Here is a 68,384-nt window from a genome sequence, read left to right on the forward strand (position 1 = left end):
GGAGTCCATCCACATCTGGTCGATAGCACCAATCAACAATATCGTCCTACTGCCGCTGTCGGAAATAGTTACGCTACAGTTGTTTCACCCAAGGCAAGATCGGTTGCGACGAGTGGCGGTAGGCGTAGAGGAGCAGGAGGTGCTTTAGCAACTCCATCACCACGATTACGACCATTCACTAGTACAAATCGAGTCTCCGTTCCACAACAACAACAACAACAACATCGACAGCATCATCATTATCAATGATTATGAATTGTGATCAACTCTAGTATATACCGTTTGTATATCCCTCCCACCCCTTCTAAGGACAAGAATCATCAAAGTTATAAACAATTTCCATCATCATCACATATGTAAATAACATTGTATTAATATACAAATTGAGGTTTCCGTTGAATCTATGTATGTACTGTATTGGGCTTATATTATGTTTGCCATGCAACAGCGAACCTTTGTGTATTTGTATTTGCAGTTATATAGTTTTCCTTTATCCGCACAAAAGAGCCTAGTTCAATCTGCGAGAGCTTGATCTGTAACAGGGCATCATGATTGTTGTTTTGGTAAAGTGGGGGATGGTGAAAGAATGAAGCCCGTGATCCGTCTTTCCCACCCGTAGTTAATATTACCTTTTAGTAACATTCGGCGCCGTTTTAAAGGTCTATCGTCATTTTCAAGATTCCAACTCTCGATTTCCTCCTCATCCCGGTATTGTTGTTTAGATGTCAGATAAAATCCAACTTCAGCATCTTCATGTAACGGTGCATACCGTTACGACGATATCCAACCTGCATGGTTGACGATCGACGGTCGTTTCGGCCGCCTGGAGGAGGCCGCCACCCACACAACCGTGGCCGTCGACGATCTGACGACGCGGTTGGGCACCCTCCTTTCTGCTGGCGACGCCAACTTTGCCAGCACCATGGACGAACTGCGTGTCAGTATTACGGCACTGCAGCAGACGGTTGCCGATCAGCACCGTCTGATCACCGTACTGCACGAGCGACATGCGACGCAGGCGGAAAACTTTGCCGGCATGTTTGAGCGCATGTCTTCCCGCCTCGACGACATGCAGGCCCCACCGGTGCAGCCACAGGTTTCAACCGCCACGCCCGGCCATGCGACGTCCAGCAACGTGCCACCTGCAGCACAGCCTGCGACGACAACTGCAGCACCAGCCACCACGAAGGACAAGTTGCCCCAGGCCGGCAAACCACCGGTGGTTAACGACATCACCGGCACTTGGGCCTCGATCTATGCGGAGGCTCCGCGACGACATGGCGGCAGTAGCGGCAGCGGCAGCAGCAACGGCTCTGACTCCAGCGACGACGATCGCCACCCGCGACGACGCGGCAGTCACCGCTGCAACGAGCGACGGGAGCACGCGAGCGTCAAGATCCCCACGCCAACAACGCCCTTCAATGGCAAGGGGAAACCAGAGGACGTCGAGGCCTGGCTTTTTGGTTTCGACCACTACTTCGCGTTGGCAGGTGTACCAGCAAGCAAGCAAGTTCCCTACGCTGCCTTGCTGCTGCGCGACTCGGCCCTGCTCTGGTTCCGGACGGAAACGACGAGGGGCAAAATGCCTTCGGGTTGGCAGTCCTTCTGCGACGTGTTCCGAGCACGGTGGCTTCCAACAAACAGCCAGCTGTTGCGACGTCAAGCCTGGGCCAAGTGCCGTCAACACGGTACTGTGGCGCAGTACACCCAGGCTTTCCTCGGTCTCCGAGACGGTGCGGGGTACATCCATGACACAGAGGCCTTGCACCGCTACATTGAAGGCCTGAAGCCAGCCGTGGCCGCCCATCTCACACATGGAAACCCGGCGACGCTCGACGAGGCCATCTCTTTGGCGGAGCACTTCGACGGCTCCTATGGTGAAGCAAGCCCGTTTCGCGGTCGCGGCCAAGTCCTCTCCGGCCCGCACTCTTTGGCGACGTCGTCAGCCAGCAATTTACGAGCTGCTGACAGCCCAAGCTTGTCCCCCTCCGGCCCGACCCCTATAGAGGTCGAAGCAGCTGAGCAGCAACGGCACCCGCAGCAACAGTTTCGGCAGAAACGCAACGGCCAAGCAAGCGGCCTTTCTGCCAAGCAGTGCATCGCCGAAGGTCGCTGTTTCCGCTGCTATGGGTTCGACCACATGGGCAAGGACTGCCCTAAGTTCCCGGATCCGCCCTCAAGAGGCAACGGCGGCAACGGCAAGGGCAGCGGCGGCAACGGCGGCGGCTCCTTCTTTTCGAAGAACAAAGGCCGTGGAAAAAACTAGTTCGACCAGCAGACGCGCCCACTCCTACTGGTGGCCTAGTTGGCGACGATTCTTTGCCATTATCTTCTTTAGTTAATCCCGCGGACGACCATTGCGACGAGGGTTCCTCTTTGGCTCCCGACCCCCCTCCATCATCATATACTAGTGTAGACGTTCTCTCCTCCTTACCTAGTAGCATTTTTGCAAATAAAGACGATCCTTTTATTTGTAATATTGCACCTTCCCATGCTTTCTTTTTAAAAGACGCTACTGTTCATATGGGAGAATTGGAGTTTGCTAGACATATCTTGATCCAACGAAATGGCTTTATTAGTGGGCACAAAGCAAGGGTTTTGATTGATAGCGGGGCACCACATGATTTTGTGACGGCTGAGTTCCTGAAACAAACAGGACTCATCTCCGTAACTCAATCAACACCTGGCTCTTTTGTAAAAGTTGCCGATGCACGAACAACCGATTCAACATGCTACTTGGACGCAAAAGTAGTAATGGACGACTTTTCAACACCTATTCGCCTTTTTTTGGGAATACGCAGCGACGACCATGACGTTATTTTGGGAAAAAGCTGGCTGTATGACGAAAACCCAGAAATTGACTGGCGTACGAATGACGTTCACCCACGACCACCACCTACACCAAAGGAGATACAGTACGTTTCTCATTGTACTGGCAACAAACTCGTTAATGACGTTACTGATGACGGTTTTGTTGTATTATGTGCAGAGAAAATAATCGTGGACGGCGATCGTGTTTTTGTTCCTAGACTTGACGACGTATTGGAAAAATACGAAGATGTTTTCCCAGACGACGTTCCCAACGGTCTACCACCTAAGCGCAGTGTCGAACACGCCATACCTTTACTGCCAGACGCCAAAGTACCAGCTCATCGTATGTATCGCCTTTCTACGCATGAGTTGGCTGAGCTCAAGAAAACGCTCGACGACTTGCTGGCTAAGGGTTGGATTCGACCATCGACGTCACCTTACGGTGCTCCTGTCCTGTTCGTCGCAAAAAAGGACAAGACTCTCTGCATGGTGATCGATTATTGGTCCTTGAACAAGACGAGTGTACTATCCAAATGCGCTCTACCGGCGTGCGAAGATCTCATGAACCAGCTTCTTGGGGCGCGCTATTTGAGCAAGCTTGACCTCCGCTCCGGCTATATGCAACTCCGGGTCAAGGACGAGAGGATACACACAAGACGGCCTTCTTGACGAGATATGGGCTTTACGAGTACTTAGTAATGCCCTTCGGCCTATCATCGGCGCCCGCTACCTTTATGCGTTCAATGTCGGACGTGTTTAGGCCATATCTCGACGTATTCGTGATTCTCTACTTGGACGATGTCTTGATTTACTCCAAGACGGCCGAGGATCACGTTAAGCACTTGAAGTTGGTGTTGGAAAAGTTGCGACATCACAAACTGTACGCGAAGCGGTCGAAATGCCAGTTTGGGATGCGCTCAGTCGAATTTCTTGGCCACATTGTTTCAGGCGACGGCATCAAATGCGACCCACATAAGCTCGACGCAATTTCCACCTGGCCACGACCAACGAAAATTGCTCATATCCAGAGCTTTTTAGGCCTGTGTAATTTCTATCGACGCTTTTGTGATGGATATGCTGGCCTCACTGCCCCTCTCAATCGCTTACTGCGTAAGGACGTTCCTTGGGAGTGGGATGATGCTTGTGAAAGATCCTTTCAGGAACTCAAGCGACGTTTATGTTCCGCGCCGGTGCTTGCAATCCCGGATCCCGACCGCCATTTTACGTACACACGGACGCTTCATCAACGGTGTCAATTGGTGGTATCCTCTCACAGGAGCAGGACGACGGTTTATTGCATCCGGTTGCTTATGCTTCGAGGACGTTGAAGGGCGCAGAGATGAATTACCCGGTACACGAACAAGAACTTTTGTCAGTGTCGTACTGTTTAGAACAATGGCGACATCATCTGGACGGTCAAAAGTTCACAGTGTTCACGGACAGCCGCGCCATCTCGACGTTACACGCCAACAACAAGAACCTCTCCAAGCGTCAGATCCGCTTGTTGGAAAAGCTGATGGCCTATCAGTTTAACGTGCATCATATTCCTCGAGAACAGAATACTGGTGCAGACGCTCTATCAAAACGACCGCCCAACGCTCCTTCTCACCCCGACGTCTCAATGGAACTTTGTGCTGTGGTCCTCACAGTGAGGGGGGAGACGCTTGGCAAGGAATGCACTCAGCACTACAAGGACGATTCTTTTTGGGCAGACGTTTTGACTCGGCTTCGGACGAACGACGACGACGAAGAGTTCGAACTAGCCGACGGCATCATCTATCGCAAAGAAAATGGACGACGCCAAATCTGCGTGCCGCGCATGCCAACGCTTCTCAACACCCTCTTGCATGACGCACACGACGCACCAATCGCCGGTCATCGCGGCATCGATGCAACGGTCGAACGACTTGGACGAACTTACTACTGGCCACATATGAACAAAACAGTGCGACGTTATATTGCGACGTGTGACATGTGCCAGCGTACCAAGTTGCCAAATGCCAAAAAAGCAGGCTTGTTGCAGCCATTGCAACTGGCTTCTGGACGATGGACCTCGATTTCGGTTGATTTTATCACACACTTGCCGAAGACGTTACATAAGTTCGATGCAATTGCCGTTTTTGTGGATCGGTTTTCAAAGCGCGCACATTTTGCTCCATGCAAGACGACTGATACAGCAGAGGATTTTGCTCATCTGTTTTTGCGTGAGATATACCGACAGCACGGCTTACCATCAGACGTAGTCTCGGATCGAGATGTCCGCTTTACTTCTAGATTCTGGAAGGCCTTGACGACGATGCTTGGGGTACAAAGAAATTTGTCCAGCAGTCTACACCCAGAATCAGACGGACAGACGGAACGCACGAATCGAACGCTTGAAGATATGCTTCGTCATTACGTTGCATATAATCAATCGGATTGGGACGAATGGCTGCCGGTCCTCGAGCACACCTACAACGACGCCAAGCACGCTTCTACAGGGGTAACACCCTTTCACGCTGACTTGGGACGACAGGTGTCACTCGCTTTGACCACGGGATCTGCCTCCTCCGATGTTGATTCAGCAGACGTTCTCGCTACACGTTTGGAGTCTATCCGTCTTCAAGTCACTGAGGCAATCAAGGAAGCAACGGATCACCAAGCCAAGTATACCAATATGAAGCGACGTAATCTAGAATTCGATGTGGATGACGACGTATTAGTCAAGACGACCTACTTGAATCCTGATGTTTATTCCAACGCTCCCACCAGAAAGTTACTTCCACGGTGGGCGGGTCCTTACAAAATCCTTGAATGTATTGGATCCGTGGCATACAAGCTTGATTTGCTGGCTTCGATCAGGGCTCACAACGTTTTCCATGTGAGCGCCCTCAAAAAATATTTGGAACCTGACGATGTGGGACGCAAGCTAGAACGGCCACCACCAGTGATCACCAATGTTTCTGACGACGAAGACGAATGGGAAGTTGAAGCCATTCTCGACGAGCGCAAGCGACGAAACAAGCTACAATATTTGGTTAAGTGGAAAGGTTATCCCTTACACGAGGCGACGTGGGAACCCGCCGAACACCTTTCCAATGCGCCCGAGGCTTTTCAAGACTTCAAACAATCCAAGGAAGCGACGCCATCAAAAGCTTCGGATACGAATTTACTTCCTCGACGCCGTAGTCGTCCACCCAAACACAGACGAAACAGGTAACTGTATGTGCAATGGGTTGTGGTATAATTTTTTTTATAGTTCCTCTGGGTCTATTTCACCACGACGACCACCTTTTGAGATCTCTCGCGACGTTTTAATTTGCGGGGGGAGAACCCTAGACCGGGACGATTTCTATCCAGTCTACGCACAAAACGATCCGTCACTGCTGTAGAAGAGTTCCAGCATACGAACCCACTTGGACGCGCATAAGGACGGTGCATACTACTCGCAGATCGACGCACAGACATTAACGAGCTACAAAGGACGGCGATTGAAACGACGCAAATCAAGAATTACTTTGGACGAGTCGACGGATCGACGGCGAGCACCTGACGTTTTACTTCGAGTTGACCTCTTGAAGTAGACGGGGGAGGATGTAACGGTGCATACCGTTACGACGATATCCAACCTGCATGGTTGACGATCGACAACGCATGGTTCAGACGATGGGATGACTTACGGTCAACCGCATGGTTGAATATAGAGTAATAGGCGTGGATATTCTAGATAGAAGTTATGATATAGATCAATACTTAGATGATAGCTAGCCCCCTATTACTCGACGTATATATAAAGATGGGATCCTGAGTTATATGAATCCCCATCGTTTTATCCTTTAATATATCTGAGTCTTGGAGACTGGATTACATATTGTTAATTTGGTTTATTATATGAACTTGAAATAAATTTATGGTCCAGATTCCTAAAGAAATAAATAAAATGAAAAATGAAAAAGAACTATATTAATAAAAATAATGAAAAATTTAATAAATTTAGAACTTTATTATTTCTTTTAAAATAAATATGTATCAATTATTTTAATACAGAATTTCAATTTTATCTAACTAAACATAAAAATAAAAAAAAATTGAATTTTATATTTAAAAATAAATAAGTAGCCTTTCAGATTTTAAAATCATCTATTTTTTTAGAAATAAAAAGAATATAAATCATTACCATAGTTGCACTCAATGATTTCCTTCCTATTAACCATATTAATCTAAAAAAAACTTTTGCTATGAATTAAATATGTTCATTCAATCAGAATTTGATCATTTTATAAAAAAAAATGTTATTGAAAAAATTAGAGAAAAAATTAATAAAAAAATAAAAGAATTATTTGAATTTGATCATTTTTTATATTTAAATATTAATAGTAGTTTTTGTGTTCATAAATTCCAAAAAGGAAAACGGGCTGGACATTTCTATGCTAGAAAAATAAGAGCAAATATTTCTGAAGGTACTAAAAAAGATTATTTATGTACTAAACGTTCTAAAAATCAATTACTAAAAACAAGTAAACAAAAAATAAAGAAAAATAATATAAAAGGTTCATTTGAACTTCAAGAGGTTCAATAAAATATTAATATTTTGCAAGATGAACCTTTAAATAGAAATAATAATATAAAAAAAACAAAAACTAAAAAGAAAAAAATAGGTTTAAAGATTGTTTTAGGAAATCCTTCTTTACTTTCATTTTCCAACATCCTACCATAAATATAATTTATTATTATTAATCTTTTTTATTAGGTACTCTATCTTATTTTTATTTTAATATTAATTATAAATATAAAATAATACAATTATTTATTTCTTTAAAAAAATAGGATTTGGGCAAGTTAATATGGTTTTATTATGATTAGAAGAATACGAAACTTCATAAACTTGCTCGGGATCTATATTTATGATCTAGCCCGCCTCACCTTATTCATTGATCCATACTATCTACCTATTCATGTTCCCGATTGTAAGTATCTAGGCTGACACTGTTACACCTTCATCTTCATCGTCTACAGAGCTGTCGTCTTCGGTGTCACCGCGAAAATATTCTTGAATTGATGTTGCTCCAAAGCTCCATGATGAGTAATTAATAACAATGAAATAAATACTATATTAAGGAAAGTGGTTGTTGTTGTTATTATGAACACGTAATGACCTTAGACACCCCCACCAAGTCATTACCTCTAAATATCATTGACAAGTTAGTTATCGTCCGTTGTCCTCAACTAAAGGAGGGATATGCTCATTACCATTCCACCTGGTTCAATTAATAAATAAATTATGTTTTTGTTTTATATTTTTTTATTCATTATAAATAACAATTAAATGGAATTATTTTTTTTAAATGGTAAAAAATAAAATTAAAATTAAAAATATAAACTAAAATAATATATAAATTGAATTTCATTTTATATAAAAAACTTTTATTAATCCTATTTATACAGTATATATCTATAAATAAATAATATATTTATTTAAAATATTAAATTATATACTTTCTATTAAATATAAAATAATCCTATATTTCAATATTCTTGATTATTCATCTATATACCAGATTGATTTTCTCCATTAATCATGTTGCTTTCAAACGAATAATAAAAGGGCGGCAGTAATGGTTGTGGTATCGAAAATATTGATGGATTACCTAATGATGATGATGATGGTAAAATAGTGGTAAGCGGTATTGTACCGTTAGATAGCAGCAACAGTTCTCATAGTATTTGTGCGCCATTGACTTCGGTGAGTCTGTCATAGTTGCTGAAGCGACGGGCTCTAACCTGCATTTGCATCAAAATGAACTTTAATTAACCGTTCAACCACCGAGGAGAATTTATAAAAAGGATCAAATAATTACCGGCATTTCCTTGCTTTTAAGTTGTGCACTTAGTGTATCAACGTAAGGCTTCAATAACTTTTTGCACTTTACAAATATGCCTTTCAGGTATTTATGCCCATTGATAACTACAAAATAATGCGGTTTAGTTAGGGAAAATCTCATATGGTCCCTTTTTTAGAAAAAAAACAGTGAAGCCTCCACCTCCTCCTTCTTTTTTGCGTACATCTAATGAGTGCTTTGTTCTCGATATCAAGCACAAGAGCCTTATCCTCAGGGCACACTCTGAGAGCATCGATGACGGCCTATACAAGGTAGGAAAAAACCATGCTTCAAAATGAGTGACACGCATACACACACACACACACACACATACACGAAATGCAACATAGTGGGGTTTACCCCTTAGTTGTATGTTTTTAGTAAAATTATAAATATGTAAAAAATTATAAGTAATATAATTTTTAAATGTTTATAATAAGTGATGAAATTAATTTTTTTAAAAAAAAAAAAATTTCTCAAATCCTATAATATTCTCAACCCTTAGGGTTGAACTTAACTATTATGTTTAAAACACTCTAAGTGGCGCAACGGTAGTGAGCAAACCCTTCCTTCTAGGCTAGAACTTTAGTTCGACGCCCGGAGTGAATGAAATGAACGGAGCTTGACTAGAATAAAGAAATATCATAAATTTGTTATTTATAACAAGATTTATAGATATTAATTATTCTTCTAGTGTAGCTTTGCCAAAAAAAAAATCCACACATACTAATAGATGGAAGATGGTACCGTGCGTGTTTGTGCAACTATAGTGCCTGGAGTAATTCGGAAGCGCACCAGTCTTCCAATGTACTAAGTACAAGCCTCATTGAAAGCTTTTGCTCGGCGTGTCAGCCCAGATCTCCAGGGCCACCTCATTAATGTACTGCTCACACTACAAAACTTTTCCAGTTAATTTCACTACTGAATAGTATTCAACAAAGGAGAAAAAAAACACAAACCTCGGAATTTGTCTTCAATTTCATTCTTAATTCTTTTCTTATTTCAGACATGACTCGCAGTCTTTGAGCTTTCAGCTTTAGCTCCATTCTTTTCACTTGCTTCTTTGTGGTTTTTTTTTCGGTCCGTTATCTTTTTTATCTGTTGCAATTTTACTTTTTCCCTTTGTTGTTGGCTTTGTTTCTTTTCTTGCAGAATGGCCATTGCTAATTGTTCTATTGACAACGTGTTGTCGAATTGCATACACACACAGTGCGACGTTAAATCGAGTGCCAGATAAGTGCATGTTGCTCAAGATTATCTTTGTTTTATCTTAAGAGAAATGGACGAGTACATACCTGAATTCATTTTTTGGATTTGACAAAGTTGTTGTGCGAGGAGCCAGTTTGCATCAATAATGCGGGATTTCAATGTCGATGTAACATCCATACCTTGGTTGATATGATAGCTTTAATGCGCTAGTTTGGAATATTGTATGCGCATCATGCACAAAAGTGATGATTGCTAAAGTGAAGATAAACAAAGTTAGACGAAACAGCAACCGAAAAGCATTGAATCCTGGCATGCACTATGGCGGTTGAAGCTCCAGTTGAGATGTGTATATATCATGCCAATACACTGTGTCAATAGCACATATGAAATGCAGCTATCAAATATATACTTCTCTGTTCTGATTGCTTTTGCACAAAGAACGAACAGAACGCTTGAAATGCGGATACGCCGTTAAATTACTATAGGTGCATGGAAGTATAGATGAAGAACTTGCTATTGATAGTGACAAAAATAGTATATCGAGCACCGTCGCCTCCTCATCAGCGATGACGCAAGATATCAGAAAAGGTACAATATCACCAGTGTGGTTTCTAAGGATCTGTAGTATCAAAACCTGTCATGATGACTGCTTACTGATGAGTGTCGAACTTATATATGATGATATTTTATATTTTAGATGGTAGTGGTGGCGATACCATCGAGAAGCGAATTGACGAGAGTCATTGCAGACAGCGATGTTAGCACCAATGTAGTAGTGATATCAGAGGTTCCTCAAGTGCGAAATCGTTTGGAAGAAAAAGAAATATGATGGGAGAAGGCGAGCAAGACGGCTCCTATAGTGGCTGGCTTGTAGTCTTGGGGACGCTCTTTTGCGTTCTTCAAAAATCAGTAGTTCTCTTAAGTAGGTACTATGCAATAAAGTATGCAAGCTAGATCTATAAATTATGTTTCAATATTATTATCCCTACTGATTCATCCTTTCCTTTCTGTTATTTTGCACCGTTGAAAAATTGTAGTGTAGTGGAAAGTACTGGGTGTGCATTATTGTTGCATTTGTGAACATCAAATGTCTTCATACCACGTTAGATAAGAACTGATTTATGAATTGTATAGGCGTCATCATCGATGTACTCGAAAAGACGCAAACTCGATCAGACCAAATGTTTCTTACTCACGCTTCATCGCCAATCTGTCGTTCTGGAAGTAACGTTTGGCTTAAGAATCATGCTTTTGATAGCAGGCGCAACTTTCTGCGTTGGAATGGTCAGTGTAAGTCTTTTGGATGAGGTAAAAGTTAAAGTGACAAGAAAAACTTGGTTTCTTAAGCTACGAGCGAGAAGAGAGAGAGAGAGAGAAGCAGACTTTACAATTCCACAGATCTGGCAATTATATATGTCTGTTGGCTTATGCTCTGGTGTTACCTCTTTTGTTACTGGTTGAAGTAAGAAGTCTTGTATCAGCTATCCTTATCTTCAAATGATATATCCACAATGCATTGTAAAAGATCTTATCGAGTTGCATTGCAGTGGTTCAAATAAAGCGGGAAGGGCTTCCTGTGGGATTTATCTTTACAGATACGTGGTGCGTTCCTGCATGCTGGGTAGGTTGGCGATACGTCGCATCACTTTAGTTTCGGAGTAAGGGTGGGCACCTTGTGATATACAGAGGCATTGGTTTTGGGCTGTGTCGAGTGCTTTTAATTGCGTCTCAGTTTACGAGGTTATCGCGAGACCATATTCGAAGTTAGTTCGTTAAAATTTGAGCGTATTACAGGCAGGCTTGATAAAGGTGTAATAAATCTGAGGGTTTAAATACCATGAAATGCTATGTATAAAGAGATGCTATATTCTAACGAATACTTACTTATTACGACTACAGCAACAAAAAGCAACAATATCGGTTACTTATCAAATTGCCACACCTGCCAAGCCCCAGATTTCAACAAAAACCACGCTATCCGCTGGCTTCGCATGCACCGCCGTTTATATATCACAGAGTCCCAAAGCCCGGACCCACTGTCGTTTGTCTTGAATCAGTTACCCCACTCCCCGCCAAAGTCACTACACCGCATTAACCTACTTCGTTCACAATGGCTAGTTGTATGCAAAATCCTAGCCGAACTTGACGCTCACCAACACCCCGACTCCAAACTACACCAGTACTACGACGAGCAGCCTGGCAGCACACTACTGAAATGGATTGCTCCTCCCTTGCCGCAGGAATCTGGCTAAGTGCCACTAACACCGTTCTCTTTTCTTACTCTCCTTCTGCTTATTCTTCCACTCTATCTTCAGCAATCCATAGCATCATCTACCATCCCCACAACCTTTTTCCCTGTTTACGCACACAGGGTTTTTCATCATCCCCTTTCTCCCCTGATCTGACTCGAGCGAAATTGCCACACAAAGCACAGCGTTCAAAGAGTCGTTAAATAAAACAATCAAATTTTAAACGTTACTTATCAAACACCGCTATTGGTACATACCGCTTCTACTGTTCAGAAAAAGAATTAGTCAACGATACCTAAAAGCGTCCGCGCTATCCTAGATAAACTCGTACTCATTACAGTGCCCGCTCGATAATTCGATCACTTTGGTCACAGCCATAAGTGATCGAATTATCGAAATATCGAGTTATGAAATTGGGACTCCGTTAAGAAAAGGAATATTCATTGGGAATACATGTTAACTCTGGACTCTGATGTATGATCCGACACTGATCGCTGGTTCAATTCCGCGTCACTAAGCATTTCTATTGGTTTATACTTGTCGATATGTCACAGCAAGCGATCGATGATCGAATTATCGATTTGTCGATATTTTACTGCTTACCAGCCTGGTCATTTGAGAAAGTGATCGAATTATCGAAAATATCGAGTTATCGAGTATCGAATTATCGAGCGGGCACTGTACATACGGCATAAGCGATCCTGCATGCTCCGTCATTTCGCAGATACTACCACGCACTTGTGGGTCTACTTTCATATCCTGTCACCATGCGCCGATACTGTAAGCACCACGCGTCGGCTTGGCGAGCAGTACTATACTTCTATTAAAAGAAATCATCTACAGTAGCCCCAGATTTTCTATAACCGAGATATATCTGTTCTCACTGACTTACATGACGATCCTAATCGCAAGTTTAAAGCCGTCATCCCCACCAATTTCTCGAGCATTATCTTTTGTCCGCACGTTTATCACCTGTTCAAGTACCTTGGCTCACTACTATCTCATACCTCCTGTGCGAAGACTTGATGAAAGAACAACGAATTTTGACTCCTATAATGGTTGTTAATACTACAATATTACTACTACTACTACTACTACTACTACTACTACACTGCAATCGATCGTAAGCATCATTTGTTGCAGGTGGACTGTATGCTCAACATGATGCACCTCATGAATACCGAAAAAGCGCATCTGTCACCTTTTTGGAGAGAATCTTGGTTGGTCGAGAGCGGATTTACATACTGGCCTGTACATTGACACGAATAACCGTCTAATCAAGTTGTCCAACAACATTCTTATGCAAAAGATTTCTTTGAGTGTTTTTTCTCTACTTTGAATAGGGAGAAAGGAGTGAAGGTGATTACGATCTCTGTGCATGTCTTTGCTATTGTACCACCTTAAAAAAATCATATTATCTCGATCCCCTCGCTCGCACTTTATATTATGTACCAGAGCCTGGAAAGGGCGTCTAATGGGAACGATATCTTCTTGGTTCCAAAAACAACCCTTTGGTGCGATCAAGTGCTGGAATTCTATACTTTTTGAATCACGACGTTACGACGATCCATGTACCATGAATATAAACATTATGGGCGCGGCTGATTGGATCTATGGCATCGGTTTCCGCTTTGCTTATATCTTAGTATCATACGAGTCCATGTTTGCCTCGTGAAATCCACAACGCTTGAGCATTAGAACTGCATTAAAGATAATGAGTACTGTAGAGCAACCACGAATCTTGAAAATTTTTATAGAACAATGAAACGGACGGCGTTGCATTCGTAAAATGTAATGGTCGATGTGGTATTACAAATGCCGGCGACAGACCAGACAATATACCGTCAAACATGTATTTGAAGAAATAAACGATTAAGTTTCTCAATAATATAACAAAAGGGTTACTTTCTGCTCTCCTATTATTTTCATGTACTAATTCTACTACAGCATCACATTATCGTTTGGCCATGTCACTTGAAATATTTACGCGAGTGATGCATCTACCACTGGCCGCAACGGAGCCAAATGTTCCATATACGATTAATCGCAAACAAACGTGTATACGCGAATACCCCTTGTATCCATCGGACACTCCAACTGTTCATCAATTTTCATCACCAGTGGATGCGTTGTATTAGTCACGTCACTACAGTTGGGAAGCGACTTTGGCGTCTGATAACCATGACCTTTGCCTGGGTCCCCATAATTCTCGTAGGCCCATTCAGATGCCTGGTGGCTTTTAAGTTACTCAAATACACACACACGCGTACGTAACAGCAGAAAAGACGCGACGTATCTTTGGTTTTATACAGCGCAATGCTGCCTTTTTATTTTAAAAAAATATGCTTTTTATTGAACTACGTACTGCTACTACTACATACTGCTGCTATTACCGCTGTTGCCACTGCTACTGTCGCTGCTGCTGCTGCTGCTGCCACTGCTACTGCTGCCACTGCTACCGCTACTGCCACTGATACTGTCACTGTTGCTGCTGCTGCTGCCGCCACTGCTGCTGCTGCTGCTGCTACGGGAAGTCCTGACTGAGACGACAAACTTTTGGACGCGACCATCCCGGTTCATCGTTATGCTCGTCGACACTGTGCACGGGTACTTTTTTGCTTTCGAAAACTTGGTCACAATTTTCATGATTTAAAGAAAAGAGAGAGAGAGAGAGAGAGGAGCAAAGTAGCAAAAATTATTTCCATGCAGTGCTTTTATATCTTATCTGTTCGCTTGGGCAGCTGATCCAAAAAAGGAAAAAAAGAAAATTGGCAGCGTCACTTGCCAGCCCAGGTAATGTCATGTTACACCGACAAGCACACTGGACCACATCGTACAATGGGTCTGTCATCTTCCGAGGCAATGGGAATGCAACCCCACAGACATTCCCCTTTGCAATGTGCACTCTCCAGGCTACACGTACACACTAGTCTCGTCTTTCTACAAGGCTCTCATCAAGTGACTACTTAATTGACGCGCTTTTCTTTTACTCGACACTGAGGTTACACAAGGTCTAGGCTATCGATAAGGGCGCATGACGGGGGCATTGTCTTTTGGGAATCTATACCGGCGATCCGTGATTCCAAGTGGCAAACAGAACAATGCCTACAGAAGCCCCACTACGCTTTGTATTCTTCCGCGCGTATTAAAGGTACGGACGCGTGGGACTCTCAGGAGATTGGCAGACTCTCGCCGTCTGTGTCCATGCGTTTTTGTACTCAATCTGGCGGTGCATCTACATTGTCTTTAGGATGGCCGTCCAAGAAGAGCTCTTCAGTCTTATCTTTGTCTAAATGACGTTGTGTGCTTGTACAAGTATTATGTCGTAAGGTTCCTTTTGATATGTTTATCTTTGGAACTATTCCACAGACACTTTTAATCAAGCACTATGATACACCTCGAAACGTTTGAACCTTGCGTATGAATTTTATGATAAGACATGTGAGAGAGAGAGGGGGGGAACTGGATCAGCCTCTTACAGTATAAAGATTGCCGGCGATTACAGTACTGGTCTCGTCGTCCTTCCACACAAGTGTCTGATGCTGAGCCTCGAAACCACCATGACTTCACTCCTGTTGCTGTTGTGGCTGCTGCTGTTCATCGTAGTTGCTATTGGCGCTGCTGCTGATGCTACGACCATTGTTGTTCTGGTGGTGTTGGTGCTTTGCTCACGCGTCTGCTACTGTTTGCCATTATCTTTTCTCGTGGCGTTCTTTCTTTCAAAGAAAAGTGGGAGTTAGAAAAGAAGTGCTTGAGGTGGACGAGAAGAAATGAGGGGAAGCATTTGTGTTTGATCGGGAAGCAACACAAGTCAAGTCTAACTTTTCTTGTTTGGATGGCACAGAGCAGCTCACTTCAAACATCAATGCTCGATTAGGTTACACGCACTCCGTAAGGTCTCACACTGCATGTGCACGCCACCAGAGACGTGAAGATGATGGCCATCATAGAGAAGCATTTTCGCTCTAGTCTGGTCTAAAAAGGGAGATAATAGAAAGAACAAAACCCTGTTCGGCGGCAACAGGGAAAAGCGGGAGGGTTATGGTTTGGAACAGATTGGAGGTGGGGTGCTACTATGCAGCAGAATCCGGTATCTGATAGAAAAAGGTAGTATCTAATATTCGTTGAGCCGAAGTGGGTTTGCGTTTTGGTAATTGTTGATTTAATCTATATGAAAATGGACCCGTTGTTTGTTGTAGATGTTGAGGCGGGAATGCATGCGTAGGCAGAGGGTAGAACGTTGTCCATTGAAATCGTGGTGGCTGCAGGATTTACAGGACTTGCGGCGCCCACCAGGCAGCCATCCCAGTCGCAAACTGTCACATCTGCTTCGTTCTTTGATGGTCATTGGCAGCCACAGTATTGATTCGGTACCAAATGTTGGTCGGCATGCTGTGAGAGAAATCGCGCTGGTGTGTGGTGCGGGTTGTTGCGAAGATATCGGTGGATGATGGGCTCAAGTGATGCAGTGCTGGTGCTTTCTTGTAGTGCTGATACATTTTACCAGACGAGAGTATGTACGGCATAGTTTGGTCCAGTGGCTGTTTCTTTGATTTGTGCTGGTGGGCAAAAGTGTGGTAAGTAGAGCATCATCAGTACAAAAAGTGTGCCCTGTATAGAAATTTCGCTTTTAGAGTAGTAATGCGTTCCTGCATTCTGGGTACTGTATATTATACGGAGGCATTGGTTTTGAGTTGTTTTGTGTGCTTTCAATAGTGTCTTAGTTAATGAGGTTATCGCGAGACCATAATCAAATTTAGGTCGTTTAAGTTTGTGCGTACAGACGGCTAAGCTTGAGAATCCTGAGGGATTAATACCATGAATTGGTTTTAGACGACAGAGCAATTTGAGCACAGTTGCGTAACATTACAAGGTGGGTCAATTGCTTTATGCCACTAATTCTCACCATGCTACTTTTTTAAATGCTTATTGCCCCAGTATATCTTGCTTCTAACTGTAGATGATTTTCCTGAAGCATGTGTCTGCGTCTCTTGAAGATGCATTAAACAGCAATATTGTTCTTAAAAGGTTTCCACTTTTTCAATGGATGATTTAATGAATATGTGGTATGTCCCAATGAAGTTTGTTTTATTCCGTCTAAAGCCATTGCACAATTACTCTTTATTATTTTCTCCACAAATGATCTTATTGTCGTCGCATAATAATTGAGCGAGCAATATGAGTACTCGTTGGGCAATCACGTGCGTTTCATTGTGATGCCTCGAGTGTATATGCATACGTGTCTTTCACCTTGACTTTGAAAGATGTATTGACTTCTTTCGCTTGCCACCGAGCAGATTGTGTAGGATCTTCCCTCTCACCAATGTATTGTCGATTGTATCCTGGTGGTAGGCCTTCTTGTTTTCTGCTTGTATCGGTATGTGGTGCCGTCGTGTGGATCTGATTATGATAGGCCACTTCATAATGACACCCTCAAAGCCAATATCGTGTTTGATGCGCCTTATGAACGGGCTATGTATTCTTTCAATAGATGTGTCCTGTTTATGATTTGCGATCGCTACAACTGCGTTTTCATTCGCCACCTGTTAATTGCCTCACCACCAAAACAAGAATGAACCGCCACATACGATGTGATGCTAGTTTGCTCGCATTGATGTCCTTAATGTTCCATGTGTACAAATCCGTGATGGTTTATTATATGGAGGTCATCGTCAAGTTTCTGAATCGCATTTACATCCTATATAAGAAGAGACAATAGATATGAGCATACCATTGGTTTTGACTTGATATCGGTTTAATCAGATAGTCACTCGAACTTCGCTTCAAGAAGTACATAGCGAGCAAAATGACCAATTGTTCTGTCTACATCGTTTCTCGCCGCTCTTGCGGTCTCTGATGCGTGGTTGTCACTACGCTTCATAATATACTATGGCCAGATTATGTAAAATTGACTGAAAAGCGTTCCTACAGCTTCTTGTTCTATTCAACAATAAACGATCAGAAACGGACGAGAATTGTCATGTAATTGAAATGTTGTTGACCGCTTGATCGGTTGGTAAGTGTGCTGTCGCCAGATCCCAGGGTCTAATTGCCACCTTCCTGCCTTAGCTGATGTTGTCGCCCGGACCGCACACAGAATGGTGATGTGTGCGATTAACCTAAGTTTGAATGAATATATAATTATCTCAAGAAAATAAAACGTATAAAATATCAGGGCGCAAACATGGCACGTAAAGTTGAGATGATTAGAGAAAAACCAATAAAGCAAGCTCAGTGTATTAAAGAGTTGGTTACGGATACACGTCGGCCAAACGCGCCGGTGCTTTTGATTGCTGCTTTGGCATAGTTACACACCGCTATTAAAGATTATGAATCAATGTGCTAATGAAATACCCACGTTTTGAAATATAAACCTCACACTCTTGCTAAATACCTTTATTTTCACCTTTCCAAGGAGAAGAGTCGAAAGAATGACACAGTTTGAATTCGACACGGTCACCGAATCACGTCACTTAGGCGATTCACCAGCAGCTTCAATATATGCTGGCTATCTTCATCGTGTAGGCGACTTTATTGATTGAGATATTATCGTCATCAAGAAACAATTTGGCTCATTTCTTACTCGGTACAACCCTCTTTTTTTTCTTTCATCAATTCATTAGCGCTGGGCTGCTTCAGGGATCACACTGGTAAATTCGAAAAGTAAAAAAAAAGGGTTGCACAGCGCTCAGCTAAATATATTTTGATGCGTACCTTTCTATTTTCATGAACAGGGTGGTAAGTGTTTGCACCATTAAAGTAAAAGAAAGTAAACATCGCCGGTACAACGTTGTTCGGGCTAAACGTTGAGACGAATACCGGTCATATAGGTTATATGGCGTCTGTCATGATGAAGGTTGCTATGCAACGCTATCCTGATCGGCATCCTATTTCGATGAACACGTTTTTCGTAAACCCGGGAACAACAGGACCATTTGTCGTCGAGGTGGAGACTATCAAGGCGAGCAGCAAAGGCATGTGCTCCTTTGTAATCAAGCTGAAACAACTTAAAACTGTTGACAGCAACACGAAGCCATTGGACACGTTGGAAGCTTATGATCCACAGGATTATGTTATCAAAAACTTTGCTGTGATCAGTTTAAGTGGAGCAAGACCAGAACAAGGCATTTCACAGCTTCTTGATCCAGAGCATATATACAAGCCTGCTTCTTCCATTGAGGATATGACGATACTGGCGCCGGCTTGTGAGGGAGATGTGACGCTCCGCATGTACCAGGATATGAATAAAAACGATGGAAGACTTCACTATGCGTTTGAGTTTGCTGACGGACGACCTGTCGATAACTTGGCCATTGTGTACTTCTTCGATATGTACATGGATCCGTTCGGCTCCCTCAATATGAAGAATAGTCCAGAAATACGAGACAGCTGGAAACCGACACTGCAGTACGAGATCCAATTCAAGAAGCCAATCAAAACTCCATTGCGGCGGGCATACTTGTCTTATTTTGTTCCCAACCTTATAAATGGTCGATGGGATATGGATGGCTGTCTCTATGGTGAAGACGGAGAGTTGTTCGCAACCACTAGGTACACATAATTTCTTATCTTATCGCTGGCATTTAATGGACACAGACACTCATCTAAAGTATGAATGTATGTGATATAGACATCAACTTCGTATAATTCCACGCAAGAAGAAGCAAGAGACAGCAACCGAAAGCAAGCTATAGAAAATAGAGTAGTCGTTTTGAAAATAGTGGAGCAAAGAAATAGACATACTTTTCAATTTATCAGTGAAAAGTGTAAGGCCATTAACAACACACCTTCACCTACTACTCCATCGTGGAGCTTATCGCGGAAGGGATGTATTTTTTAATGAATCAAGGGTCGAGGCAGTTCGGTTTGCTACGGACTGCTTGAAACCTTTCCCTTGTGTCAAATGTTTATGAAAAGTCTTGTGTTGCGTGCCAGATGATAGCCAAGTTGACGGAATACAAATAAGCACCTGAGTCGGTAGATGGTCGTGGAAGAGCATTCGACCCCAGTACACATCAAAGTCGTATATTGACATGAGTTGCCGCCACAACAAAAAGGATGAGAAAATGGCAAATATCATAAGAAGAGAAAAGAAAAGGAGTCTATGCAAAGTTTCTATTAATCCGTGTTATGATGATGTTTCTATGATGGTGGATATACACAAGCAGATTATTACTAGCCAAGAAAGAGGGAGCATGGCAGCAGTTGAGGTGGCGCAAACGGCACAATTAGCGGTCGAAACTAGTATAATTGAATAATCTAGAGTTTGGAAGGGGATAACAAGGAAGACGACTTTGAAGGAGCTGTTGATGGCGTGTTACGTTCCATGGCACCACCAGGCACTGATGTCGTGTCGTCGCTAGTAAATTCTTATCCTGATCAAAGAGCGCACCATCCAAATCGAATCGTCCGTTAATGATATGTGGCACCTTGAAAGACGCCAACACACGCTTCACATGCTTGGGAACCGACTTGAACTGCACCTCCAACTGCAAAGTAGGCATCCATGATGGGCCACCCAGCAGCTCATTGTCCAACGAATACATGGGATGAATGAAAAGATCGGCCCAGAAAGGTATGCTTTTAAAATCCGTCTCGCGACCGTCTTTGAAACATACAGAATGGTGCACTTCGGGTCTGCCAGGACAGATCGTCTTGCCGCTAGCCTGGTCGCGTATCGGATATGTGCTCATGTCTTGATAAATGTCAATGTACTGATGCATGAAATCCATCTGCGAGTGCTGCATGGTTTCCGTTGAAGGAGGTTTGGCGGCTTCAAGCGTCTCGTAGGTTAAGCCCTTTTCTCCATCCATGTTGGCCATCGTGATAATACTATGTGTCTTGGTTACATACTCGCTTGGATCATAATCCTGCAGCCGTTGCGGCACTATAGCTTCGCGATTCTGATTTGTATTATCAAAAAAATGGTTAATCTTCTTGCCACACAGGTATATAGACGTGAGTAAATATACGGTGGGACAACATAGAAAAACACACCTTGGGCTGACGCATGATGGCTTTTATAACGCAAAAGCCGCGTTTACTGGGTTTCAGGTCTGAAATTTCGACTACAAATGGACCCGCCTCAGTCTTTTTAAAAAAGAATGTATTGAGCGCTACGGGATGCTGCTGGTAACGAGAGGAACAGTGTTGGAGTACGGCATTAAGTGACAGTGCAATGACATAACCTATATACGATCAAGCATGCTGGCGATTCAGAAACAAATAAAGACCATGCGTATACTCTGCCCACTGGTACATTCGGAAAAGATGTGAGGTCACACATACCGCCCTGGATCGAAAGTAAAAAGGTCGTGTAAGAAGAACTGGACAATATGATTCGATGTGTAACAAGCGCGTGATCTCCAAACAACTTACAGCAGGGGCCTGCCCGATAGCCCAGTCCTAATGCGCATGAAAATTGGGTAAGAATCTATTTGCAGTTGCCCAAAAAACTTGTTTCGTAAATGAATGCTAATATGAGTGTACCATGTTCACACGCCCAGCAAAAACTGCAGCCCCGTGGTCCGATTCTCAATGTAGCACGAATCTGTAGCTTGATCGAACGCATAGTCTGCATGCTTCGTTGCTGTGGTTGTTTCTGCTGTTGTTGCGTTTAACATTTGCTCTGTCGCCATGGTGGATGGAAAAAGCTAGACGAAAGAAATACAGGAAATATTTTGCTTTAAGCAGCATAGCTGGGCAGCGGATTCTATCCAATTCTTCTTTGTCATCTTTTCGCTTGTTCAAACACAAGCCTTTATTTTTCCTTAAATGATAAAGATGCATTGTCGGTGTTGATATTTTTCTGGTGTGTGTGCTTCGAAGTGCGAGTGTGTTGAAAGGGGAAAACAAAACAGAATGTCAGTGTTTATATAGAAACTCTGAACTTGGCTGGTAATAGAAAGGCTGTTGAGACATGTTGGTATGGTGTGATGAGAGTAAAAGCTGTTAATGGTGATGATGAGTGGCTGCTCTTATTCTTTCAGCCGGCCGTCGGGCTGCTGCTGCTGCTGCTGACGATGGCGGTGTGATCGTTTCTGTGTTTTTTCAACACGCTGTCGCTTTTTAATGGTATCGGACTTGAACGATAATGGTCGTCGTTGGTTATGCAGTTCAAGCTGTCATGCAAAACTAATCAGTTACTCTGGCAGCTATATGAATTTTAAATAAACAAAGGGAACAAAAAGAACACCTACTATATCCACAGGCATTGCATATAGCGGTGCGCCACTATCGTCTTGACGCCAAAGGGGGTAGTGGATGTGGCACAATTAGAACAAATCGGTTGCTGCTGCAACCCATCTTCTTCCCCGCGAGCGTCCTTGCGACCGAATGTGGCTTCAAATGCCTTAACGGGGTGCATGATGCAGTTTCAACTATAATGGATGGAGCATGATAATGATAGCGAGTTTCCGTTTCACACACCCTCTCGCTCTTCAAAACCAGTAAAATGCAAAAATGTGTTCTAACTTACTAGAGCCCGCAAGCGTTGCATGGTAGCTTGTCGTCTGCCGACCGTCTCCACAAAGGTGTGGTGGTTGTAGAACAGCTGCTGCAGACGGGTTATCTGGCTGAGGATGTGCTTTTTACAGGTAGTGAACGCATCACTGTTGTTGTGGCTGTTGATCTGTTGCGATGCTGGCTGTTATGTGCCGTAGATGATGCTATTGGGAAATGAAGAGTACTAGTATGCATATGGTTGTTATTTGTTTTTTTATATGATGGCTTTTGCGTGTGGGAGAAGTGGGTGCAGATGAGCTACTGCCAGAAATCCTCGAGAAGTGCAACTTTTACCAGCTGCAATAAATTCCAGTGTCATTTGTTTTAGGCATTTAAACTCATGAATGCGTTCCGATTAATTTCGAGGTTTTACTGTAGTTGCGGTGGCTGCATAGTAGAAGTGCAGCTAAGAAGCTCAGCGCAAAGGCGAAGTCAACGGAGGAAACCAGCTTTGAAAACATTGGCATGGCCATGTGGTTCGCATACATTAGCTACTAAAAGAAAATTGAACTAAGAATCAGTCACTGCAGTGTATATGTCGCCATTTAGCGAGCAATTGGACCTGCCAAGCTAATTATTTCCATACCAGTAGCGCCCTCTGCAAGGATATCCACACACACAAACAGAGAAAGGAAGAGAGAGAGAGAGAGAGAGAGAGAGAGAGAGAGAGAGAGAGAGAGAGAGAGAGAGAGAGAGAGAGAGAGAGAGAGGTTTAATAACAGTTTCCGAAATTCTATGACATTTTTTGCGCATGTATGCAGTCGCCGTTGTAGATGGGCATTCGCCTAATACAAGGTGATTGATACAACTGCGTTATTTAGTGCTTTTGTGTTATAAGTAAATAGTATTATCCGTGCAAAATACATATATCAAGCAATAACTAACGCAAAGTTCATCTTGCATGTATATTAGCAAGCACTCAAAAGCAAATACTGTACATAAGAGCGCAAACGAAATAACTTGCTATTGTTTCAGCTGGTGGCTACAAGGTTTACTTTTTCGCTATTACTTGCATTATGTCTTGTATTCCAACATATATATTGTAGGATTACGACAGAAAAACCAAAATGCGGGTGTGTACAAGAGCCATTTCTATGTATTCTAGAGAGCACTCAAGCAAAATTGTTTCCTGTCACAAAGCAGCAGTATGTATACCCCGGTCGAGCGTATGGAAGAACTCACAGAACTTTTATTTTCTTCAGAAAAGAAACACAGGAATCACCGCGGTCTACACATACACTTCTTCATTACGAATACACCACAATGTGTTCAACAGCCACCTTCAGCACTTTCTAGAGGTCTGTACATTTGCAGTGATAGGATTAAAAGACAAAAGAGCTCTTTAAAGGGTAAAGGAAATAGGAGTTTGTAAACCATGACAGTTGTTATAAACGAACATACTCAAAACTTCAAACCAGTACTACCCCCTTTTCTCCTTCTGGCTAATGGAGAACGTCTCATAGTATCACTTGCTCCTCAGTCCTCTTATTAAGAAGCATCACAACTGACTGGAGAAGGTGGGGAAGGGTGATGGATGTCCTAGACCATTATTGGTCACGTTTTCTTCGATTGCTGAAGGCGATGCGCTTAATTTCTCTCCATTCTCTTCCAGACGATGTCATGCTGCGCCATCTGTCTGCTGAAAGTCGCCTGTTTTTGCATTATCTGTTTTCCCTACCCGGGTTTTCGGCTGTTGAAAAGAATCTAATCAACGGCTTCACTGGCACGCCCATCATTTTGCTCTAAACGCACACTGTACGAAAGGAAGTTACCAAAACTGGTACTAAAACCACCAATCTTTCATTTATTAGTTATTTGCAGAATTTGCTGCAGCTTCTTCGCGAATAACCGTAGCAAGACGACGCACAGCTTCGTCTATTTGATCCTTTTCTATGCAGCTGTACGAGACACGGACGCAAGGCGTGATGTCATTGAGAGGCATAAAGGCCTATATAGCGGATCACGTAAAATCAAGGTATTAATTTTAGGATACTATAAAAACTGACTGTAGTAAATCACGATATCTGGTAATAGAATCATTACGTACCACACCCGGAACAGCTAGTACATTATTCTTGACAGCCTTTTGCAAAATCAACTCGTTTGAATCGGTGATACCGCCTAGCAAGCGAATCCAAACAAACATGCCAGAATCAGGCACAACCCATTCCGCCAATCCCTTTAAATGACGCTCCAAGCTTTCTTCAAAAACATCCCGACGCTCGCGATAAAAATTGGCGACACGGTCTACATGAGCGAAAAAGCCGTCATAGCCCCATTCTGCCAACAAACCATATGCCATCAATTGAGGTACACCAGCAGGTTGTAAGTTTGTCGACTGTAAAGAGAACATTGAGTCCATAAATGATTATTACGCATCCATATACCCCAACATAACAGGAAGATGTACATTGTTTTCTCCAATCCCACATTAACCTATTTTTTCTCAATCTTTCACTTTTACAGGTACCACATACCATCGTGTGCAGATTTATACGCTCGACCAAAACCTTGGGTCCGGTAACCCATCCGATGCGAATGCCCGACGACAAAATCTTGCTCATACTATCCATACGCAGAACGCGACCATCCACATCCATCGAAAAGTACGACGGCGTACGCGGTGTTTTGAACTGGAGATAATAGTATGGATCATCTTCGATGATCAGTATATCGTGCTTTTGGCATACTTCATAGGTTCGCTTTTTGCGTTGCAGCGTTGAGCTGACACCAGTTGGGTTTCCGCCAACAGGAACCGTATAGAGCACCTGAGGACGAGGTTGGTCCTTTTTGCCCGTAGGGTTCAGTTCGGGCCAACTGGTCAGAATCCTGTCGAGCATTTCCGGGTCAATTCCCTCAGAATCAGTATTGACTGGGACCAAATCGACAGGCTCAGACTTTAAGAAAGATAAAGCGCCAGCATAGGTTGGTTCTTCGACGAGCAAAGCAGTTCCTGGTTCAGCAAACATTTCCATTGCCTACGCAAGAAAAAAAAAGAGTCAAAATCATCATGTGACCATGAATCATGTGAGATGCCAAAACTGTGAGAGTTCATTCTTTACAACTGAAAGTCAGAAAGTTTGTTAATGTATTAACCTTGGTAAATAAGTCTTGTGAACCCGAGCCAATCGACAGATCGAACTCTTTACAGGGTGGCGCATGCTCCCTGATTTGTAGCTCACGTAACCATTGGTTAAACTGCGGCATGCCAGACTATACATATTTTAAAGTAAAAATATGACCGTGAGAAAGCTACTTTATTAGTTCCGTTTCTTTGCTATGATGAGGAAGTAGAAGTTTTGTTCAAAAAAACTGGAATACCCTACAGTATAATCGTACGATAAGCTACGTCTGAATAGATCATCGTCAAAGGTGATGATTTCGCCGGACTTGAGCGTAACGGACATGCTTGCGTATGGAAACGTTTCAGGGTTGGGCATGCCTGCGGCCAACGAGATCTGAAGTTCATAAAGGCGAGTAAACACGACGATGTCAGTGTGTCTATATCATTTTGCTTACCATATCCTTCTTGTTGTAAAGTGGCATCAAGGCGCGAACTGAATAACCGATACTGTTAGGCCAAAGTAAGTTGCTGTTGTGGCAATAATTTTCTACTCACTAGCTGATGGTACGCGAGCTTTCGACCGAGTACTAAGGAATTTTCGATAATCCATAGTAATAGAAAACCGTAAACTACGGAACGCAAGGGAAAAAAGAAAGAACGGAAAAAAGAATTTGCAGGTACGCGTTCAATTATGTACTGAATATCATATATATCCAAATATTTTGATTTTGTGTAACAAATGCATACCCGAGTCTCGTTGAAATGACCTCCCAGGTCAAAGTATCTACGCTGTGTCCTTTATAAAGATTTAAGGTGCTTAATTTTGAACGCTTAATTCAAGGAATGTAAAAACACAGCTTCTTCTAAAACTACTGTACGCTGACCACAGCATCATGCGGCATTAACGTGTTCATATCCTTGCTATCCTCAACCCAAAGTCTTTTCGACATGGTATCGCTGGTAGGTATAAAAAAGGTTAAGTACGGCAATAATATGCTCTGAACTGGATGGTGCTGACCAATATCGTATGCACCTGACTAGCTTGGTTTCCGTCAAACCTCCTACCCACGAAAAACAATATGATTGACCACACTACTGCTTTTATGGACAGTAAAAAAGAAGAGATGTACTGCGACGGCACAGAACACCATCATCTATAGATACAACCTGAACCATATAAACGTGATACAAATGCATGAACAATATGAGCCTTTTTCTACCGTTTAATTCATAGTAGTAATTTTTACCACGGTTCTGCAAGAATAACATGAGCATTCAGGACGAAGTATATAAGCCTAGCGATATACACGCAGCTCATTACGATCCTGTGGAAGTCTCCACCATCACATCGTCTATCTGTGGTGCTGCTACTAGTCTGCATTTCATGTTTACATTATATAGCGGTAACCAAGAGAACGTGAAGGTGGTTTTTAATTTTCCTTTTTCAAATCAACATTTTAAAGCGCAGAGATACCAGAAACATAATGCTGGAACCCGCAATTATAAACAGCGCGTCTCGCTGTACACTTATAGCAAGTTGGCCATATTTTCTTGGACCTTGGGAGGCAGTGTATGTACTTCACGTATCGATGTAATTATAAGCTCAATAAGCTGCGTATAGCAAAAGAAAGTGTTAAATAAATACTTGGTATTTTAAGAACAGAGTTTACAGAACGTGGACCTTATAGAGATTTTTTACTGAGGCTCTCATTTACCACTGTTCGATACTGTTGTATGTAACACATTGTTTGACTGCCCCACAGATCTATCACATCTTTCCATGTCGAATACTGTACTTTTCACTCGCTCTTTGTAAATACAGCTCACATATCATGAATGGTCTATACATATATTTGACGCAAACAAAGAGAAAGGATGATAACACAACAATATCCCATATCCGTATTACCAGTTATGCTTAACCTCATATCAGTCATGGTAATTCATTTCGTGGGTAAGCGAAGTTGAACACCAGACGTATTAGTTAATATTCATGAAATTACATGTTGACGTGATGATCGCCGTATCATCAGATCTTAACTTGGCCTCAGAAACGATACTCGGCGTTATTTTGTCCGCGGGTAGCTGTGCGATATCGTCGTTTGATACTGCTACCATGTAATGTATTTTCGCTTATGTTACAACTAGTATAAAATATATTCTTAATTACAGAATTAAATTTTCATATAATAGTCATGGATATGATAGGAATATCCTTTGTATATGGAAGTAGTAAGACTTGCTGAAATCATGGAAGGTAAATCTCGAAACTGGAGCTAAAAATTAAATGGTAAAATACTAACAATAAGTATGATAAAATAGAACGAATCTCACTTGAAAGTTGCATAAGCGAGATGTGCTCTTATCTCTCGTCTAGTCGCCGATTTTCTCGTTGTATAACAGTGTTGTCACGATGGAAAGAGCGTCTGCACATGAAAGAGGCATCAACACAACTATATGCCTGTGTACATACTGAGGCGCATCACTTGACCGATATAGTCGACCCCCGAGAATATTTGCTTGATTTTAAAGGTTGCAATAATTGCAAAAGTAGCAACCCGTTTCATTCAACCAGCTATGCTCGAGGCGTATCATACCATATAGATCGAAATGCTATAAACTTTACTGTATTGCATATAAACGTATTGTAGTTGCGGTAATGTCTCTCTTGTAGACAACCTACTGTGCAATTTATTCGGCTACAAGGAGTTTCATCAATTGTTCGATAAACATTGGGAAAGGGCACGCCTCGCTTGAGCGTCAATTGATACTGCAAGACGTAATTTTTATCAGCGTGTCCAGCGACGTACAGGATGAAATTGAACTTCCACCTGCAGTAACAACATGGAGCGGCGTGTATGATCGATGAGATAATGGTGCAAAAACGGGAAGCACCGCATCTTAAGATGTAAATGTTAATTTCCAAGGTTTTCTAGCCCAATATATGACGTTTCTTCGCCAATGGTTGTTGGTGATATTGCATAATTATCCTCATTATATTTAAAAGCGATTCAACCTAAGTTTGGATACATACTGACCCACGTTGGCAGATCACATTGTACGTATTTTCTTATTCCCACTGCCCATCTTGTCCCCTGGTTATCTGTTGGTTGATGTGCTACTGTCCAAACGATACCTCAAACATCATATTCCATGAGTCCGCAGACTGTTGGAAAACTTCATCGAAATCTTGTATTTATATTACGTATATCTGTTAAACGACGATCCCAATCGGAGGGGCAGGTAGTTGTTTCGGCGCTCATTATCAGTCGCCATCCACGGTATTACAGTGCCTTTGAATGCGATCCAGAGACTAAGTACTTCTCTTGACATATTGCTAAAAGCTGACACGAGCCTGGTTAACATTTCCGTATACTGACCGGATCAGTGGCTCAAGCAGAACTACCAAAAACGTAGCCTTGAAGCATTCTTTAACGGCAAGCCCTACATAGCTCAAAGCAAACGCACGTAGTTCAAGAGCAAATACATACTATTCCTGCCAATTTTAATGGATATAATATACCACCTTGCCACCAATCAATGCACCAGTCGTGAACGGAATTACTGCTGGGAGAAGCCTTGTATTGAAGAAGCTGCTCGTCCCCAGCACACTTTTCTGTCTTCTCCACCTCTTTCTAAAGTTGATATTTTGTGTCAACCAAAGGCAAGATATAGTAAAATCAGGCGGATGTAATTTAAGCAAAAGGGACCATATGTTAAATCAAGTGGGACGTAATGTACATTCAACGGCGCTACTAACGTGTATTAAAGAGCAACTGCAAAAAAGCAGGATATAGTATGGATATTCCCTCAGGCTTTATCATAACATCACTTATTCGGCAACGACAAGAAATCTGCAAAGAGAAGGTCAGAGACAAAATGTGGATGTTGCTGTGGAAATTGGCAACAGTAGGGGAAAATTCGCTGCGTCTCTTTTTTTTAATACGTCACGAAGGCTATGAACGCGTACGCATAAACCCACACTAATGACAAGCATAACGTACCTAAATCAGCAGGAAGCAAAGGTAGTCTAGAAATGAGGAAATCAGGAAGAGCGCATCACTGATCTTTCTTTTTTGGATAGTGGCAAAGTGATGCGTGTGTCAAACCTTGAACGTTTAACAGCATTCCCCTGAAGCGAAAACTTTATAGAGTGAAAGGGCATTGTGACTCAACGATTTGACCAATTGACTTCGCACTCGAAACGCACAAAGGGATGGCGAGTGAACAAGGTGATCAATGAAACAACGAATTACGCGCAAAAGGGTTAAAAAATGTACAGTAGGAGGTCATCGTTTATAGTGTCATTCTCCTGATCGTCCCAATAGATCTTGAACGCTGCTCAAAAAGAACGTAGAACCGCACAAAAACAAACGAACCGGTTAACTTTGTCAACAGCAATGAAAATCAACGAAGGGTGAGTCGACTTTATTAGCGGCAGCGTATACTCGGAATGAGCGGGTCAACTTATCTGCGGCAGCGCATACATCTTTGGATAGAGGATGGTACCTTACCAGCAGCTGTATAAATTCAGGATGGAGGGAGGGAGGTTACACGGCGTATAACAGAGAACTGTTGGCGGATGGCGAAAATTATAAAGCAACAGTGGACAAGCACGCTTCACAATAAAAGATGATGGGTCTATGATACACTGCAGCGTTGGAGTCAAGTGTGTGTTGTATCTATTTCCGCACACAGCACATGCAATCAAAAGATACTAATAAAATGGAATGGTCTGTGGACTACGCTCTAAACTCATGCTGTTTGCCTTGATGGGTGAAAAATAGAAACTGGCTGCTGGGAGGATCGTGTCCTTGATATTTACTAAACAGCTGATGCCGGAGAGCCTTTTAGGTTGTCTACCTTGTCAGTTACTCCTATTTCCATTATTTTGTTGCTCGCAGAAAAGCATTTCTTCCGTGAATCTACTTGCTCATTTGCATTCGTGTCTTTGATTTCGCTTGACACGGTGCCGTGCACGGACCCCTCACAACCAAGCGGCGACAGCATCGGAGGTACAGCAGCCCATGGTGAGAGACACGTACCACTACCGCCGAAGCACGCTTGTCTACTTGACCATCAGGTACCACTCCTCCTTTCATTTCCTTTGGTGCTGTATCGTTTGCTATGCCATAGTAGGCAACCCACAAGTTGATACGCAACCCGTTATCTGGGCCAATGAGAATTCACGGGGATTTGAAGTCCCGAACGAGAAAAATGTCTATATAAAGCGAGCAATTTCGCCTTTCTTTTTTCTCTTCTTCTCTTTAGTTCGTTTTGGTACGGCTTTGGTCTGTAGTACAGATGCACTGCTCTGTGCCATGATCGGGTCATATGCCTGTGCTGGCTATTGTCATAATTCTTCTGATGATCGGCAGATTCAGTGGTCCGCCCTGAAGAAAATTTGCAATATATACCAGTGGGAATGTGGTCATATACTCCGGCAGCCGATCGTGAACCTTCGGGTGCATGTGATGCCAACGGTATATGTTGGGATAATTAAAACGAACTTTTCTTTTATTATTATTTATTATTTATTACACACAAATAAGAAAATGATAAACAAAATAATAAAAATATATTTTTCTTTTTCGCATTCTTCTTATAAAGTTTCAAAATACTAAATACGCCCCCCTCCATTCATTCACAGCTCCGTGCTAAACAAAGCGGGGAACAGTGACAGTGGCTCTGTATCGTAGCTGGCAGTAACACGATCACAACGCTTTAGCACTCTCTTTCACCTTCTGTGTTCGCCTAAATTGCCAAAGTAATTGTCAAGAAAAAAAATTGTTACCGAGGATCCTCCTTTAGGAAAAGGTTATTTTATAAGAGGCAACGTCAGAGCATACGCCGGCAGACATGTATAATTGCCAGATCTGTAATTTGGAATGTTTTTCTTTTCAGCTGTTCGTCTCTCTCACTCTTCCTGCACGTAGCTTAACATAAAACGATTTTCTTATCATTTTGGTTTTCACCTGGATTGAAAAGCTTGCACTGATCATTCCGATGTGCCTGCTTTCAAAGCGGGATTCTTGGACCTAACGTCACTTCCAAGAGACGATAAGAAGGCGATAAAGCTCGCACAATAAGCGCGCAAATAGTTCTTATGTTAAACGCTTTGTAAACTTATTGGTCTGCTCTTCAAATTTGTTTTCTTTTGAGTAGATCGTTGATGATGCCTGTATTATAAACGTAGTTTGTTGTTAGTGAGTAGTTCTTATGTTAATGTGGTACGAAACGATTTGATGCTCAAAGATGCAACAGTATTGCGGAGCCATTACTCACCACTGTAATGTTTTTTAGCGGTGCAAATAACAGAAATATTTTATAGATCTCGCTTGCATACTTTGATACCTGCTTCATGGAACTACCGAATTTTGAAGGGAGCAAATGGACGCCCTTAACTCGACAGGCCATCTACGGAAAGGAGCCTTCTTGCTCGCCTTTTCCTATTATCCGTTTTTCTTCCAAATGAACTTGCAACTGATGAATATGTGATCCCACTACTGGATTGGTATTATTATTGCTGTCTGGATTCTTCTTGTTGTTTTGCTTCTGATTGAACCACCAACACTACCATCCAAAAATTTGTAAATTTTCTCCTGTATAAACTCGACACATCAGTAACCATCATCAAGACAAATTTGACAGGTCTTTTAAAAACCACAGTGGTACGATGCGTTTATTGTGAAGGTCGAAGAGATTCTGTACATCCTCAAGGTAACGAAACCGTAGCGGGCAGCAGCACTGGTGATTTGTGAAGATTGCAATGAGGAGGCCAAAAGCAATGTTGCACAGGGTCGTAGGTATAACTACTTGAAATTCACGTCCACCGTGATGATCGGCACTTGTTGCAACGACTATTGCAAGCTCAGAGGCTTGTTGTTGAGAGTTTAAATGTCGATGCATTGGTAAAGAAATGTACGAATCAATGAACCAACACATAGGTATCTGTAGCGTTTGCGGGTATTGTCGTCAGTTAGTCACTGATTGCACAACGTCCAAAGCCATAAAAAACCCGGAAGAAGCACAGAAACGCAAGAGGTCGACGTGAGATTGAAACGAAAGCGATTTTCGAAAATAGATACACTTCCCAGTCCTTGAATGAATAGCGACGGTTTCTTCAACGATGCATTAAACTCATTCACAGATCCATCAAAAACAGCAAAAAATGATGTGCTGTTCTTCATGCGAAGGTAAAATAGCTCGCGCTCAAGGTCGCTTAGAACTTTTTTCTCATATCGTTTGAATGAGAAAAGTTATGTCAGCCATCATCTAAGCTTGTGTTATTCTGAAAGAAACTTACATGGGCCATGTTCAGGAAATTACCAATTGAATCATATCACTATGTTTATTAAATCAACATACAATAGCTAGTAGACGAAACATCAGCAGTCATTCACGGTACATGTTGGTTAAAATATTATGCCACATCTTTATTCTCTCTCTACAAGGGCGGGTTTGCAGATTAGAGAAACACAAGTTGACAAACACATTGTAGCAAGTTCCAAAAACTGGGTACAACGATCTTCATATCAAGCAAGCTGGTGTCAGTTTACAGTGCATAAGCTTATATGCTGGTTGACAAATTCGCCTCCGTTTTTGCATTAGTGGGAAAAAATACTTGGATTGTAAACAAAAAAACCAACGAGAGATCGCTCCGTGGTAGTCGGATCAACCGTTAAGTTTATTAGTGCCACAACAACATACTACATCATACGGAACCTTGTGACATGGATATATGTATAGAAAACAATGTATCACCAGCATCATCTCTACATTAAAAGCCGAAAGAAAGAGAAAAAAATATACAAAGAGAAAGTTTCAAAGCCGAAATGGTGAATAGAATAGAAGGAGAATGGTGTAAAGCCTTTTTACTCTAGAGAAGGTCGAACGCAGACCTTCAAGCCTGTACCAGAAGTGAACACCTCCCACGCCTTGTCGAACTCGTCCAAAGTAAACGTATGGGAGATCAATGCGCTCCAGTTGACCTTGCCTTCAGCCAAAATTTTGACTGCACGCTCCATACCAAAAGGATTTGTGTACGTTGACTTGATGGTCAGCTCACGGCGATAAACATCAAAAGGCGATACTGGCACCGTGACACCCGGTTTCGCAACGCCAACCCACACAACGGTGCCTCCCGCTTTAGCACAGTTCACTGCTGATTCCATCGTTTCCGGGCGTCCAACACATTCGAACACAACATCATAGCCATGACCCATGCATGGATCGCCAACCTTGAGATCTTCGGGCTTGATCGCTTTGGCAGCACCGAACTCAAGCGCCTTTTGGCGTCGCATGTCGCTTGGTTCGACTACAGTGACAGAAGCACCGCCGGTGGAGCACAGACCCAAGGCCATCAATCCGATGGGACCCGCGCCCATAATCAATACCCGGTCGCCGCTCTTGATCGAGCCCGTGTCCACGGCATGCACGACACACGAGAGAGGTTCGGCCAAACTGGCAAGCTCGGGGCTGACTGTGGAAGGAACGGCAAAGGCAGCAGCAGCAGGGACGGCAACGTACTTGGCCATACCACCGTTCACGCTGACGCCGATGCACGAAAGGAATGGGCACAGGTGGTATTTCTTGTTGCGGCAAAAAGTGCATGCGTGGCATGGACAGTTGGGATCGATGGCAACAAGATGGCCGACGGTCAGAGAGGTCTTGGTTTCCGGGTGGATTGATTCAACATATCCAGCAAATTCGTGGCCGATGGTCACTTGAGGTGTGGCGTGTGGGGTCTCACCATGGCAAATATGGAGATCCGTTCCTGTTTTTCATTGTAAGACAACACAAACAGTACTGGCATAAGCACACACGCTTTCTCTCTCCATTCCTTCCAGTAACTCTTTTTTCAAACCGCTTCTCCTTACCACATAAGCCAGAGGATGTCACTCGGATCAGCACTTCACCAGGAGCCATCGCAGGTACCTTTCTGTCAACCATATCGATCTTGCCCTTGGACTCCCAAATAGCAACCTTCATAGAATCAACGCTCACCATGTTAACTTGAAATGGTAATAGTAATAGTAGTAGTAGTAGTAGCTTGAGATTTAAAAAGGTATAGGAAAAAAGAAAGAAGTGTGGAAACGACAACGGAAAATATAATCAAACGCAGCTTATATGCGTCGACGGATTAATAGCTGAAGTTTAATTCAAACGGGGAAGGTGCATACATAAAAGGAAGTTAGAACTGATTGCCTTTTAAAGGCGCCTTTTTCCCCCACCCCTCCGTCTCCGGATTTTGACACTAGTCTCCTCCCGCGGGACTTTTACTTTTATAACCCGTGTATACACCGCGTATAATAAAAAGACTTACAGTAGGGAAATGTGTGTATGTGGCGATGGTAGAGAACGCGGCTTAGAAATTACAACAAACATAGTGCACAAGAGACGTCAGGAGATCTGACTGGGTATATCATATATAAATGTAAGGATGCTATGTACATGATGATCCAAGGTTAGGAGAAAGAGTTTGTGAAAGTGAGTGCGTGATAGGAAAGGAGGAGGAAGCTTCAAGAGGAAGGATGGTTTTTGTTTGTTGGAGACGATGAAGGTGATAATGATGACGAGGAGCAGGAGGAGGAGGAAAGAGCATACTGAGTGACATTTTCAAAGATCGTTAGGCCATCCAATGGTTCTGATGTTCTTGCTGGCTTGTAATAGCGTGCTCGTGGCTGCAGATCCCGATCAAACATCATGACGCCTGAATACATATTGTTCTCCATCTTGATGCTTCGTGCCCGCAAATCATCATCGTCATCCTTTTCGGACTTCATGCTGCAAATATCATCGCTCTGGCGACGACGACGACGACGACGACTTCTTCCAAGCATTTGCTTTCCTTTGTGATCATCATCATCATCATCAACATAATAATCAATGTCGTTTTCTTCTTTCAGACAAGACTGTTCAGACAGAACTGACTCAACATCTCTGACCATGTCATCGCATATAGGATCATGCCAGTGTATCTCGGCCATATTTGCGAGTACATCACGCGCTTGGAGCAATCCGAACTTTGCGCGGTCACGAATCCACATATCCTTGTATTTGAAACATAGCACCAACACTTCAATTGAGCGCTTCAAGTCTCCAGGAAACGTTTGACATGGCTTGAATTCCATCACCATGCGTCTAAAGCAAATCATGTAAGTGAAGCACTCGACCATGTGCAAAATCGCGCGTCGCTGCAAGCTTGTTAACGGGCGGCTAGTGTTACTGTCACTGCTATTACGACGCCGCTGCTGGTCCGGCACTGGTGGGCAAAAATGATGTAACAAGAGGCCATGGTTGGTGCATTTCTCCATGTTGATGGTCATATGGGCTTCAAGCATCGTGGGAGGCATTGGAGGTACGCGAACGCTCCATTCTTGTATCTTTGCGTTGACTTTATCCATCATGGCCTCGTCGTCCTGCAACGAAAGCTGGATCTCCTTGACAAGCTTACGCCGTGTAATCCACAGCTCCAAAACATGACCCCATTCACTTGCACCTGTAGCTTCAGAGGGGTCATCGAGCGAGCAGGGCATCGGTCTCACCAAACGACCTAGCGCATCATGGTCGTCTGAGTTAGGACGCAATAACGAGCTCGGTATAGCGCCTGATTCGTGCAAAAAATGGTCGATTTGAAACAGGTACCACCACAGCCGGTTTTTCAGCTCAGTTTGATCGTCGTCTTCGTGAGGATGCGTCCCTGGTTGTCGAGGTTCGATGCCTAACTCGGTCGCCATACCAACTGCAATGGTGTGGAAAATGGTTTTTTGCTTGATTGAAAATGCGGCGGTCATGTTGCACAAGCAAAGCGCAAAGAGATGGTCAACGTGCGGTTCGTCAAAGCAATCACCTAGCACGTCGCGCGCCATTTTGGATAATTGGTGTTGGATCGCATCCAGGATACGACTGTCTTTGACGGTCCTGGTCGGTGGGTGATGAATGAGCACGTGTCTGCACCAGTAGACTCCAATGGCCAGGGCAAGTGGATTTGAGCAAAGATCATCGGGGCCAAGTGCCATATACCAAGGGATGAGCAAGGATTTGGGTCGGATGGGGTAATAGTGGTTCATGCATTCCATGAAATAGAACACACAGTCGCTGACGATCGTCGGCAGGTCGGAAACGCTGCACCCCGTCATGGGCCGGGCGATCGTTTTGGCGTAGAGTTCACTATGATAATTAATATAAGGAAGTGGGACAACGACTCGAGTGTTGCGTTCTCTTGCCGTGGACAATAAGGTGGTATTGCTTCTAAACGTCGACAAACTCAGAGCTCGTAGAAAGTCAGTGACATCAGAAACACTGTGGATTGTGATGCGGTAATTGTTGTCGGGTAAGGCTTCGACCCTCCATTGTTGACTGCTGCTTTGGTCCAGATCCATAATGTGGGTAGGCTGCAATGTTGTCGTCGTCAACGTCGCAGTCGCCATTGCGGGGGTTACACTGCTTGCTGTTGACGTGAGTTCCGAATCGGTATTGTCATTGGTCCTGTCATTGAGGTCGGTCGAGCGTTTCGGTTTGTTGATATCTTTTTTACGAGTTTTAGGCCGTCGGGGACGTGTTCCGTTGATCGTAAGCCCGTTGTGGGGCCCAAGTACGAGCTCTGCCATTTATATGGGAAAAGAAATATAAGAAAGAACGGTTTGGGGTTTTTGGATGGGCAATGGGAGAACTTATTGTAGGTTGATCACAGACACCCAAATTCATCTTATTACTCCGCCCCATTTCGCACCATCTGACCTTCACAATTTATGCTACCCTGACTATACAAAAACAAGCATCAAAAGATAGTTTATTGTGTTATCCAAAGAAACCCTATGCAAAAGCGGTGGCATTCGCTTCGCGCCACTCACACCATTGCTGTTTCAACTGAGACTGTAGCTCTGGACCAGCAAAAATGGCATCGATGGAACGCAACGACGCCTCGAAAAGCTGATCCCGCGTCATGTTGAATGTTGTGGAACAAACAGCATATTCGTTGGAAAGGTCAGAGAAGAACACACCCTTGTCATCCGTCTACATAGCACAATATAGCCAACCTCTGCATATTTAATACACACATGTAAGAAAGCACATGACGAAACTAGAAACTAGAAACTTACACAAAGGACAAAGGGATGACCCTCCTTGAGCAAATCCTTGACGTGGTGGTCAGCGAATGTCTCCACGGTCTTGCTCACAACATTGGACGTCATGCAAATTTCTATAGGTATACTGTTCGCATAGATGGTTTGACGTGCATAATCGTCCAAGAGTGTAGCGTGGCCCAGACGATCCGGACCAAACGACAATAAATTAGGTGCTTCTACCATATTTTCCTTGACCTACATTATTTATAGATGCAATCGCCCGGGTAAGCGTAAATAATACAACATACACCTTGACATGCTCAAGCAAGACAACGTCGACACTTGACCTCGTTAAAGTGCAAGGTAACATGGAATCCCTCTGTCCTGGCCTTATCGAACGCAGGTCGCAGCTGCTCAAAGGAACCTTGATGGACGTCACCACACAAGTCGATACCCACGACATTTTGTGATCGGAATTCCATGGCTAAATCCACGGCCTCATATGCTTCTTCGAGTGTATTCCGGCGATCGATAGATACAATCAGTCGTACAATGATGTTGTCCCGCGGTTCGTTGACAGCTGACAAGACAGCCTTCAGGTACGATTCCTTTGTCATGCCTTGTTTTTTGCACCAATCAATAACCAATTAATCAACAATCTTTGCAACCGAAAAAAAAAACCAATATATACGCATGAATATATACCGGTATCCGGGTTACGACGAGGCGTTGTACGCAGTTCCAAGTAGCGAACGCCATCTTGAGCAAACTCATCAATTACATTACGCGTGGCGATGCCCACTGCTTCTTCGTCGTCTGTCAATTTGTAAATAAACTTGAACAACGGAAAAAAGCTGTTAAGATTTATTTAAGTTTCGCCGACAACATAAACAGAGAATGAGTTTTGTACAAATTTATCCTGTAAGGCTCTTCATGGCACCATTCCATGACAATAAACACAAAGAAAAAGAAAAGAGAAGGACTTTACTCGGAAATACGATCCAGTCGTTCAGGAATGGTAAAATCTGCCAGTTCAGGATACTTGTGCTTCTTGATCTCTCTCAATCGATGCATTGTCTTTGGACTAATGCTGCCATTGATATGAGCATGAAGTTCAATCTTTGGCAATTGAACACAAAATTCAGAGAGATCAAGAGCTGTCACCATGGCGTGTGAAATTAAGAGAGATAAGAAGGAGGAGAGAGATTGGTTTTAAATCAGGAACGACTTGAGTCAAGTGCTGCGGACTTGTTTGCTGCGCGACAAACATTCAAGCGCATATGCAAACAAAGAGACTGTATACAAGTTTATAATGCCAAGAAACCAAGCACGTAATTTCTATTTTGAGGATTGCTTGCAAATCTGGAGAAGGTCATCAACAGGACAGGAAACTGGGCCCTTTCGCAACCGTAGAAGCCCCTTCCAGGTACATAGAAACGCGGTGTTGCAAAGGACGACACTGCCACCAGTACACTCATGATTTCAAAAGGGGTTACCGATTTATCGTTAAAAGGCGAAGAGAGGCTGAGTGCATGACTACAAGGACTCCAATTTTATTTGTAATCTCACCTTCGCGTATCATAGTATAAGTTGAAGGTAGCACTGAAGTATTTATTCAATAATACAGCAGCAACTACATTGATGTTGTTGAACTCTTTTTTATTGGCCATCACGCAGGCAACCGATTTAACGGGCGGATGGCATTATAGAATATATCGTATCGGTTACGCTGTCTAAAAAGATGCATACCTAACAACAACATGACGTGTTGCTTTTCTGATACCTTATTACTAGAATACATCACCATCCAAAAGAAGACATAGACATCGACACATTTAACACGGTGCCTCCATCCTCCACTCATTATGCTTCTCCAGCTCTCGCATCAACAGCACACGATAGGTGAAACACTCGCGAGAATGATAACGTACACTTCAGTTTCGAAATCACGCTCATTTTGATCATTCACAAAGGTTTGTCCATACACCGTACTACTTAATGTAACCGGAAAAAGCTCTTGATGACACACTTTTTATTGGTTTTATGATACTGTTATTTCTTCTGTAATTGATAATAAGCAGCGACAAGTGACTGAACATTGTTATACAGTGATGGCTTCGTTTGTGGTGAGGATCGAGAATTCACCGACTATGAGATGGACGTACTTTATGTATTAGTACATATCGCGTTTAGGCGTTTAAATCTTTGTATATACGTGTCTTGACTTGTGCACTTGAGAGAGCATGTCTAATGAAAAATTCTGGAAAACGCTATGTAGAGGAATTTTGGCTCTCCAAATCTTTAACAATACCCTTGGCGTTAGCGGAATCATATCGGTTCCAATCTTGCCGTACATACAAAATATTTACCGGCGTGGACATCTAAATTCTAGCAGTTGTTATGATGTCGGGTGTATCAAGCTCAAAATGAATCGCAAATCCGTTGCTATGTAGAGTCTAATTGTACTATTTGCAGTAGTGTGGATCGTCGTATGCTCACGCAGTTTAAGCTTCTAAGATGTTGGGTGGGGGATTGCCTTATCGATCATCCATATAGAAAGCATAGGAGATTGCGCCTACTATCCGCTCATCGGATTCCCATATTACAGTACATCATTAATAAGTAGAAATTATTCACCATACTTTTATTTCTGAAGCAGTTCAGAACATATAATCACAAATGGATGATCTCTGAACGTTTTTAAAATGTTTTCCGTATATTCCATCATTACCCGTAAATTTGCGCATCTGATATTACGTTGTCGATGCAGGTAGTCAAGTTACTTGTTTCTTGTCGATGTATGTTGTAATTAAAAGTCTCACAGACGATCACGATCATCCGTTTCATTTACCTTGTCAGAAATCTACCACTGTCTCATATCATATGACGTTAATATGTATGTAATGAGACGACCTTTAATTTATAAAGTAACAGTAAAACTGTACAGCCGAAGAGTGTTATTACGTGATGTCTTGCGCAATGCGCTAAAATAAAATAGGCGGGTAATACTCTGTTATGAATTGGCGGCTGTATCGTCAGCTTGTAGAACTATGTTAGAGAATACATTAATATTATATGTCCTAATTCTGGTGATATATATACATGGTATTGATAACTACTATGTAATAATGAAGTTCAGGACAATGCACGCAAAAAGAAACGCTGTTTTTATTTAATGATCGTCATGCATGACTGATATCATCACCGAATGTCGCGTGGCCTCAACGTTAAATGGCAACAGCAACCTATAATCAGGAGTAGTGGGTTCTGTCGCCTCTTCTTTCCTGACAAATATGCATCCGGTCAAGGATGACCCCCTTTTTTTCCGTATGTACACACAAACACAGAATAATCCAATTAAGTCACCGTTATTCTTTTTGAAAAGACAGTTTATGCACGGCAATTACTACAATAACCCGAATCTAAATGATATGCAAAGTGATAGTAGTAGGTGGCACAAGCAACGCTCAGCGATCTACATTTCAATGTACTTTCTAATTTTATTTTTTCTGTGTTTCAAACTATTCTGCCAACTTATAGGAAGGGGGTGCGGAGCTGCTTGATACCGAATTTATGATATGCTTCTTCATTATACAATAAAGTTAGGATAAGTACGCTATCTGCCGAGTTCTGCAAAACGATTACATAAAATAAAAAAAAATGTACAAAGCTGCTGTTTATAAGGAGGAAGAATGTATCCATTGGACACTGTACATTGTTTTCTTAACCCCTCCCCTCGCTATGTATAAACATTTAGCAACTCAACTATATGCATACTGTATACGTATGCTCATCTGCATAACTGTACCACCATAAGAAATGCGCCCAAATTTTGATGCTATACAACATATGTAATAACGGTTTCCAGATTCGTCAGGAACAAAGAAAGTCGGGTAACTCAATTAATAAAGAGAAATTCTAAACATTATTATGTTTCACCACTATCATCGATAAACAATATATTAAGTAGTATGTAAGGCGAAAATCACCGCACTGCAAGGAAGCGACAAGAATGCTATAAGCGTATCGTCATTAGCCTTCCAATAAATATAAACTTTATACGAGTAAGGCGAAAACACCGCCTTTTTTATTGACTGGAAATTAACGCTATTGGAAAGGTTCGGGGGATACGAAGGAAAAAGCACTTTTAATAGGCTGTTTCCTTCTTCAGGGACCGGACATTACAATGAACGAGGGGTTATTAGAGAAAGGTGGCGAGCAAAAAAAAAAAGGTATATAAATATGGTGTGCAGAAACTGCCAGTCAATCTGTACTTTTTTTTTTGTGTACAAATATTCGAAAAACGTATCTTGTTGGGCACTGTTGATTACTGTAAAGAACATCTTCCTAACAATCCCATTCCTTTCCTTTCAAGTGAACCAACAAAAACAATCGAAAGAAAAATGTTTGGCCGGACCCAGCTTACTCGAATCGCAACAGCAACATCTGTATTACTACTATCACTTATTGGTACAACAACACAACCCGTGTCGGCGGCGGGATTCCCGGATGGATACAATGTCATCACATATTGGGGCCAGGTATGAACTATGATCGCAGCTACTACTATACCATAGTCTCTCTATCATTTGATGGACTTGCTCAAAAGAACCAAAGTAATATTATCTGATAACTTTCTCCATTAATGTGTATATTTATATTACGTATATAGAACTCGGCTGGTACGGGTAGCTCACAAAAAGACCTTGCAACTTATTGCGATGATACTTCGGACGTTCTCGTAATTGGATTTATTACCAATTTCAACGTGGGTGGTCTTCCAACTTTAAACGTTGCCAATGCCTGTGAAGGCAGTGTATTTGAGGGAACATCTCTGCTTCAATGTGATCATATTGGAAAAGGTTAGTAATAGTAGTAGCAGTAGTAGTTTTTTTTCTACAAATACAAACATCACATGGAGATATGTTGGGCTTTTATAATGATAATTCAAGAGCTTTCAGCTAACTATTACTATATTATTTCTAACTAGACATCAAAACTTGTCAAAAGAAAGGTAAAAAAGTATTGCTGTCGCTTGGTGGTGCAAGTGGTGCATACGGATTTACTAGCGACAAGGAGGGTACAACCTTTGCAAAGACCATGTGGGATCTTTTCGGTGGCGGTGAAAGTGACACTCGGCCATTTGGTGAAGCAGTTATTGATGGCTTTGATCTGGATATCGAAGGCGGAGGACCAACCGGTTATGCGGTACGTATAAAAGCCCTCATAAAAACTACTTTGTTTGCTGTCATTGCTGCCTATGTCATACGATTGAAATACTCATATTAACATATTGCTTGACTTTCTAGGCATTTGTCAAAGAGCTTCGCAATTTGTTCGAGGAAGATTCGTCTAAAGACTATTATGTTACGGCTGCACCCCAGGTATGCAAAAGATAAAAGAGTTCTTGATCCAGTTGTTTAGATCAAAGCATGCTTTGAACGAGAAAGCAAGAGAACAGCATCCCACTCATTGCTTTTATATACAAATTGTACATTTATATATATAGTGTCCATTTCCGGATGCTATGTTGGGTGAAGTTATTGACGACGTCGGTATCGATGCTGTCAATGTCCAATTTTACAACAATTATTGTTCGACAGGAGGCTCTAACTTTAATTTTGAAACTTGGGACGATTGGGCAAAGAACAAGTCACCCAACAAGGATGTAAAGATCTACCTCGGCATTCCGGGATCAACTTCTGCTGCAGGCACGGGCTATATTACCTATGAAGACTTGGAGCCGGTATTTGACAAGGTGACGTCATTTGAAAGCTTTGGTGGTATAACCATTTGGGGTAAGTCTATAATTCTATTTCAGGCAGCATTGAGAACAGGATGCATGTATTAGTCGTAACTTGACCTTTGTCATGTTTTTATTTTTGAGGAGAGATCATAACTCATTGACTCATTTTCATCATGTGTTAGATGCTTCACAATCACATGGCAATAAAGATACCGAGCCAAATTTTGCAACAGCTATTTCAAAATTGGTGCGTACTGGCGAATCTAGTAGCGGTGATGGATCATCATCATCCGACGAGGACGACGAGGACGAGGACGAGGACGACACGAATGAAGACAGCAATACCACCAGCATCACTGCTACTGCTACAACTACTACTACTGCCAAGGAAACCAGTACTGCTACTTCAACTAAAAGCGATCACTCTGCAACAGCGACGCCTTCGTCTGGTAATGACAACGATGACGACGACGAGGATAGTGATAGTGATACATCCTGCATTCAAGACGGTGATAGCTGCTCTGAGCACGGCAAACAAGTCTGTGCCAGTAACGGGTTTGCTGTGTGTAATCACGACAAATGGGTTGTAACGCAATGTGCCGTTGGCCTGACCTGTATGAGCACGACAGAGGGAAGTTCGATCTACTGCGCACAGACTCAAGATGGCGACCTTACTAGCAGCAGCAGCAGCAGCAGCAGCGCTGATACCTGTGACAAGAAGAAACGTTCGGTGCTGCATACCAAAAGTGCCCCACGACCGTACAAATCAACACGCGTGACCTCTCAATTGACAGTGGTTAAAGTCGCAGACAAGAGATACGAAGCGGTGGTGAATGCCCGTCGATTGGATACCAAGGCATTTGGAAACACTGTGGTGGTCGAAATGAAAATGCCTGCTGGTATCACCGTGGATAGTGTCACGACCGGCAAAGTCAAGCAAGATGGCCAGACTGCAAAGTTGCAAGTGAAGAATCCTAACAAAAAGAGTATGGGACTCGTTTTTTCGATTGCTGGTTCAATCGACGAAAAATCGGATGTTTTTGTTGCTCCCGATGTAAACAACATGAAGTTCATGACATGAAATCGTCATTGATAATAGAGACAGTCTTTTCTTCAATGTTTATATCTTATATTATTTGAATGTTTTTTCGTGGTGCTTTTATTACTTGTGGTTGCAATGTTTATATATGGGATGCTTGAGGGATAGTCATAAGAATGGTTGATGTGCTGTGTGAAGGAAGAAAGGGGAGGGAGGTGGGGGGGGGTATGTATAGTATGTGCGTGCTTTTATATTTCTGATTGGTTTGTTGTATACACAAATGATGAAAGTAAAAAGCAGTGTTTGTTGACGATGTGTCCACTAAATAATACTACTGAATATTTACATCGAGACGCCTCTTGTGGAGAGCATCTTGTTAGGAAACGTGAGCGGTGGCTGTATATCGTTGTGGTTGCGCTTGCTGCTGCTGCTGCTGTTGCAAGTCAGGCCGTTGTGGAGATAACTGTGGTGAAGGAGATGAAGTAGGTTTCTGTGGTGGTGGTGTCGGCTGTTGTAATGGCGAACCTGGAAACGGTGTATATGCGAAATCATCAGTAAATGAAAAATTCAGCGTTCTACTAACTCCTATTTCAATCTCTTTCTCTCTCTCCCCTCTCCCACTTAATATTTTTTTTCTCGCCTCTCCCTTTCTTCTAAATTTACGGTCACTACTTCTAACGGTTGAACATATACCATTCGACGAAATCGGAAGCGCCCGCTGCTGTTGTGGTTGTTGACGTAAAGGCGCCCTGTTTGACATTGTGCCATTGACGTGTGCAGACAAGTTGGCTGCAATCATTCCATTGGCCATTGCTACCGAAGCCTGTTGAGGAGTCAAGCGTTGTCGACTATTCTGTCTTTTCACTGGAGCCGCCCCGACACCCGCACCCGTGGTGGGACCAAAGGAAACACCTGCTTCGACATTTTTGGGTTGTGAAGCAACGTTTGCAGCAGCAGCAGCAGCAGCAACAGAGCCGTTGGTATTACTGGTGGTTGTAGGAGGGCCCTGGCGCTGGGTGTTTCTTGTTCCTTGCAATAGACTGGGTAAGTCTACGAAATTTCGGAGCTGATCCACTGAGAGCAGTTGGACACGGTGGCGCAAAAACCTATATCCATTGGAAAATTTAATAAGCAGAGCTTTTTTTCCTTTTGCTTGGGCTGGGTGGGGGGGGGAGCGATTGCATTTTTCCACTCTCTCTTTCCTTTTCTTCCACAAACTTACCTATCATCCATTTCATCCAGCGTTTCCACTTCTTCCATCTCTTCGTAGTCGGGGTCAAACTGGAACGGATCTCGACTTTGCGAGGGTCCACGGTAGCCAACACGATCGATAAAAACTCGGCCACCACGACCAATGCGTTTTCGAAACCGAGGGGCAGCAGTAGCAGCGGCAACGTCGTTAACAGTGTTTGGACTGGAGAATGTTTGGAAGAACTGCATCGGCAACTCGAGAGGGAAGGGCTGGTATGGACACTAGAAGCCGATTGTTTACACAGCAAACTGTTAGTACACTACACCCTTCTTTTCCACATGCATCGTATGTACACCAACATGATTGCACTGATAACTTACTTCTGTGACATCTTCGTAGGGTGCATCTGCTTCCCTTTTTTTGGCAAGTTCGGCCTCCATAGCAAGTTGTGCCGGCGTTTTATCATGGCGATCGGTATTATCTGCAGCATCTCGTCGAAGGCGGCTGAGGGGTATTTTGATCGTTGTTCTATCGGTAACAATCACTTGGGTAAGTATCTGTAAAAAGAGGACAAAACGCAGACTCTCTTACTGTTTCAAGGAATAACTTACGATGATCCTGTATCCATTGCGGTCTTTCGTTTCTTCTTTGTTGCAGGCATAAGGGCTTCTTCATCCTTGATGCCAAGCAAGCGCTGGTACTCTCGGATTTCGCAACGTTTCTCAAACACAGCATGCTCTTGAAAAAGACTCTCTCTGCGAATCTTTTCGCGGCGCAGCACCATTTCCAGCAGACCACGAGCCTTTTCCATTTCCATGCGTAGCTTTCGCAGTCGCTCAAAAGACTGTTGGTCTGTTCGTCTAGTTTTGCGCACCGGCTTAATTTCGCGACGACGAAAGCAAACGTAAGGGTCGATCTCATTTTTAGGGATATCTTCATATTGTACAATGGGTATAATTGATTTTCCCTCACGCTTCAATCGCCGAGCGCGCCAATGCTCAAGGATGGGTCCCAATTCAAAGCGGCTCGAACGGAAACTGTTTGGAAGCATGTCTAGCAAATCCATGGGCTGGGGCGTTTGTGCTGGGTCCTAGTGAATTAACAAAAAGGTAAGGAGGTGCATTTGTGTTAGCCCCCAAAACATGCATATATCATTATATTATTGTGTCGAACCACATCATTTCTGTATCGCCCTCTCTCTCTCTCTCTTTCTCTCCCTTATGAAGCAAGAGAGAAGCATATGAATCTCTCTTACCAGACTAAGATGAGGCAACTGAGAGTTGACGGTCGATTCGATCTGGCTCATGATATCTTCAAACTCGTCCTCAGTTATTATCAGTGAAGAGGATTCAAGACGATCCTTGTTGTATTTGTTTACAAAGTCACAGTCGACCTCGTCCATAAGGTACTGACAGCTTATCATATCCTCAACGGTCATGGAGAACTTGATCAAGTTGGAGGGCTGTTTGAAGGGCTTTTTGTAAACGACATCGTACTCCTCCTGGGGGATATGGCGTGAAGCATCTGGTGTAGGAATATAGCGTTGCAGCTTTTCGCCGGTTGTCACAGCTGCTTGAGCCGCAGAAATAGCCGCTTGCAAATCATGCTACGATATCAACAATAATCACAACAGATACATTGAGTAATTGCGGCTTCTTTCCCCCCCCCTCCCCGGTCCCTTTTTTTGCATACCCCTTCCCATCATCACCACCCCCTCTCCAAAAAAGAGAAAAAAATTCCGCAGCAACCAAGCAACAAATCACACGATGCACCCACCCACACACACACACACAGAGAGAGAAAAGAGAGAACGTGAGTGTGAGTGCCAAGCACCAATCAGAATAGAGAACGTAAGAATACCTCCACTTCTTCATCCTTCTCAACGCCAGTCTCTATATCGCCTATGGACCGCTGTGCCTCGCCCAGGTCAGGCAGCTGCGACTCCTTGAAGATAGGCATAGCCTGTTTGACGGAGAGTTTTTTCCCTCTGAAACGAGACACCATCTGGTTTGTCATGGCGTTCTTACAGAAATCAGTAGAGTTGAAAAAATAAAAAAAAGTAAAAAAAAAGTGCGTATATGTGTAGTTGTTTTGGTTTGTGTGAGAAAAAAAAAGGTATTTTTTTTTCTTTTCAAGATGAGTGAGATGGAGGGGCGGGGCGTGGAAGGGAAACGAGGAGAAGAAAAAAGAGTACTTGAAAAAATAATATATATATAGAGTTCAGTCAATCGTAAGCTACAGCTGTTTGTTTAAAGATCTTGAAAGCAGCCTTTCGCTTACGACCAATAAAGAGAAGAGGGTTGTGTCAAACGGCTTTGAGTTGTGCTGACGACTTTGCGATGAACGGCCCCAATCTTGCGAGTTTTACTCTTTGTTATTTTTTTTCCTTCTCAACGAAAAGCTTGTATATTCGTACTATAAAAATTATTGGACCGGAGTGTGCAGCCAGAACAAGAAGGGGGGATGGTTGCTGCGGCTGAGGCTGTGATGATAATATATTCTGTGAGAGGATAAAGCAAAGAGTTGGTAAAATATGAACAAGGACAGACTTGTATCAACAAATCATGTACGCAAAGGGCACTTTGCTGGAAAGAAATTTCATTATTCTCTCATGGAAGAAAAGATAGTTTTTCTTGAACAAATTTGATAGTTGTTGTGGTTGCAACATACACTCATTTGTGTTTATGAAATCATATTCAGTCGTCAACGACACAACCCTTCACTGCGTTAACTGTGTCTTATGCTCAAGCGTGAGGAAATGTATTTTCTTGAAAGGGTACTTGAACCTAATGGAGATGGAAGAATATCTACACATGGAGGACATAGACAATACATTCCGGCTTGAATCATCAACAAGCAAGGAGTGATATTGATCGACCCCGGCTCCTACATGAAGAACCTGGTGACGACCGACATCTTAGATATAGCCCTTCCGCTCAGAAAGCACCAGCAGCAAAGCACTCTACGATAAATTAAAAGAACAAAAGCATCGGATGGTATTCAAGAGAATTCTAAGCAAGCAACAAAAAGCACTCGGGCTACTTACTATACACTACTTGCAGATCTTTAAATTTCCACAAAAAAGCAGCATATATTATAGAACAACGAAAGCATCTTTCCTTTCTCTTGCATGTATTGTACTGTGTGGAAAAGAATAGTTTTATTTTGTATGTACAGACTATTTTTAATCATTTTCGGATTCATCATAAGAACCCTCTACTTCGGAATCGTATTCTTCAGCCACTTCACTACCACTGTCATCAGGTGCAAAGTCTTCGTCAGCTATAAAAAAAAAGAAGAAGCATCAGATATCAGCAAAAAAACAATAATCATCCTCGAATACAGCAAAAAATCATCAAAAACTTACGACTCTCTGAATCGCCTTCATCCATCATTGCGCCAACAGCAGGCTCTGTTCGTCGCTTCTTTCGGCCGCTTGCACCAAAGTTGCCATCTTCCTCGTCCTCTTCTTCCACATCATCTTCGTCAAGCTCAGTGTATCTAATGATGGATTCCTCGTTCTGTACACTCTTGACCTTGATCCGCTTTTGTCTCAGGAAGTCCTCCATGTTGGCATATTCTTCCCGGTTGATGCTAGAGAACTGAATGTCGTTGCCGCCCTTCATGTGGAACTTCATATCGAACGTTCGTGAGCTGCCGCCAGAAGTGGTGCCCACACGTGAAAACGTGACAACACCGATTTCGTTGTGGGGAATGAATGTGGGTGGTTTGGGAATAAATAAGAAGCTTTTTTCGAGTGGGTAGAGGTAGCCTTCGTTGGCCTTCATGGAACATTTCAGAGCATGGGCACCGTGGTGACTAATAATATGTGTCATGGCGCAAAAATGACGCGAGAAAAGTTTATGAGTCCTGTATGTCCAACATGTATGATCAAGTACACACTATGGAATATGAATTACCTTCTGTAGCTGCCTGGTACCGTCACCTTGCGGTTTGTGAGTGAGCGGAAGATGGTGCTGACAACTTCATAGGTAGGTGCATCATAATGCTTGTGGAGCTTGTTTTCGTATTTATCTGCCAAAGTAGCACTACGTAACCCAGTAGTTTAGTAACTCTATATCCGCAAGAAAGAGACCACTGGATATACATATAACTTACTCGTCAAGATTTAATTCGACATCGATTTCATCCTCACGCACAAATTGGAATACCAAGAACGGGTATTTCGTTTGACCTTGACGCAGTGGAGGATCCAATCCAATCTGGTAGTTTAATTATCTTGTGTGAGTATAACACTAGACGTTCTCTTGACGTTTGACTTTCTTCCAAACACTACACTTTGTAATATAGGAAGGAGAGAAAAAGTAAGACACTCACCACAAACATGACGTGCATTTCATCAGGTTTCAACAACAAAAAAAGCTTGATGATATTGGAGTAAAGAATCTTGTAATCGTAGGTCTTGCCACGCAGACGCAAAAAGTCTTGGTACATGTCGATGTTGTAACGACCACTAATCGAATTGAGAACAAACAAGGTTACGCGTTGAATCCCACATGAAAAACTGTTTATAGACCGAAAAAAAGATAGCGTACCGTGGTGTCAAGCAAAGCACTTCCTGGAACTGGACAATGTTTTCGGTGGTCATCTGGCTGAATTCTAGCTTGGATTTAACAGTTTCGTAGAATACCTTTTATCCACCCGCGAGTAATTAAAAAAAAACAGAACCGAGATGTGGACGTTAACAATTTGATAATCATACAACCCTTTTCCTCCAAACATACCATATCTGCATTCACTTCCTCATCCTCCTCGTCATCCTCCTTGTTCTCTGATTCTTTAGCAACCGTGCCAGGTACATAGAAAGTGACATCCATCAGCTCGTCGACTTCTTTAGGATTTACACCATCTGGTGCAGGCTGTCCGGGATCAACAAAGTTGATAGCCACTTCATTTTTGCCTGGTTTGTTCGTGCCAATGGCTTGTCCAAGTGGTAATTCAAACATGGGCCTGTTGCTCACATTAAAGATCAAGTTGGATCCTTAATGACAGATCGATCCCCCAAAGCAATCAGTAAGTTGTTGTATTTTTCCCCACACTTTACAACATCTTTCATTCTGGCTTTACCTTGGAAATCCGTTTTTCCCCAATTCCAGCCTCTGACGCTCAATTCTTTTGCATCTAATTGTAACTTGTAATACTTTTTGACCGCATCCTTGGCTTCTTCAAAATCCTATTGATTCGATTATGCAAAATAAATTATAATTCCTATGCTTTTTTCTTTCCTGCTTTTTTTATTCGCCTCTATAGCAAGCGAATTGGATCACGTACGTCTGATTTGAACCCGTCGAATTTGTGAATGCTGTTATCCTTGAGTAAAACGCGCATTTGATATCCTCTCGCAGCACGACTCCACGACAATTTCTTGAGATCTTCAGCACTGACGACGGTGGTTTTACCACTTGTCGCTTTCCAGCCAATACCGTTGGGTGCTATACGGAATCGACCCTTGTCGGCTTGAACGCCGCAATGAATGGCTTCGAATTCGGTGTATCGTCTTTCAGACATTGGGGGAAAAGGAGGGTTAGGGTAAAAGAAAAGAAAAGGTTGTCGGACCTTGGGTTCTTTTTGTCTAACAATTTTTGTAGACACGAAAAAAAAAACCTATACGCGACGCGGCGGATCCGCTCCCCCTAATCTGGATTGACGTTATTCTAAATCATCAACGATGAAAACTAGCTAGAGGTACCATCTTTCAGGACTATTAGCATCACTATTACGCAATGCTACATACTTCCGGATTAATTGAAGACATATGCATCTGAAGATGTTCATTTAAAAATTGATAAAGAGCTCCAGCTGTTGTGGCTGCATAATGTTAAGTTTTTGGACCACACACCACCTCCCTTTTTAACCCGCCAAGATTTTTCATATAATCACATTACAATTTCATACAGTGAACGTCTGTTACCATTCCGATGGCCACCAAAGTAAAGAAAGCACTGTGACTCATTCGAATTACAGATGTTGATGATGTTGATGATTATATGAATATGCATGATTTATAGAGTTTGCTATTATGATACAGAAAATCTCGCAAAACAGCGTTCTACTAAGTACTAATAAAACTACTGTCGCTTAAAGATACAATACAATGTATCTGAAAGTAAGCTACGACCAGTCCTTTTCCCTTGTTCTTATATACGAGAAATTGTTTCGAGAAGTAACAAACAATACTACAGATCAAATTTATTTGGCAATAGAATTGTCTTTTATGTGCGTATACATTTAACAGAATCAGATTATTTTAGGTGGTGTTTGGGTCACTGTGATGGGGAGTGGCAGGAGTTTCTGGGGATTCGGGGCTTGCATCTCCGTCATGTGTTGGCGTCTCTGGATTATGTCCATCAGACTGGGAACCATCGGTAGCACCAGCACCTTGTTTCGGACCACCGCCAAGTGTTTTTTCAACACTTGCAACTACACCGCCTCCTTCTCCTATAGACTTGACGCTTAATCCTCCTGGAAGACTGTCGTCTCTGGCCATGATCTTCAATGCTCCTGGTGCGGCGTCAGCAATAGCTGACAAGGCCAAAATGGTAGCAACGGTCAAAGTAGTGAATGAGGTACGCATTGTATGTATGTGTAAGTTTGGATATTAAGGAAGCGTCAGTGTAAAAAGTAAATTTACAAAAAAAAAGGATCATTGAAAATGGCAGGCCTTTATATAACTGCAAACCCGGCAAATCTTGGAGCGGTTTTGTAATAGGTTAGCTTTCTGGTCGTACTTGCATCATCATCGTCGTCGTCGTGAAGGAGAAGCAAGGAAAGGAGAAAGAAAAAACCAAATGCAAGCACACACACGTACACCCCTTACATAGTCTCTACTTTATAATTGTACGATGTGAGTTGGCGCTATCAAAAGTATCTTTAAAGGTACAACTTTGCGCTATTGCGAGGATATTTGACTCACCATCTTCGTTATTGTATTATCAAATGAGTACAAACTTTACATATGCTGAGCAGGAGCTCTGCTTTATTCGATGCAGCAAATGTGCTGAAGAGTTCTTGTCCAAGTTTGATTGAAGGGTCACAAGGAAAAGGAGATTGATCAAGGCGGGTTGTAGCTGATCTTATTATTCTAAACAGGAGTAATGCCTCACTATTTCAGGCTCGGTAGAATCTCTATTCCTCCTACCATTGATGGCGGCTTTCTTTCCTCGCCACCTACTGCTGAACATTTATGTGATATGAGCAGTATTAGCTCAACATCGTCAACGAGAATATGCGTACCATCAATGCATAGTAATGCTCTACTGTACGTACGATTTCTTTCAAGGGAGAGCTACATAAACTTTACCCGCCCGGGGTTTGGCATGATGCAGGAACGTGACGATTTCAATGAGTTGTATACTCTAGAGTATCAACAATGGAGCTTTCGATTGTTCACAAAAATAGGCGGTATATTTCCAGAGCTTCAGTCCTTGTCAAGTTATTCCATATCTGAGGGACGAATAAGTGGATGGGCTTCAGTTGTTTGAGTAAATGACGAGAAGAACGATGTAGTAAAAAGACAAGACAAAAAGATGTGAAGAGCGGTAAACTTTATTCTTCGTCCTCCCTTCCTCCCGTGCCATCCACCCTTTTCTTTGATTGTGATAGTGGTTGAAGCGCAGATCACCATCGTCCTTTCGTTAGTGACGAAAAAAAAAGTTCTGCGACATTTCTTCTGCAAATTGGTAATATTGGCTGGATGATGTATACTATTGGATTTTCATAGAAAAATCTGTCTAGCTGGTTCACAAAGCATTGTGCCCTTCTAGGATAGCAAATACTACAAAAATTAAATATATTCACCACGGTTTATGGTGAAGTTGTATAGACACAGTAGTATGTAGGGCATCAATATCGTACTTGTAGTGATATGTAACACCCGCCGCTGGCGAAATCTAAACAAAGCAGGGAAAAAATGATTCGCAGCCCCTGCTTGAAGAGAGGAGAAGAAAAGACGCCACGCATACATAAAACAAGTTTTTCTTCCCTCGAAATGCCGAACAACAGCCGCCCACCCTTGGCACAAATTCTGATTGAGAACAGTCCATGCAAACTACGCATATTTCTCCTTTTCAGTGTTGTATACTTTAGCTGTGAGTTATATGGAAAATCGCCGCTTGTTATCATATTTCTAAGTCGACGAGGTTTTTTTTTAGAAAAAAGACGACGTTACCTATTAGCTTTTCAGAATGGAAACAAGTGCTATTGCTACAACTATCAAGAATGTCACAGACGTTGAGAGAGGCCTACTACTTTTATGTCTCATTAGCCAAAAAAAAGAAACTCAAACCAAGGCTAACCAACGTCAGTGATTAAAGTAATTTCAAGTATTGAAAGATGGAGGAATGGGTTTCATTTTAAAGCGCACATAAACAAGTTGATTCGGTAAGTATGTACGAAATGTTATTAGGAACAATGCTCACGCTATTTGCGCAAGTATGTAGCAAAGGTCAATAACTATAGACTGTCTATAATGTAATTCCTGACTCATCAGTGACAATACCCCAAGTCCCTGCTATGATGATTGCTTCGATCACGTACTGATTATGAAGGTGCAATAAGAGTAAGTCCTCTATGGTATGTAAAATAAACTTCCCACGCTATGATACTGTTGAGCCGAGAAAGTTTCTCTTCTTGGACATAGAGTTAGTCGCCAAAATGTCCTGGTTTGAGAGCTATCATTGTAATAACAATGTTGGAGGTATCGTGGGAATAATAGGGTGACACAGCTTTCATCTTTTTCTAAAAAAAAAAAAAGCGGCTTGAAGGAAGAATTGGCTTATATTACCTAAAAGTGCCAGGAACTGAATATATATTGGTGCGTAAGCTACACAAACAACATAATTAGAAGTGATGGTACAGTAATAGTAGTAGTAGTAGTACTGTAGTGGTGGTGGTGGTGGTGGTTGTTATACATGTTACCCAAGAAACCTAACGTAACCATGGTTTTCACGCGCTCATCACACAGTCTGTGTGTTCTTCACTTGATCTATTATTATTTTGGTGAAACTGAACCAGTAGTTTGGAAGCAACAGCGTATGATATTCAGATATGTAGTCAGGAATTTGAATATGGATTTTTTTTCCTGCTCTGTCATTCCAGCTTGATGCTGCTGCATGTTGTTGGCGTCCCGTCATTTTCCATTTCCGCACATCAGTTTGGCTCCCCACTACTTGGAACATTGGAGCGACAAGTACAGATCAAATCGGTATCTTGAAATCTATAAGAAGGAGAAAAAGAAGGGTGAGGCTCGATCACATCAAATAGTTTAAAAACGATGAGAAATGTGGATTACATGACCTTGTCTTGTATACATTGTCGTCGAGTTATAGGAAGCTAGCAGCCGCGTCTGCATTTTGATCAATTCTCTGTACTTTTACCTACAACATCGCGACATTCATTGCTCCTGATCCCGCCTATCGAGGTATCTGCATGCTATCGTCTACTCTTGGTACTCTAACTTCTATACTCCTTATGCGAGCAGATTATCTATCCTAATGGCTGGGATAAATGTACCATTACAGCTGGCATGGCGAAGTTTGCTTTGACAACACACGAACGCCAACCTCTCAAAAGCTCCCCCATCATGTATATAAATCCCATCATAGCAATAGCTCACCAGCTTGAGTACTGTAGAGAGTGATTACTGGATCGTCACTTGATTTGAATTGCTGAACCATTTTTCAAGCTAAACACACTAAAGATCTTCCTGATATCCCATGTTTCTTTGATGTGTGCGTGTAGCTTTTCATACAAAATCGGGATACAATCACTTAAGCTTTCAAATATGCAAGTACAAAGGGAGCTGGTCATTAACTAGAATATGCGACGATAATGCACATCTCCAAAGAAATCGGCTTTAAAGAAACGTTAGCTATACAGTTGGCAAGAAACTGTTACGGTAAAATTATGTGCCAGTGTTTACGTAGCTTTTGGGGTGGGGGGGGGGAAAAGGCGCGAATCCCAGCAAAGTGCAAGTGATCTAGTCCTTTATGACGAGATGAGATAATCAAAAAGGGGGGATCCGTGGGCAAAGTCAAAGCTAGCCCGGTTTTGAAAATCCTAACTTTTTTGGGGCGAATCTTAGCAGGGAAGTTCGTGTGTGCCCGGGGACTCTATGCTGTAATGACAGAGCGTCGGGTACCTTGGCCAAGATGAAAGTCAAGCAAGCACCAAACGGAAATTCGTGACACTTGAAGGGTCAAAAGAATCAAGTCCCATACATTAAGAACATTTGATGTTATCTCATTATCCCGAATAACGCCGTTCAAGCTGGGTGAAAAATACGAAGAATAATAATATGTTTATGTGTGCACTGACAGAAAACCAACCCAATGGAACGGAGAATAAGGACAGTTCTTAGATTACGGATGCCACAAAAGGAAGAAGTCTATATGCATGTATGCAGGTCGATTAATATTATCAATCCAGCAAGAACAAAGTTCTTTACACGTGCCACAAAACAACAACCCTTTTTCTCTTTCCGATTTGCTAATATGTACAGTGTATGTAGTGTCGCTTGGCAATACCAAAAGCGGGTAAAACGTATTACCTTGTTTTGCCCAATCATTTTAATCTTTTGTCCATGGCACAAACTTTCTTTTTGATTATCATAGCAGTGGAGCGCAAAGATACAAGGTGGTAATGAGATGAGAAAGAAACAAGCGACATTGGCAGTGTTTGAGTACCGTCGCACCAACGTCTTTTCTTATCGTAGAAGAGGAAAAAGACCGATCAAAGCTAAATTTCCCAAATGCTTGATACCTAATGATATTATATTTTACAGAAAAACACAGACTAGTTCAAAAAGAGAGATATACAATGTACAGAAAGAAAGGAAAAACGCAACGGTGATAAGTCTCTTGTTTTTTGGGGAATAGGTATGATTAACGATGACGGATAGAGTATATAAGAGATGACATGCTATATAATGCAGAGAATAGAACGTGAGGGTATCGGGATGCAAAGAAGGTGTAATGAATGCGTGTTGAGAGAGCATGCGTGCGCTGAATAAATGGTTTTAGCGTCTAGGAGTAGGTGAGGAGGGGCCAGGTCCTCGCGACATTGTTGTACCACTACTCCCGTTTGTGCTCCCAGAAGATTGGCTCGATGCTCTCGAGCTACCGCCTAAGCGCCGCAAGGAACCTTCGGATGCCATGGAGCGATTATGGGCCATGCGTCGACTTTGTGCAGCTGGTAAAAGTATATATATATATATACACACACACAGGGAGAGTAAGTACATGCTTGATGATATGGAAAAAGAAAAGAAGCCCATCAAAAATATAAAAGGTGTTACCATTTTTCGCGCGAGTAGCAGCCCGATCCAAACTGTGAATCACCACTTCCAACTGTTTCAGCCACTCTTCCTGCTCCTCTTTACTGTTTGTACACAGCACATGCGTTGTTGGTGCACCCATGTACGTCGTGTTCAGCGTGTCGACACCTTGAAAGGACGATACAATTTCAATGCAATGGTCTTGCGCACCGGCTTCTTCAGCCGTAAGCGCGCGCACACGTGCCCGTTCCAGGGTGATGTGCCCTTTGTACTGCAGAAGCGTCCGTTTTCCATCTTGCTTGGGTCGCACAAATGCAAGAAGATCTGAAAACAAAAAGTAGGTGCGCTCTTCACCCGTCGATCGTGAATTGACGACGACTCGCGCAAGTTGTCCTTGGAGAACTAGCCGTCGTTGGGCTTTGACGCCGAATGGAGCGCCGATCAAGGCTTGGTGGATCATGAGCACCTGATCGACATTATCTGCATCGTCCACCCTTTTTAACCCCAATCGATAGATAGCATAGGTATGATTAGAGGGAGTTCTGTCCGTATTTTCCCGACCGGTAGCATTCATACATACTTTGGTTTAATCTCTTCGGCCAATGCAATGATGCGTTGTTTACACGTCAATAAGCCCATATAGTCTGGATGCATGGGCGTCGTCACATCGGCTAGCTTACTGATGAGCTGTGCGTATCGATTGATGCATCCTGCAGGGATCTGTAGCAACGACAACAGCGTAGCACCCCTCAACGATGAATCCTTGTGTGCTGACTGATGGAAGATGATTATATATATAAGGTATGGTTTTGCCGATCAATAAAAGCTCTTTTGAGCGGGTAATTTCCTTTTTTTTTTTCGTGAGGGTGTGACGAGCAGCAGTAGAGAGGGTGTAACCTGGGACAGAGACTTGGTACTTACATCAATAAACTTCTTGAATGGTTGGTACCGAGTCAAGCGCTCATAGGTTGTCACTGCAACATCGTAGTTGTCGAGATAGGCTTGATAGACATGCAATAGTTGAAACTGTAGGCGTGTGCACGCAGGAAAGAAGGAAAAATTTAGAAATTACACATACGCGAAAAAATATGAGTTGTGTGTGCACATCACACACGAGCACAACAGCAAAACAAGCTGACACGAAATAAATACTTGCCCAACCATGAAAAACATCCGAAATAATCTGCGTAGGGCCCCAAATCTTCAGTCTGGAAAAAAAATAATCAGAGCTCTTGCTTCCCAGGTACACACACACACGTCCCTTACTTACCGTCGCTCAAGACTGGCCAGGATGGCACGTTGTGTCTGCACTATGTCATCAAAATTACCAAACAGCCAACGCGTCTCACGCTCAGTGCAGACCATCTTCTTCATGCCAAGAAACGCAAACGAGGACTGTTTGGCGTCTTTACGTAAGGGCTGCATAAAGACGTTTGCGACTAAATTGAGCGATTCGAGGTAGGCTGTTTCCGAATTGTACAGTTGTTGGACGAGTGCTTCTCGATTTCGATGCACCAATTCGTGGTCTAAAACAATGCACTGTTAGACTACTCATACTACTGCTGCTTCTCTGGATTGGCTTATTCTAGTTTATATAGGCGTACCGATCAGCCCATCGTCTACGTCGTCATAGTCTAGGCTGTCAATGATGTCGAATTGGTCTTCGGAAAAGCGTCCGCCTTCGTCTGGATATGTCGTGGTTGGCTGTGACGCTCGCTGTTGCGGGTAATAAAAGTTGTTTGCTGTGGACGTCGACGTGGACGGTGACATGTTCAACGACGGTGCTGTTTCAGACGAAAACGCTGTAAGATTGGTCATGCCACTCGGATAGCGAGTGTAGTTGCTGCTTCCTTTGCTGGATACGCTGCTCATGCTAACAACGCTCTGGTGATGTGCATCGTATCGATGCTTCTGTGCCGAGGATGGTCGTCGTCGTCGTGGTACGGTGACGGTCGACGGAGGTGTAGTATTGTTGTTGTTGTTGTTGTTGTTGTTGTTGCGTACGTCGTGTGGTGAAGTCGTTGAGTACATGTCTTTTTTTAATAGCGAAACCTGCTCGTATTAAAAAAAAAAGGGTTTGGGGGGAGGAGGGAGGGAGGGCCAAGGGGATCGTTTGGAAGGGGGAAGAAAAAAAGGAAAAGGGAAAAGAGCAGCAAAGAAAGGCCAGCTTTTGCCCTTTTGAATCAGTTGACAAGTGGTGTCTGCAAAAAAATCGTCGTCACGTAATCTTGTGTACGACTCTTATTATTAATAATGACGGCCCTCTTGGTGCTTTTGCTGCATGAGATACGCTGATGGCACGGGGCGCGGAGGTTGAAGCTATAAAATAAATTGTGGGTATAATATACACAGTTGCACACGAGGGCCAGGCAACAGCTATTACTACTACTACCACTGCCACCGTCGGTTGCTATTCAAATATAATCACTATTTAAGGTTTGTCTTTCCCTACGGTAAATACTCTATCACACTTGACCCTTTTACAGGATTTTTCCTAATGATTGGCGGGGCATTTTTTCCCATCATGGCGAGCTCTTTTTTTTTATTTTGGCGTTGGGGGGGGGGTTTATTGGCAGATGATGAAAATTACAATGGCGCTGTAATTTCAGGTTGATGGCAGATTTACAAATTTCATAATGGCGGGTGTAATTTTAGTCCCTTCTTAAAAATAGTATTTTTTTTTGCCTTCGAATTGTTACTTCATCATTTATTAAATCAATCAATCCCAACATTCTGGTATTATTGTTAATTCTGGTGTCCTTAAAAGACGGTTTAATCTGATTGAGAGCTGTACACCATCGTTATCATCATTGATGCACAGACAGCTTTCCAGGGCGGGGTTAAAGCTCCTGGGGCAAGATTCTGCCAATCATTTTGAAAGTTAAGGGAAAGTGCTTTAACAGGCTCTGTAACATCTGTCCAATCAAATTATGACTTAAGGATGTGTTGTTACAGTTACACAGAGAAACCTAGTTCTTGTAGCGTTTCTTACAAGTGAGAGCGTTTTCGCACCCACGCTCAACGCTTTTCTTTCTTCTATTTGTTATATATCCTAAAAACATGGAAGATATCTCCTCATCTTCGGTAAAACGCGGTCGCGGTAGACCCAAAGGGAGCAAAAACAAGAAGCAAAAAACCAACGAACCTCCTGCTGGGCAACGCACGCTTCAGTTCTGGACGCCGCGTCCAACCCCATCCACGTTTGACACGTGCGACCATTCAGTCGATACAAATCTTGAGCAACAAAGCGAGCAAGCTCATACTGATGTACATAATGGCTTTCCCTCTCAGGTTAATAGCATAAAGACTCATAGAAACCCAATAAAACAAATCTACCTTTCATGCAACTTATATACTATTCTCTTTGTCAAAACAATCATACATGTGATAGTGCTCCCAAAATGATGACAGTGGCGAGTGCTATACTTTGAGCGACTTGCTGCATGAAATTGAGGAGGATGAGACGCCAGAGAGGGACGATCAAATCACTGGTAGCGTTGGTGTAGAATGCGGCGGTAGCGCTATTCCAGATGATGAATTGGAGGAACTTCGAAACGACGATAGAACTTACAAAGAGCAAAGCCGTGGTGTGCTTGCAGAGTATTTTCTTAACATGCAAAACCGCATCTCCCGTAAAGATGGTGGCTATCCGAGCGAGTACAGAAGAGGCACCTTTTGGGTGGAGCCAAAGTCGCCTTATTTTGCAATGAAAGACCAAAACATCTTGGACCCCGGAATCCTGTACCACCCACGAGTATTTCTGTGGCTGCCACATGTCTTGGTGAACAAACTGTATTGCCGCGAGGAATGCTGCATCGACAAAGAGTCGCGACTTACTAATAAAGGCTTTTACAAAGATCCTTGTGCGCGTAGAGTTGTGGACATGCACAGGTACATATACTTTTAAAGCAACAATAAGTGAATAAGTAATGGAATAACCAAGCTAATTTACACGACTGATATACAAGGTCTTTTTATATAATCTCACGACGATACGAGTGCTCCGTGTGCAAAAAGTCATTAGGCGCCCATGATGGGAATATTTTGTCGCAACTTCCGGAACAGCTAGCAGCAGAGTTTCCGGCCATTCTGACTTACCGAAGCGCTGTATCAAAAGAATTGATCGACATACTGCGACCTTGCATGCAACATGCTATGGGAATCTCCAATTTTCATGACATGCTACAAGAGCTTCATACCAAACGACATATCCGACTTCATATCTTATATACTCTAAATCAACTGGATCATCAGCAAAATCAGCGTACTTTGGTCGAGACATGGAATGCGACCAAAACATATGCAGAATTTTCGACATTTGACAATCCTCAAGGCTACGCCGGCTATATCCCATCCATTCCGTATTTTCGCTTAATTTACAACGCTGTTCTGGATGTACTACGCCCGTTTCTGGACAAGCAAATAGCAGCAGTCGATGGCGAGATATTGAAGGGTGATCATACCTTCAAGTTCATCAAGAAAATTGCTAAAATGGGCGATGCACCGACCTTTGGTGCCTTATACACAGTATGTAACGAATATGAAGAGATACGTATGCAGCTGCTAGTCCCGACAAAATCTCTATCGCACTTGAAGACTCCCTTTGAAAAAATGATGAAGCCATACTGTACAACCAATATGGCTTTAAACCGCCTCGTTTGTTCTTCACTGACAATGTGCGAGGGGATAAGGCGTTTTTGTTGAAAGTGATCAAATCTCTAAACGACGGACCAAAGCAAACACAACAATCTGCAAGTCAAAATGTTAAAAACCAAGCACCTTTCCTACGACTACCAAACAACATCAAAACCCACTATGTTCGAGACGCTATAGAAGCAAACGACGTGATAAACCGAAACATAATGGAAGACTCTAAAACGAGTACTATTGTCATCGGCATGGATTGTGAATGGAATTACCCTCCTCCGGGAAAAGTGGCAACGGTGCAGCTAGCATACAAGGTATAACATTTTATTATCATAGCAGCATCTGTATAAACGTATGCTTACTCGGTAATCTGATTAACTCTGCTATAGGACGATGTTTTTATACTACCAATACACCAGTTTGACAGTGTACCAGCATCACTCTGTGCTCTTCTCCTGTCTCCCAAAGTACTGAAAGCTGGCCGTCACGTAGGTGGTGACATGAAAAAGCTCCATCGTGATTACTTTTTATCATGTAACGAAAATACGGCACTGGAGCTTGGCAAATTTTCTCGTAGGCGTGGCTTTGTCGACAATGGAGGAGTGTCGTTATCTGTGTTAGCAGAAGCAGTGCTAGGCGCCCCATTGGAGAAGAATATTAGGAAGAGCGATTGGGAGGCACGAGATCTTTCGCCAACTCAAATATTATGCAGCGCTGGATACTTGGGCATCACTTGCTATATACACAAAACTTGCCCCGTTTCTTACCGTTGGTAAAGCCATACCGTGGCCTGTACCACAAGGAGCTTTTGTTGCAATATCCTCGGCTAGTCTATGGTCACGTCCGATTGCTTATGGGGAGATAACTCAAAACGGGCATCAGGTTAGTTTAATATGTAAGCTTTTTATGAGAAAAGCTCGCTAATATATACAACTATTTATTTGTTGCTAGCATATGCGGATAGCACGATAGTACAAATAAATAATGTCGCTATCCCCGGTGCAATAATCAGTATATATGAGAAGACTTTAGCCGATTTCGGTCAACCACCGTTTGCAATCACATTACCTACGTCCATGCTACGATTCGAAAAGAAATCGCTGTGCCAGCAACAGCACTATAATACATGTAGCTCAACAGATGCAGAAACGCCATGTATCACCATGAATTCGAACTCGCCTAATGATGCTTTGGACGAAGACGACGGAAACTCGGAAGAGCTGTTATCATCTGATGAAGAAGCGGACGACGTTTGCAACAATCAAATTACATCGACAACTCCACTGATTGCTGACTCTCCACAGACCGACATAGCCAGCATTGAAGCACAGCAATATAGTTCGCACCAAACCAACCAAAATCCATCAAGAGTCTTAAAAGATATATATCATTTCATGGCATTGATTAAAGTGCCCAAGCGCCACATGCTAGCAAAGGAGTTCAGCCGCCGACTACGGGATGCAATCTTCGTTGTGGATCCTCACGACAGACGAAAAGTGGAGGAATACCTAGCAAAACAAGGACTTACTTGGACATACATGCTCAACAGCAATCCTTCTTGGATTTTGCGAAGGGTAAAACGTTTTGTGCCACCACCAAACGAACTCGAGCCGGTTGTTCAGAACCTGTTCACAGAGTATGGCAACCTCATCTGCACAAGGACAGGACGAAGATTATTTGACAACGATGCTCGCCATCAAGCTCAAAATATGCTCAAGGCGATTTATGAAGGCCAAATTTCAGACCATCCTGATGTGTCGATGTATTTTAAAATTGGATACGACAAGAAAGCAGGCTTACCACTATATCGCTGTTGTCGCGGTACCAACTCTCTCGAGGGAGGGGTTCATGAAAACATTATACGCGCTATTGGTTCTAGTGGAGCTGGACCCCACATGGCCCATTGTTTTTTGGCTGAATATCGTCTTCGGCATAATATCAGAGTAAGAAGCATATGTAGCATGTCGTTTAATTATATTGCATTACTTATGAAGAGTTTTTAATTTAAAAAAGGTTGGCACCATGAATCGCTATCAGCGTATGCATAAAGGTCATTATGACCCCTGGCTCACCGAGGCACTATTGTATCTACGAATGAAACTTGGCATTGTTGCAACTGATGGTGGTATTGTGGAACACGGCGCAGGCATCCTCACGCCAGGCTTACATTTGAAGGCATCTGATGAAACTTTTGGTGTATCGAGAATGGCAGCTGATGTTGCAGAGGAGCTTGGTATACACTTAGCGACGGCGGTAACGCAGCAGCAACACGACCAACATTTACCCATGGTACGTCCACACGCTCTTGACATAAGCATCAACATAATGCTACCATCCGGCTCGACAGCAAATCCAAAAAACAAACGATATGTGTTTCTCGCTGACAAGCAAGGTGTAAAATACGCAGTAACGCCGATCCATACCCAAGAAGAATTCATCAAGTTCAACAACATCATACCAAAAGAAAGTATCAATGCATCACAATGGGTAGACCTGGCTAAAAAGTGGAATACATGCAAGTTGAAGGAAGTCGATGGATCAACGATATTTTATAAGACACCAGACCATCTAAAGTTACATTTTGAACGCTGGAACGAAAGGAGAATGACAAGTGCAAGTGCTGCAATCAGTAATGGTGTTTGCGATACAATGAGAGAAGATCTTCAATCACCGAGTAGAGGGCAATTCATGTTACTTGCTAATACCCCTTCACGTCCACCATTTGCGATTACACCTCCCTTAACAGCACCGCCATACCAGCCGTCATTCCCAGCAGCGGCAACTGCTCAAACAACAGCAACGGTATCAACATCTGCAACGACGATACAAACCTATTCACCCCCTGCAGCAAAAAGAATAGCGCCTGCGCTAGCGTCGTCAAGTATACCATCAGAACCCTTGTTCCGTGTTAATGTTAATATCCCAAAAAAGAGAGCACGACGCAAAACCATTGCAGGGGATACTCCACAAAACCGTGTACATCCCTAGCTACATAAACAGCAACTCTTACCGTGACTACACCAGATAATACTACAGATAGCATTGTAACTTCCATTTTTTCTCACAATAAACCTTTGCTACCTTGATCATCACAAGAGCGCGGCTTTATAAAAGCGCCATGCCTTGATCTCAGAAAAAAAAATAAAAAATAGTAATTCTTCCCCAGGAAGATTACTAGGGCCCTTTCCAGGAGGCGAAAAGCCCAGCTGATTTCAAACCACTCAGCTATGACTCGGCAAACTGTTTTTCTTGACAGCTTGGTTATTACCGCAATAGCATCCTTCGACTCCTTTTCTTCAAAATACAATCTTGCTATCTCTTTCTTTATCTCCACAGACAGTTTGGTTCGTTGCCGGCGGTGTATTTCCTCATACAGTTCCCAGGCTTCAATATCGTATAAGAGATCACGCTTTGTATGAACCAAATAGCCACAGTTAAATATATCATTTTGAACACGTTCTATAGAAAAAAGCCGTTATTAATAAAAGAAAAAATAGTGATGTTAAATATAACACACCTTTAATTACAAGAGCTGCATAAATAAACAATGTATTATAGTATGGGTAAGGCATTTTAAATGAATGAAGAAAATAACTCTCGCCATCGCAAGTGTGCTGCTTTTATATAGTTTACGAAGAACTTTATAGTGTAACACAAGCACAATCTCACAAAACATATTTACACACTCATCACCATCCATCAAGTCAAATCAACCAAACTACAGTGTTTTGTGTTTAAAAATATGAAATTTGAGGGGATCAAATACAATTTTTGTTTAGAACAATGAAATTTTTCTCTAACTAATATATAATTTTTGTTAAATGAGTGTAATTTTTCATCATCCAGTATAATAGTAAGGAACTCACTCGAAAAAAATAATAAAAAAGTACTCTATAAGAAAAATAAGTTTGTATATACTATAAATATTTATTATAGAAAATAAGCCCATATTAATACACTCACTAAAGTACTGGTTGGAATGACGTATATTGCTTGAAAGGTTTGTTTATACTTTCGCAACTTACAAAAAAAAGATGTTCTGCTCTGTTGTAAACATTCACCTTTCGGATAATAATCCCAACGTCCAATCATATCACCAAGTTTTTTTTGCAGACCAAGAAGGGAAAGTAAAATTGATTCGTTGCAGTTTTTGTTCCCCAGCAACTATTTGACTCATATTATTATGGAACATTTTGCTTCATTGGTTTTACTCTTGATGGCCGATGGAAGCTCGTAAAAACCTATGCGCGCATACACAATAGTCGATACACGACTGCGTTGTAACATAAACCAACAACAAAAGTACTGTTCTACTTTAATCTACAACGAATTTGGCTATAAATATATATTTGTATTTATGTGTGTATGTGTGTGAGAGAGAAAGAATGATTTTTCTAACTTTATACTAGAGTTTGTGTATAGATTGGGAATCCCAAAAGGGTTACGCTGGAGCAGTTGCTGTATCGGTTTAGATTAGCTGCCCGATGGACACTCGTAAAAGTCTCTGGTTGTGTGTCAGCGACGGCTCAAGGCATGACGTGACATACATCAACAGCAGTACTGCTCTGTCTAACCCTGCAAATATTATGGTGAGCTTGAAGGTTAAGGCGTCCCTGTTGTACTAAGCAGCTAGTGCGAAGGGTTGACTCATTTACGTGAGCAGCTTGAGAAGTGTGATCGTTACGCGTGATACTTTTCTTGCCGCCTTAATTTACAAGCTGATTGTAAGTAGCAGCTTTGAAATTTAAAGATAAGTATATATATATATATATATATATGTGTGTGTGTGTGTATGTGTGTGTATGAGAGAGAGAGAACGATTTTCTAACTTTATACTAGAGTTTGTGTATAGATTGGGAATCCCAAAAGGGTTACGCTGGAGCAGTTGCTGTATCGGTTTAGATTAGCTGCCCGATGGACACTCGTAAAAGTCTCTGGTTGTGTGTCAGCGACGGCTCAAGGCATGACGTGACATACATCAACAGCAGTACTGCTCTGTCTAACCCTGCAAATATTATGGTGAGCTTGAAGGTTAAGGCGTCCCTGTTGTACTAAGCAGCTAGTGCGAAGGGTTGACTCATTTACGTGAGCAGCTTGAGAAGTGTGATCGCTACGCGTGAAACTTTTCTTGCCGCCTTAATTCACAAGCTGATTGTAAGTAGCAGCTTTGAAATTTAAAGATAAGTATATATATATGTGTGTGTGTGTGTATGTGTGTGTATGAGAGAGAGAGAACGATTTTCTAACTTTATACTAGAGTTTGTGTATAGATTGGGAATCCCAAAAGGGTTACGCTGGAGCAGTTGCTGTATCGGTTTAGATTAGCTGCCCGATGGACACTCGTAAAAGTCTCTGGTTGTGTGTCAGCGACGGCTCAAGGCATGACGTGACATACATCAACAGCAGTACTGCTCTGTCTAACCCTGCAAATATTATGGTGAGCTTGAAGGTTAAGGCGTCCCTGTTGTACTAAGCAGCTAGTGCGAAGGGTTGACTCATTTACGTGAGCAGCTTGAGAAGTGTGATCGCTACGCGTGAAACTTTTCTTGCCGCCTTAATTCACAAGCTGATTGTAAGTAGCAGCTTTGAAATTTAAAGATAAGTATATATATATATATATGTGTGTGTGTATGTGTGTGTATGAGAGAGAGAGAGAGAATGATTTTTCTAACTTTATACTAGAGTTTGTGTATAGATTGGGAATCCCAAAAGGGTTACGCTGGAGCAGTTGCTGTATCGGTTTAGATTAGCTGCCCGATGGACACTCGTAAAAGTCTCTGGTTGTGTGTCAGCGACGGCTCAAGGCATGACGTGACATACATCAACAGCAGTACTGCTCTGTCTAACCCTGCAAATATTATGGTGAGCTTGAAGGTTAAGGCGTCCCTGTTGTACTAAGCAGCTAGTGCGAAGGGTTGACTCATTTACGTGAGCAGCTTGAGAAGTGTGATCGCTACGCGTGAAACTTTTCTTGCCGCCTTAATTCACAAGCTGATTGTAAGTAGCAGCTTTGAAATTTAAAGATAAGTATATATATATATATGTGTGTGTGTATGTGTGTGTATGAGAGAGAGAGAGAGAATGATTTTTCTAACTTTATACTAGAGTTTGTGTATAGATTGGGAATCCCAAAAGGGTTACGCTGGAGCAGTTGCTGTATCGGTTTAGATTAGCTGCCCGATGGACACTCGTAAAAGTCTCTGGTTGTGTGTCAGCGACGGCTCAAGGCATGACGTGACATACATCAACAGCAGTACTGCTCTGTCTAACCCTGCAAATATTATGGTGAGCTTGAAGGTTAAGGCGTCCCTGTTGTACTAAGCAGCTAGTGCGAAGGGTTGACTCATTTACGTGAGCAGCTTGAGAAGTGTGATCGCTACGCGTGAAACTTTTCTTGCCGCCTTAATTCACAAGCTGATTGTAAGTAGCAGCTTTGAAATTTAAAGATAAGTATATATATATATATGTGTGTGTGTATGTGTGTGTATGAGAGAGAGAGAGAGAATGATTTTTCTAACTTTATACTAGAGTTTGTGTATAGATTGGGAATCCCAAAAGGGTTACGCTGGAGCAGTTGCTGTATCGGTTTAGATTAGCTGCCCGATGGACACTCGTAAAAGTCTCTGGTTGTGTGTCAGCGACGGCTCAAGGCATGACGTGACATACATCAACAGCAGTACTGCTCTGTCTAACCCTGCAAAT

The 68,384-nt window shown here is 42.6% G+C and overlaps 15 protein-coding genes across 15 annotated transcripts in view; 4 read left to right on the forward strand and 11 right to left on the reverse strand.

Moving 5' to 3' along the window:
* BDB00DRAFT_793111 (uncharacterized protein) overlaps nucleotides 1–262 on the forward strand; it is a gene marked incomplete at both ends in the record, with an annotated part of 835 nt that extends 573 nt beyond the window's left edge. The window contains 2 exons of the mRNA XM_053121183.1: nucleotides 1–118; nucleotides 183–262. The exon at nucleotides 1–118 is cut by the window's left edge and continues 138 nt beyond it. Of these exons, the coding sequence (XP_052973126.1) occupies nucleotides 1–118; nucleotides 183–262 (198 nt within the window). The remainder of the gene's footprint in view (nucleotides 119–182) is intronic.
* Nucleotides 263–8,505: 8,243 nt separating this feature from the next.
* Nucleotides 8,506–10,007, reverse strand: BDB00DRAFT_857884 (uncharacterized protein; the record flags this gene model as incomplete). Its single annotated transcript, XM_053125840.1, has 7 exons — nucleotides 9,965–10,007; nucleotides 9,783–9,841; nucleotides 9,629–9,730; nucleotides 9,397–9,468; nucleotides 8,854–8,932; nucleotides 8,649–8,755; nucleotides 8,506–8,571 (listed from the first exon to the last, which is right to left on the reverse strand). The coding sequence occupies exons 1-7, from the start codon at nucleotides 9,972–9,974 to the stop codon at nucleotides 8,506–8,508; spliced, it is 495 nt and encodes a 164-aa protein (XP_052973127.1). The 5' UTR covers nucleotides 9,975–10,007.
* An 8,488-nt stretch (nucleotides 10,008–18,495) lies between these two features.
* On the forward strand, nucleotides 18,496–19,968 carry BDB00DRAFT_857911 (thioesterase-like superfamily-domain-containing protein). Its single transcript, XM_053125841.1, is given in 5 exon segments — nucleotides 18,496–18,648; nucleotides 18,751–18,778; nucleotides 18,791–18,792; nucleotides 18,957–19,678; nucleotides 19,758–19,968. 5 exon segments carry the CDS (start codon nucleotides 18,559–18,561, stop codon nucleotides 19,819–19,821), a joined length of 906 nt encoding a protein of 301 aa, XP_052973128.1. The 5' UTR covers nucleotides 18,496–18,558; the 3' UTR covers nucleotides 19,822–19,968.
* A 256-nt stretch (nucleotides 19,969–20,224) lies between these two features.
* On the reverse strand, nucleotides 20,225–21,814 carry BDB00DRAFT_171791 (thioesterase-like superfamily-domain-containing protein). The gene is made up of 5 exons (XM_053116319.1): nucleotides 21,617–21,814; nucleotides 21,506–21,532; nucleotides 21,416–21,419; nucleotides 21,125–21,315; nucleotides 20,225–21,030 (listed from the first exon to the last, which is right to left on the reverse strand). Exons 1-5 carry the CDS (start codon nucleotides 21,617–21,619, stop codon nucleotides 20,356–20,358), a joined length of 900 nt encoding a protein of 299 aa, XP_052973129.1. The 5' UTR covers nucleotides 21,620–21,814; the 3' UTR covers nucleotides 20,225–20,355.
* Nucleotides 21,815–22,104: 290 nt separating this feature from the next.
* Nucleotides 22,105–22,949, reverse strand: BDB00DRAFT_879197 (uncharacterized protein; the record flags this gene model as incomplete). Its single annotated transcript, XM_053127838.1, has 4 exons — nucleotides 22,105–22,248; nucleotides 22,362–22,478; nucleotides 22,605–22,772; nucleotides 22,893–22,949. The coding sequence occupies 4 exons, from the start codon at nucleotides 22,947–22,949 to the stop codon at nucleotides 22,105–22,107; spliced, it is 486 nt and encodes a 161-aa protein (XP_052973130.1).
* Nucleotides 22,950–24,394: 1,445 nt separating this feature from the next.
* On the reverse strand, nucleotides 24,395–26,304 carry BDB00DRAFT_895302 (pyridoxal phosphate-dependent transferase; the record flags this gene model as incomplete). The annotated part of the gene is made up of 7 exons (XM_053128509.1): nucleotides 24,395–24,578; nucleotides 24,678–24,968; nucleotides 25,108–25,608; nucleotides 25,727–25,843; nucleotides 25,957–26,088; nucleotides 26,150–26,187; nucleotides 26,250–26,304. 7 exons carry the CDS (start codon nucleotides 26,302–26,304, stop codon nucleotides 24,438–24,440), a joined length of 1,275 nt encoding a protein of 424 aa, XP_052973131.1. The 3' UTR covers nucleotides 24,395–24,437.
* A 7,264-nt stretch (nucleotides 26,305–33,568) lies between these two features.
* On the reverse strand, nucleotides 33,569–34,685 carry BDB00DRAFT_775512 (chlorophyll synthesis pathway, bchC; the record flags this gene model as incomplete). Its single annotated transcript, XM_053120226.1, has 2 exons — nucleotides 33,569–34,470; nucleotides 34,574–34,685. The coding sequence occupies 2 exons, from the start codon at nucleotides 34,683–34,685 to the stop codon at nucleotides 33,569–33,571; spliced, it is 1,014 nt and encodes a 337-aa protein (XP_052973132.1).
* Nucleotides 34,686–35,215: 530 nt separating this feature from the next.
* Nucleotides 35,216–37,306, reverse strand: BDB00DRAFT_879200 (uncharacterized protein; the record flags this gene model as incomplete). Its single annotated transcript, XM_053127839.1, has 1 exon — nucleotides 35,216–37,306. The coding sequence occupies one exon, from the start codon at nucleotides 37,304–37,306 to the stop codon at nucleotides 35,216–35,218; it is 2,091 nt and encodes a 696-aa protein (XP_052973133.1).
* Nucleotides 37,307–37,454: 148 nt separating this feature from the next.
* BDB00DRAFT_857936 (uncharacterized protein) lies at nucleotides 37,455–39,052 on the reverse strand. The gene is made up of 5 exons (XM_053125842.1): nucleotides 38,754–39,052; nucleotides 38,471–38,619; nucleotides 38,113–38,384; nucleotides 37,799–38,020; nucleotides 37,455–37,712 (listed from the first exon to the last, which is right to left on the reverse strand). Exons 1-5 carry the CDS (start codon nucleotides 38,930–38,932, stop codon nucleotides 37,512–37,514), a joined length of 1,023 nt encoding a protein of 340 aa, XP_052973134.1. The 5' UTR covers nucleotides 38,933–39,052; the 3' UTR covers nucleotides 37,455–37,511.
* Nucleotides 39,053–42,054: 3,002 nt separating this feature from the next.
* Nucleotides 42,055–44,592, forward strand: BDB00DRAFT_965767 (glycoside hydrolase superfamily; the record flags this gene model as incomplete). Its single annotated transcript, XM_053129790.1, has 8 exons — nucleotides 42,055–42,306; nucleotides 42,438–42,627; nucleotides 42,756–42,973; nucleotides 43,075–43,149; nucleotides 43,275–43,563; nucleotides 43,694–43,777; nucleotides 43,847–43,955; nucleotides 43,998–44,592. Exons 1-8 carry the CDS (start codon nucleotides 42,169–42,171, stop codon nucleotides 44,590–44,592), a joined length of 1,698 nt encoding a protein of 565 aa, XP_052973135.1. The 5' UTR covers nucleotides 42,055–42,168.
* Nucleotides 44,593–44,653: 61 nt separating this feature from the next.
* BDB00DRAFT_857951 (uncharacterized protein) lies at nucleotides 44,654–47,054 on the reverse strand. Its single transcript, XM_053125843.1, has 6 exons — nucleotides 46,998–47,054; nucleotides 46,354–46,832; nucleotides 46,123–46,270; nucleotides 45,773–46,023; nucleotides 45,244–45,656; nucleotides 44,654–45,075 (listed from the first exon to the last, which is right to left on the reverse strand). The coding sequence occupies exons 1-6, from the start codon at nucleotides 47,046–47,048 to the stop codon at nucleotides 44,927–44,929; spliced, it is 1,491 nt and encodes a 496-aa protein (XP_052973136.1). The 5' UTR covers nucleotides 47,049–47,054; the 3' UTR covers nucleotides 44,654–44,926.
* A 1,353-nt stretch (nucleotides 47,055–48,407) lies between these two features.
* BDB00DRAFT_857959 (uncharacterized protein) lies at nucleotides 48,408–48,882 on the forward strand. The gene has a single exon (XM_053125844.1). It carries the CDS (start codon nucleotides 48,427–48,429, stop codon nucleotides 48,607–48,609), a length of 183 nt encoding a protein of 60 aa, XP_052973137.1. The 5' UTR covers nucleotides 48,408–48,426; the 3' UTR covers nucleotides 48,610–48,882.
* A 44-nt stretch (nucleotides 48,883–48,926) lies between these two features.
* On the reverse strand, nucleotides 48,927–51,271 carry BDB00DRAFT_879204 (uncharacterized protein; the record flags this gene model as incomplete). The annotated part of the gene is made up of 9 exons (XM_053127840.1): nucleotides 48,927–49,024; nucleotides 49,110–49,561; nucleotides 49,663–49,791; nucleotides 49,862–49,965; nucleotides 50,081–50,216; nucleotides 50,299–50,393; nucleotides 50,488–50,744; nucleotides 50,831–50,936; nucleotides 51,035–51,271. The coding sequence occupies 9 exons, from the start codon at nucleotides 51,269–51,271 to the stop codon at nucleotides 48,927–48,929; spliced, it is 1,614 nt and encodes a 537-aa protein (XP_052973138.1).
* A 348-nt stretch (nucleotides 51,272–51,619) lies between these two features.
* On the reverse strand, nucleotides 51,620–52,791 carry BDB00DRAFT_857963 (uncharacterized protein). The gene is made up of 3 exons (XM_053125845.1): nucleotides 52,678–52,791; nucleotides 51,772–52,591; nucleotides 51,620–51,693 (listed from the first exon to the last, which is right to left on the reverse strand). The coding sequence occupies exon 2, from the start codon at nucleotides 52,335–52,337 to the stop codon at nucleotides 52,011–52,013; it is 327 nt and encodes a 108-aa protein (XP_052973139.1). The 5' UTR covers nucleotides 52,338–52,591; nucleotides 52,678–52,791; the 3' UTR covers nucleotides 51,620–51,693; nucleotides 51,772–52,010.
* A 4,131-nt stretch (nucleotides 52,792–56,922) lies between these two features.
* On the reverse strand, nucleotides 56,923–58,805 carry BDB00DRAFT_775511 (rho guanine nucleotide exchange factor; the record flags this gene model as incomplete). Its single annotated transcript, XM_053120225.1, has 6 exons — nucleotides 56,923–57,529; nucleotides 57,616–57,809; nucleotides 57,957–58,009; nucleotides 58,177–58,236; nucleotides 58,334–58,561; nucleotides 58,640–58,805. The coding sequence occupies 6 exons, from the start codon at nucleotides 58,803–58,805 to the stop codon at nucleotides 56,923–56,925; spliced, it is 1,308 nt and encodes a 435-aa protein (XP_052973140.1).
* Between the last annotated feature and the right edge of the window lie 9,579 nt (nucleotides 58,806–68,384).

Source organism: Zychaea mexicana (genome assembly GCF_025766255.1).
Source record: "Zychaea mexicana strain RSA 1403 chromosome Unknown BDB00scaffold_164, whole genome shotgun sequence".
NCBI lineage: Eukaryota > Fungi > Mucoromycota > Mucoromycetes > Mucorales > Lichtheimiaceae > Zychaea > Zychaea mexicana.

What these genes read in the sequence shown, in the direction of transcription:
- BDB00DRAFT_857911 (XM_053125841.1), top strand. Translation starts at nt 18,559, where the DNA reads ATGACACAGTTTGAATTCGACACGGTCACCGAATCACGTCACTTAGGC. An exon ending in ATGCTGGCTATCTTCATCGT is followed by an intron (nt 18,649 to 18,750) that starts GTAGGCGACTTT and finishes TCAATTCATTAG; the next exon opens with CGCTGGGCTGCTTCAGGGAT. An exon ending in GAGTTGTTCGCAACCACTAG is followed by an intron (nt 19,679 to 19,757) that starts GTACACATAATT and finishes TATGTGATATAG; the next exon opens with ACATCAACTTCGTATAATTC.
- BDB00DRAFT_171791 (XM_053116319.1), bottom strand. An exon ending in CCATCATGCGTCAGCCCAAG is followed by an intron (nt 21,031 to 21,124) that starts GTGTGTTTTTCT and finishes AATACAAATCAG; the next exon opens with AATCGCGAAGCTATAGTGCC.
- BDB00DRAFT_857936 (XM_053125842.1), bottom strand. Translation starts at nt 38,932, where the DNA reads ATGGTGACAGCTCTTGATCTCTCTGAATTTTGTGTTCAATTGCCAAAG. An exon ending in CGACTGGATCGTATTTCCGA is followed by an intron (nt 38,620 to 38,753) that starts GTAAAGTCCTTC and finishes AAATCTTAACAG; the next exon opens with CTTTTTTCCGTTGTTCAAGT. An exon ending in GTCATCCCTTTGTCCTTTGT is followed by an intron (nt 37,713 to 37,798) that starts GTAAGTTTCTAG and finishes TGTGCTATGTAG; the next exon opens with ACGGATGACAAGGGTGTGTT.
- BDB00DRAFT_857951 (XM_053125843.1), bottom strand. Translation starts at nt 47,048, where the DNA reads ATGAGCCAGATCGAATCGACCGTCAACTCTCAGTTGCCTCATCTTAGT. An exon ending in CTGGATGAAATGGATGATAG is followed by an intron (nt 45,657 to 45,772) that starts GTAAGTTTGTGG and finishes CAATGGATATAG; the next exon opens with GTTTTTGCGCCACCGTGTCC. An exon ending in GCTTCCGATTTCGTCGAATG is followed by an intron (nt 45,076 to 45,243) that starts GTATATGTTCAA and finishes CACCGTTTCCAG; the next exon opens with GTTCGCCATTACAACAGCCG.
- BDB00DRAFT_857959 (XM_053125844.1), top strand. Translation starts at nt 48,427, where the DNA reads ATGAAATCATATTCAGTCGTCAACGACACAACCCTTCACTGCGTTAAC.
- BDB00DRAFT_857963 (XM_053125845.1), bottom strand. Translation starts at nt 52,337, where the DNA reads ATGCGTACCTCATTCACTACTTTGACCGTTGCTACCATTTTGGCCTTG.